General features: G+C 43.5%; 3 protein-coding genes across 9 annotated transcripts; 2 read left to right on the top strand and 1 right to left on the bottom strand.

The window, feature by feature from the left end:
• Window positions 1-12,092: 12,092 nt before the first annotated feature.
• LOC106567917 (non-histone chromosomal protein HMG-14) lies at window positions 12,093-15,583 on the bottom strand. The gene is made up of 6 exons (XM_014137806.2): window positions 15,338-15,583; window positions 13,706-13,732; window positions 13,492-13,521; window positions 13,355-13,390; window positions 13,161-13,268; window positions 12,093-13,046 (listed from the first exon to the last, which is right to left on the bottom strand). Exons 1-6 carry the CDS (start codon window positions 15,353-15,355, stop codon window positions 12,999-13,001), a joined length of 267 nt encoding a protein of 88 aa, XP_013993281.1. The 5' UTR covers window positions 15,356-15,583; the 3' UTR covers window positions 12,093-12,998.
• Window positions 15,584-15,700: 117 nt separating this feature from the next.
• On the top strand, window positions 15,701-25,007 carry get1 (guided entry of tail-anchored proteins factor 1). 3 transcript variants are annotated; one of them, XM_014137805.2, is made up of 5 exons: window positions 15,701-16,084; window positions 18,111-18,276; window positions 23,496-23,563; window positions 23,736-23,796; window positions 24,511-25,007. In XM_014137805.2, exons 1-5 carry the CDS (start codon window positions 15,995-15,997, stop codon window positions 24,582-24,584), a joined length of 459 nt encoding a protein of 152 aa, XP_013993280.1. In that variant the 5' UTR covers window positions 15,701-15,994; the 3' UTR covers window positions 24,585-25,007. The 3 variants fall into 3 exon arrangements, with proteins under 3 accessions (XP_013993280.1, XP_013993277.1, XP_013993279.1); XM_014137802.2 differs by having other exon boundaries at window positions 15,708-16,084; window positions 23,736-23,850; XM_014137804.2 differs by lacking the exon at window positions 15,701-16,084 and adding an exon at window positions 16,166-16,407 and having other exon boundaries at window positions 23,736-23,850.
• A 7,835-nt stretch (window positions 25,008-32,842) lies between these two features.
• Window positions 32,843-69,308, top strand: igsf5a (immunoglobulin superfamily, member 5a). Of its 5 annotated transcripts, none has more exons than XM_014137807.2 (9): window positions 32,843-33,046; window positions 33,504-33,581; window positions 50,003-50,314; window positions 58,717-59,007; window positions 62,708-62,821; window positions 66,666-66,690; window positions 66,800-66,891; window positions 67,164-67,231; window positions 67,743-69,308. In XM_014137807.2, exons 2-9 carry the CDS (start codon window positions 33,539-33,541, stop codon window positions 67,848-67,850), a joined length of 1,053 nt encoding a protein of 350 aa, XP_013993282.1. In that variant the 5' UTR covers window positions 32,843-33,046; window positions 33,504-33,538; the 3' UTR covers window positions 67,851-69,308. The 5 variants fall into 5 exon arrangements, with proteins under 5 accessions (XP_013993282.1, XP_045548206.1, XP_013993284.1 ...); XM_045692250.1 differs by having other exon boundaries at window positions 32,920-33,046; window positions 66,803-66,891; window positions 67,167-67,231; XM_014137809.2 differs by having other exon boundaries at window positions 32,920-33,046; window positions 66,803-66,891.
• The last annotated feature ends 2,781 nt before the right edge of the window (window positions 69,309-72,089 follow it).

Here is a 72,089-nt window from a genome sequence, read left to right as displayed (position 1 = left end):
TCAAGTGTCTTCACTGACATTTTCAACCTCTCCCTGACCGAGTCTGTAATACCTACATGTTTCAAGCAGACCACCATAGTCCCTGTGCCCAAGGAAGCGAAGGTAACCTGCCTAAATGATTACCACACCATGGCACTCACGTTGGTAGCCATGAAGGGCTTTGAAAGGCTGGTCATGGCTCACATCAACAGCATCCTCCCGGACACCCTAGACCCACTCCAATTCTCATACCGCCCCAACAGATCCACTAATGACACAATCTCAATCGCAAGCCACACTGCCCTTTCTCACCTGGACAAAAGAACACCTATGTGAGAATGCTGTTCATTGACTACAGCTCAGCGTTCAACACCATAGTGCCCTGAAAGCTCATCACTAAGCTAAGGACTCTGGGAATAAACAACTCCCTCTGCAAATGGATCCTGGACTTCCTGACGGGCCATCCCCAGGTGGTAAGAGTAGGCAACAACACATCTGCCAAGCTGATCCTTAACACTGGGGCCCCTCAGGGGTGTGTACTTAGTCCCCTACTGTATTCTCTGTTCACCGATGACTGCGTGGCCAAACACGACTCCAACACCATCATTAAGTTTGCTGACGACACAACAGTGGTAGGCCTGATCACCGACAATGATGAGACGGCTTATAGGGAGGAGGTCAGAGAACTGGCAGTGTGGTGCCAGGACAACAACTTCTCCCTCAACGTGAGCAAGACAAAGGAGATGATTGTGGACTACAGGAAAAGGCGGGCCGAACAGGCCCCCATTAACATCGACGGGGCTGTAGTGGAGCGGGTCGAGAGTTTCAAGTTCCTTGGTGTCAACATCACCAACAAACTATCATGGTCCAAACATACCAAGACAGTCGTGAAGAGGGCACAACAAAACCTTTTCCCCCTCAGGAAACTGAAAAGATTTGGCATGGGTCCCCAGATCCTCAAATAATTCTACAGTTGCACCATTGAGAGCATCCTGACCGGTTGCATCACTGCCTGGTATAGCAACTGCTCGGCATCTGACCGTAAGGCGCTACTTAGGGTACTGTGTACGGCCCAGTACAGTCATGGCCAAAAGTTTTGAATGACACAAATATTAATTTTCACAAAGTCTGCTGGCTCAGTTTGTATGATGGCAATTTGCATACACTCCAGAATGTTATGAAGAGTGATCAGATGAATTGCAATCAATTGCAAAGTCCCTCTTTGCAATGCAAATGAACTGAATCCCCCCCCCCCCCAAAAAAAAACATTTCCACTGCATTTCAGCCCTGCCACAAAAGGACCAGCTGACATGTCAGTGACTCCCTCGTTAACACAGGTGTGAGTGTTGATGAGGACAAGGCTGGAGATCACTCTGTCATGCTGATTGAGTTCAAATAACAGACTGGAAGCTTCAAAAGGAGGGTGGTGCTTGGAATCATTGTTTTTCCTCTGTCAATCATGGTTACCTGCAAGGAAACACGTGCCGTCATCATTGTGTTTCACAAAAAGGGCTTCACAGGCAAGGATATTGCTGCCAGTAAGATTGCATCTAAATCAACCATTTATCGGATCATCAAGAACTTCAAGGAGAGCGGTTTAATTGTTGTGAAGAAGGCTTCAGGGCGCCCAAGAAAGTCCAGCAAGAACCAGGACCATCTCCTAAAGTTGATTCAGCTGCGGGATCGGGGCACCACCAGTACAGAGCTTGCTCAGGAATGGCAGCAGGCAGGTGTGAGTGCATCTGCACACACAGTGAGGCAAAGACTTTTGGAGGATGGCCTGGTGTCAAGAAGGGCAGCAAAGAAACCACTTCTCTCCAGGAAAAACATCAGGGACAGACTGATATTCTGCAAAAGGTACAGGTATTGGACTGCTGAGGACTGGGGTAAAGTCATTTTCTCTGATGAATCCCCTTTCCGATTGTTGTGGGGCGTCCGGAAAAAAGCTTGTCCGGAGAAGACAAGGTGCGCGCTACCATTAGTCCTGTGTCATGCCAACAGTAAAGCATCCTGAGAGCATTCATGTGTGGGGTTGCTTCTCAGCCAAGGGAGTGGGCTCACTCACAATTTTGACAAAGAACACAGCCATGAATAAAGAATGGTACCAACACATCCTCCGAGAGCAATTTCTCCCAACCATCCAGGAACAGTTTGGTGATGAACAATGCCTTTTCCAGCATGATGGAGCACCTTGCCATAAGGCAAAAGTGATAACTAAGTGCCTCGGGGAGCAAAACATAGATATTTTGGGTCTATGGCCAGGAAACTGCCCAGACCTTAATCCCATTGAGACCTTGTGGTCAATCCTCAAAAGGCGGGTGGACAAACAGAAACCCACAAATTCTGACAAACTCCAAGCATTGATTATGCATGAATGGGCTGCCATCAGTCAGGATGTGGCCCAGAAGTGATTTTACAGCATGCTGGGGCGAATTGCAGAGGTCTTGAAAAAGAAGGGTCAACACTGCAAATATTGATTCTTTGCGTCAACTTCATGTAATTGTCAATAAAAGCCTTTGACACTTATGAAATGCTTGTGATTTATACTTCAGTATTCCATAGTAACATCTGACAAAAATATCTAAAGACACTGAAGCAGCAAACTTTGTGAAAATTCATATTTGTGTCATTCTCAAAACTTTTGGCCACGACTGTACATCACTGGGGCCAAGCTTCCTGACATCCAGGACCTATACAATCAGCAGTGTCAGAGGAAAGACCATAAAATTGTCAGAGACTCCAGTCACCCAAGTTATAGACTTTTCTCTCTTCTACCGCACGGCAAGCGGTACCGGAGCACCAAGTCTAGGACCAAAAGGCTCCTCAACAGCTTCTACCCCCAAGCCATAAGACTGCTGAACAATGAATAAAATTTCCACTGGACAATTTACATTGCTGCCCCCCCCCCTTTTTGTACACTGCTGCTACTCGCTGTTTATTATCTATGCATAGTCACTTCACCCCCACCTACATGCCCCCTGTACATAGCCTCGTTATTGTTATTGTGTTACTTTATATTATTACTTTTTATTATAGTCTCCTTGGTAAATGTTTTCTTAACTCTTCTTGAGCTGCACTGTTGGTTAAGGGCTTGTAAGTAAGCATTTCACAGTAAAGTCTACACTTGTTGTATTCAGCGCATGTGACAAATAAAGTTTGATTTGGTTTGATGTGCATCCTGTTTCCATTGATCATCCTTGATGTTTCTACAACTTGATTTTGAGTCCACCTGTGGTAAATTCAATTGATTGAACATGATTTGGAAAGTCACACACCTGTCTATATAAGGTCCCACAGTTGACAGTGCATGTCAGAACAAAACCCAAGCCGTGAGGTCGAAGTAATTGTCTGTAGAACTCAGAGACAAGATTGTGTCGAGGCACAGATCTGGGGAAGGGTACCAACATTTTTTGCCGTTTTGAAGGACCCCAAGAAATCAGTGGCCTCCATCATTCTTATATGGAAGGAGTTTGGAACCACCAAGACTTTTCCTAGAGCTGGCCATCCGGCCAAACTGAGCAATCGTGAGAGAAGGGCCTTGGTCAGGGAGGTGACCAAGAACTCTATGGTCAATCTGACAGAGCTCAAGAGTTCCTCTGTGGAGATTGGAGAACCTTCCAGAAGGACAACCATCTCTGCAGGACTCAACCAATCAGGCCTTTATGGCAGAGTGGCCAGATGGAAGACACTCTTCAGTAAAAGGCACATGACAGCCCACTTGGAGTTTGGCAAAAGGCACCTAAAGGATTCTCAGACCATGAGAAACAAGATTCTCTGGTCTGATGAAACTAAGATTGAACTATTTGGCCTGAATGCCAAGTGTCACGTCTGGAGGAAACCTGGCACCATCCCTATGGTGAAACATGGTGGTGGCAGCATCATGCTGTGGGGAGGTTTTTTAATGGCAGGGACTGGGAGACTAGTCAGGATCGAGGCAAAGATTAACGGAGCAAAGTACAGAGAGATCCTTAATGAAAACCTAATCCAGAGCGCTCAAGACCTTAGACTGGGGCGAAGGTTCACCTTCCAACAGAACAACGACCCTAAGCACACAGCCAAGGCAACGCAGGAGTGGCTTCGGGACAAGTCTGAATGTCCTTGAGTGGCCCAGCCAGAGCCAAGACTTGAACCCAATCTAATATCTCTGGAGAGACGTGTAAATAGCTGAGCAGCAACACTCCCCATCCAACCTGACAGAGCTTGAGAGGATCTGCAGAGAAGAATGGGAAAAACTCCCCAAATACAGGTGTGCCAAGCGTGTAGTGTCATACCCAAGAAGACTCGAGGCTGTAATCTCTGCCAAAGGTGCTTCAACAAACTACTGAGTAAAGGGTCTGAATACTTACGTAGATGTGATATTTCAGTTGTTGTTTTATTATTAATACATTTGCAATCATTTCTACAAATCTGTTTGCTTTGTCATTAAGGGGTATTGTGTGTAGATTAAATAATTTTATCAATTTTAGAATAAGGCTGTAACCTAACAATGTTGAAAAAGTGAAGGGGTCTGAATACTTTCCGAAGGCACTGTATAAGCACAATTGAAATTAGGATTACACTGAAAGTAACCTAAGGATTACTTAAATTACTCAGCTGCCTGATCAATCCCTCAACCCAGTGTGCTGGGTTGTTTTAACCCAGCAATATAGACTAATTTACCAGCAGCTGGGTCAAGCGCTTAACCCAATGGGCATGGTGTTTGACCAATATTGACCCAGCGTAACAAATTCATTTTGGAAAAATAATATGAATTGCCATATTAGGCATAACTCAATTTCTACCTTTTTAAGATACCAAAATAAAATGTTTTCAGTATCCTGTTTTTGTTTTGTTTTTCGTACCGTTTCAGTGCATGCATTTAACCACCTTTGGACGAAGAACTTCCACAGGGCTGCCATCTCCAAAGTTCATTCAAAAAGGCTATAATTCTGAACTGGGTTTGATTTAGTTTTTGTTTAAATTATTACAATTTTGTTAATCTTTTAAACTTTGATTGGTAGAAATATATTGCTCAGTTATCATTTGGCACATCTAAACATCCTAAGGTCAATAGCCCCATAGTATTCACATTTCTCTCATGTAAATTGTGTAGCTACATAAAAATATTAAATGAGCAATTTATTTGGGAAATATCCATAATTTTCTCTTTCCTTCATTACCATGCTGTTGATTTCACGTTGTATTACATTTAATTTTATCTAAAACATTGAATACGTTTAATATATTTACTACATTTAGTATGTTTAGTCTTTACTCTGAGAAGTAAGTTCATTTAAATTTTATATTTGGTTTATGTGATGCAACATTTCAATGTTATTAACACACAGTAGGTAAAAAGCTGATCTAATTTACATATTCATACTGAGTTTGCTGCAAATTGTCAGCAAACAGAATGTTCGCCACAAGTTTCCCAGAATAGTTTGCTAGAAGTTCACAAGTTGCCGCAAATGTACTGCAAGTTTTGCTAAAAACTCATTTGCATGTGAACATGAGCTTGCCGCAAATTTTACATCAACAGTTTTCCACAACTCATTTGCATGTGGAAATTTGAGTGTGACGCAAATTTGCAACAAATTGGCCAAAGGTTTTCCACAACTGTTTGCCAGAAGCATTAATTTACTTAGATTTGTGTGTATTAGGTAGTTGTTATGGAATTGTTAGATGACATGTTAGATATTGCTGCAGTCATAACTAAAAGCACAAACATTTCGCTACACTCGCAATAACATCTGTATGTGACCAATAAAATTTGATTTTGATAAAAAAAAATTGGTAAGGATTCTCTGCCAAAACAGTACACAGACACTCACCCTTCTAGATAACTTGAAACAGTCTAACCAGATCTGTGTCTTCAAGTCACCCAGGCTAGCATCATTAGCCTGGTGTTGGTTTGACGCTGGATTTTTTTAACCTTTATTTAACTAGGCAAGTCAGTTAAGAACAAATTCTTATTTTCAATGACAGCCTAGGAACAGTGGGTTGTTCAGGGGCAGAATAGATGTTTTATTTTAATTTCCCTTGTCAGCTCGGGGATTCGAACTTGCAAACTTTCGGTTACTAGTCCAACGCTATAACCACTAGGCTACCTGCCGCCCCTATAGCCTATCTCTGGGGCTGTCAAATTACAATGTAAATAGTACAATATTTTCATGTTGCACATTCTTTAGTTCTCATTAAATGCTTTTAATACACTGCTCAAAAAAATAAAGGGAACACTTAAACAACACAATGTAACTCCAAGTCAATCACACTTCTGTGAAATCAAACTGTCCACTTTTTTTTTTTTTTTTTTTTCCAAGATGGCGTAGCAGTTCAGACGTCCTCTACCCTCCTCTTGTCGTGTCCCGTGTATATATATATTTACATATATATATTTTTTTCTTCACTTATCTTTTTATATATATATTTTTTAATTCTAAAAACTCAACCTCAAAGCACTCTCCTGCAACCCGCCTCACCAATTTAAAAAAGAAAGTATTATTTACCTCATCTGAATTCCACAACAGAAGCTAGCAAGTGTTTAGCCATTTTCACTGGCTAACGTTGAAGTTCAGCTAGCCACGGTTAGCTGTCCTCAGCTATCCATTAGCTCGAAAAGCTATCGCCAGTTTTTGTACAGCGCGACTCAGACCAGAGCATACCGGACCTATTCTCTCTCCTTTCCCCGATTTCTACCGCAGGCTCTGGACATTTACACCTGGATCTTGCAGCTAACTAGCTGCTACCTGAGTGACTATTGGCAACGTCGGTCACGGAATTAACACACATTATTACGGAGCTAGCCAGCTAGCCAGCTGAAGAGTTCCGTCAGCCACTCCTGGGCTATTCCTGAGCTAGCCAGCTGAAGTGTCTCCTGGGCTACAACTCACCTATCCTGACCCGTTTTACTGCCGATGCGGAGCCCCATCGGGTCTTCACGACTGGACCACCGACGTTATCTGCCCGAGGGAGTTATCCAACTGGCCCCTCCGTCGCGACGTAACCTGATCGCCCATCTGCGGCCTGCTAATCGTTAGCTGTCTTTTCGGCTGCGATCTGAATAGGTCTATCGGACACTTTTCTTGGGCCACTATAACTAACTATTTTGCCAACTTGGACTGGTCCCCCTTCCACACGGAACCCCACTAACCCACAGACGGAAACGCACGAGGTGGCTAAAAACAGACCTCCCTCCCATCTTCCACCAGCTTGCTACCTATGGCCCGGCTAGCTGTCTGAATCTCACTGGACCCTTTGATCACTCGGCTAAGCATGCCTCTCCTTAATGTCAATATGCCTTCTCCATTGCTGTTCTGGTTAGTGTTTATTGGCTTATTTCACTGTAGAGCCTCTAGCCCTGCTCATTATACCTTATCCAACCTCTCAGTTCCTCCACCCACACATGCTATGACATCTTCTGGTTTCAATGATGTTTCTAGAGACAATATCTCTCTCATAATCATACATTATACCTTGAAGCTATTTTATCGCCCCCAGAAACCTGCTCCTTTTTCTCTCTATTCTGGACGTCACAGACGACCAATTCTTATAGCTTTTAGCCGTACCCTCATACTTATTCTTCTCTGCTCCTCTGGGGATGTAGAGGTGAATCCAGGCCCTGCAGTGCCTGGCTCCACTCCTACTCCCCAGGCGCTCTCTTTTGATGACTTCTGTAACCGTAATAACCTTGGTTTCATGCATGTTAACATTAGAAGCCTCCTCCCTAAGTTTGTTTTATTCACTGCTTTAGCACACTCTGCCAACCCGGATGTCCTAGCTGTGTCTGAATCTTGGCTTAGGAAGTCCACCAAAAACTCTGAAATCTTCATCCCTAACTACAACGTTTTCAGACAAGATAGAACGACCAAAGGGGGCGGTGTTGCAATCTACTGCAGAGATAGCCTGCAGAGTTCTGTCCTGCTATCCAGGTCTGTACCCAAACAATTTGAACTTCTACTTTTAAAAATCCACCTCTCCAAAAACAAGTCTCTCACCGTTGCCGCCTGCTATAGACCCCCCTCAGCCCCTAGTTGTGCTCTGGACACCATATGTGAACTGATTGCCCCCCATCTATCTTCAGAGCTCGTGCTACTAGGTGACCTAAACTGGGACATGCTTAACACCCCAGCCATCCTACAATCCAAGCTTGATGCCCTCAATCTCACACAAATTATTAATGAACCCACCAGGTACAACCCCAAAGCCGCAAACACTGGCACCCTCATAGATATCATCCTAACCAACGTGCCCTCTAAATACACCTCTGCTGTTTTCAACCAAGATCTCAGCGATCACTGCCTCATTGCCTGCACCCGTAATGGGTCAGCGGTCAAACGACCTCCACTCATCACTGTCAAACGCTCCCTGAAACATTTCAACGAGCAAGCCTTTCTATTCGACCTGGCCCTGGTATCCTGGAAGGATATTGACCTCATCCCGTCAGTAGAGGATGCCTGGTTATTTTTTTTAAATGCCTTCCTCTCCATCTTAAATAAGCATGCCCCTTTCAAGAAATGTAGAACCAGGAACAGATATAGCCCTTGGTTCTCCCCAGACCTGACTGCCCTTAACCAACACAAAAATATCCTGTGGCGTTCTGCATTAGCATCGAACTGCCCCCGCGATATGCAACTTTTTAGGGAAGTTAGAAACCAATACACACAGGCAGTTAGAAACGCCAAGGCTAGCTTTTTCAAACAGAAATTCGCTTCGTGCAACTCCAACTCTAAAAAGTTCTGGGACATTGTAAAGTCCATGGAGAATAAGAATACCTCCTCCCAACTGCCCACTGCACTGAGGATAGGAAACTCTGTCACCACCGATAAGCCCACTATAATTGAGAATTTCAATAAGCATTTTTCTACGGCTGGCCATGCTTTCCACCTAACTACCCCTACTGCATTCAACAGCACTGCACCCCCCACAGCTACTCGCCCAAGCCTCCCCCATTTCTCCTTCTCCCAAATCCATTCAGCTGATGTTCTGAAAGAGCTGCAAAATCTGGACCCCTACAAATCAGCTGGGCTTGACAATCTGGACCCTTTCTTTCTAAAATTATCTGCCGAAATTATTGCAACCCCTATTACTAGCCTGTTCAACCTCTCTTTCGTGTCGTCTGAGATTCCCATAGATTGGAAAGCAGCTGCTGTCATCCCCCTCTTCAAAGGAGGTGACACTCTTGACCCAAATTGCTACAGACCTATATCCATCCTACCCTGCCTTTCTAAGGTCTTCGAAAGCCAAGTCAACAAACAGATTACCGACCATTTCGAATCCCACCGCACCCTCTCCGCTATGCAATCTGGTTTCAGAGCTGGTCATGGGTGCACCTCAGCCACGCTCAAGGTCCTAAACGACATCGTAACCGCCATCGATAAGAAACAATACTGTGCTGCCGTATTCATTGACCTGGCCAAAGCTTTTGACTCTGTTAATCACCACATCCTCATCGGCAGACTCAGTAGCCTTGGTTTCTCAAACGATTGTGTCGCCTGGTTCACCAACTACTTCTCTGACAGAGTTCAGTGTGTCAAATCGGAGGGCCTACTGTCTGGACCTCTGGCAGTCTCTATGGGGGTACCACAGGGTTCAATTCTTGGGCCAAATCTTTTCTCTGTATACATAAATGATGTCGCTCTTGCTGCTGGTGAATCTCTGATCCACCTCTACACAGACGACACCATTCTGTACACTTCTGGCCCTTCTTTGGACACTGTGTTAACAACCCTCCAGACGAGCTTCAATGCCATTCAACTCTCCTTCCGTGGTCTCCAACTGCTCCTAAACACAAGTAAAACTAAATGCATGCTCTTCAACCGATCGCTGCCTGCACCTGCCCGCCTGTCCAGCATCACTTCTCTGGACGGTTCTAACTTAGAATTTGTGGACAACTACAAATACCTAGGTGTCTGGTTAGAATGTAAACTCTCCTTCCAGACTCACATCAATCATCTCCAATCCAAAGTGAAATCTCGAATTGGCTTCCTATTTCGCAACAAAGCATCCTTCACTCATGCTGCCAAACATACCCTCGTAAAACTGACCATCCTACCAATCCTCGACTTCGGCGATGTCATTTACAAAATAGCTTCCAATACCCTACTCAACAAGCTGGATGCAGTCTATCACAGTGCCATCCGTTTTGTCACCAAAGCCCCATATACTACCCACCACTGCGACCTGTACGCTCTCGTTGGCTGGCCTTCGCTTCATAATCGTCGCCAAACACATTGGCTCCAGGTCATCTACAAGACCCTGCTAGGTAAAGTCCCCCCTTATCTCCGCTCACTGGTCACCATAGCAGCACCCACCTGTAGCACGCGCTCCAGCAGGTATATCTCTCTGGTCACCCCTAAAGCCAACTCCTCCTTTGGTCGTCTCTCCTTCCAGTTCTCTGCTGCCAATGACTGGAACGAACTACAAAAATCTCTGAAACTGGAAACACTTATCTCCCTCACTAGCTTTAAGCACCAGCTGTCAGAGCAGCTCACAGATCACTGCACCTGTACATAGCCCATCTATAATTTAGCCCAAACTACTACCTCTTCCCCTACTGTATTTATTTATTATATTTATTTTGCTCCTTTGCACCATATTATTTATATTTTAACTTTGAACTTTCTTCAAACTACAAATCTACCACTCCAGTGTTTTACTTGCTATAGTTTATTTACTTTGCCACCATGGCCTTTTTTGCCTTTACCTCCCTTATCTCACATAATTTGCTCACATTGTATATAGTCTTATTTTTTTCTACTGCATCATTGATTGTACGTTGTTTTACTCCATGTGTAACTCTGTGTTTTTGTATGTTGTCGAACTGCTTTGCTTTATCTTGGCCAGGTCGCAATTGTAAATGAGAACTTGTTCTCAACTTGCCTACCTGGTTAAATAAAGGTGAAATAAAATAAATAAAAATAAATGGTGTGGGGTGGCATTTCTTTGGGGGGCCGCACAGCCCTCCATGTGCTCGCCAGAGGTAGCCTGACTGCCATTAAGTACCGAGATGTGATCCTTAGACCCCTTGTGAGACCATATGCTGGTGCGGTTGGCCCTGGGTTCCTCCTAATGCAAGACAATGCTAGACCTCATGTGTCAGCAGTTCCTGCAAGAGGAAGGCATTGATGCTATGGACTGGCCCGCCCGTTCCCCAGACCTGAATCCAATTGAACACATCTGGGACATCATGTCTCGCTCCATCCACCAACGCCACGTTGCACCACAGACTGTCCAGGAGTTGGCGGATGCTTTAGTCCAGGTCTGGGAGGAGATCCCTCAGGAGACCATCCGCCACCTCATCAGGAGCATGCCCAGGCGTTGTAGGGAGGTCATACAGGCACGTGGAGGCCACACACACTACTGAGCCTCATTTTGACTTGTTTTAAGGACATTACATCAAAGTTGGATCAGCCTGTAGTGTGGTTTTCCACTTTAATTTTGAGTGTGACTCCAAATCCAGACCTCCATGGGTTGATAAATTGGATTTCCATTGATTATTTTTGTGTGATTTTGTTGTCAGCACATTCAACTATGTAAAGAAAAAAGTATTTAATAAGATGATTTCTTTCATTCAGATCTAGGATGTGTTGTTTAAGTGTTCCCTTTATTTTTTGAGCAGTATATTTAATTATACATTTCTACTTGGTTTCTTGTCATTGAAATGTGGAGCTATTGACAATTTACTGATGGTCCCTTACATAGCGATATCAAATGTCAAACCAAAGTGCAGCTGCGCTCCAAATGTATGATTACTTGGGTGCTGCTGTGGACAGGATTGAAATGAACCCAACCCAGGGAAGACTAACAGTAACCTTCATTCCATTTTGGACAAGACTGACTTGATTACAAAAACTGTACTATTCAAGTGGTAGTCAATTTTGACACTAGAAAGTTGACTCGGATGCCACAAAGGCCACTTTCAAAACTAGACATTTCTTTAGTGGCAGATGCTCTTTAAATGTATTTGTTATTATTCACATCGAGGACAGATACTAGCTGTTGCCAGTCTCAGAACTGACATGTTTGTCTTTAGCTAATGCATTTGTGGACAATCATAGCTAAAATACTGTAGTATTTACATGATTGTTTGGATTCACACATCACTATTTGTCACACAATGAGAAGAGAGCAAACGATTACAACCACATTTTTATTGGTTTGTTTATACCAATCATGACACAGATACATCTATAAACAAAGAATACAAGAACTGTACACTTGATACTTAAAACCCACATGAATATTGCTGGTTTGTGTATTTGACAGCTCAAGTGGATGTACAGTTTCTCAGCATCAAAAGGAACCATAGTCAACAGTATGTTTCACACTTATGTCATTAGCTTGGCTAAGAACACAGAATTTCATTTACAATGTACCATTACACACTGCATATAGAAAGTTTGAAACCCCTTTTAAACAGCAGCTGTACACATTTATTGCAATGCTATCACAGAACAGAGACAAAACCAATTACACGCAATGCACAGGCCTGATAGGGAGGAACTCCAGTGCTAGGGAATAGGTTTATTAAGCAGAATGGTTAATAAAAAAAATGCCATGAGTACAATAGTTAACATATGGAAAACAGCTTACAACATTCTAAAACATTTCTCATTATAAACAATAAAACTGTGTTGCCCCTTGAGTAATTCATCCCCACCACACAGGTTACAAATACCGTCCCTCATATAGCCTATGGAATGTTAGTCTCTCAGGCAAGCTCTCTGTTTTGACCGGATCCTGTAAACAACGTGCTTGCATGTTCTTGATGCAGCAACCTGGCCCATTCCCACCCCTTCCCCACGGCAAAAATAAAAACCTTTGACATTTACAATAACCGTAATTGTTCCGGAGATGTAAAAATGTGGGATGTAATGAAATCCGTCTCCAAATGTATTTTTTGTTTCATAAAAAAATGTGTTTCTACAATCAAACTACTAAAAAAACTTGCATTTAGAAAATAGTCAATAAAAATATTCCCCTGAATTGTACAAGAAAAAGAGGAATAGGGAGCAGTGATAAAAGATGTGGTTCGAGAGATGTTATTCTGCCGCATCTTCTTTCTGTTCAGGTTCTTCTGTGGCTGGTTCCTGAAAATCAAACGTATCATAAATAAAATAAATTGAGAGCACCATATCATCAATTGGATTGGTTTCTCATTTATCTTTAAGAGAAAATACCTACATATCCCATCAGCCCCTTACCTCTTCCTCAGCTTTGGCTTCTCCATTCTCTGCAGGCACCTCCTTCTCCTCAGGTGCAGCCTTCTTCACCTCCTTAGCCTTCTTGGGCTTAGGTACTGCCTTCTCCTTCTGTATACACAATACCTTAAGTCCTTAACTGCACTTAATTTACTATTAAATGTACATTTCACATGGTTATGTCAGCACTTCCTCACCTTTGGCTTGGGCTCTGCCTTTGGAGGGGCTGGTTTCTGCAATAAAAAGTATTTTAGCATGTGATTCTTAGCTGAAATTGTCTGTTTTTGGGTGCATCTTAAATGTAAGTGTCTACAAAGGTGTGTAATATACTCACGTTTACCAATCTCTCAGATCTCCTCTTGGGCTGCAAAATATTTCAAAGAAAATACCAATTGTTTAATAAGAATGGGAGCAGATTTTGACAACATGATTGATGCTGACCCCTGGTGGCAAAGCAATGGAATTGTACTCTGAACATTTAAACACTTAAAGAACCAGCGCCTTGATAACATACAAATAAAATATTATTTGAGTAATACATTACTCACCTCTGCTGCCTCAGCATCAGCGTTTGCCTGTGATAAAAGGAGAGACGAATATTAGTGACAACTCAGCAGGACAACTGTTAGGTGGGTGTTACTGGGGGAGGGGCAGTTTAAATGCCATTAGTATTAGAGAAATTGTATATCATCTACCTCACTTGCTTTGGCAATGTTAACATATACTTCCCATGCCAATAAACCCCCTTGAATTGAAATTGTGTAATCAAAAGTGGGCCTAAGGAGGCAATAGTGTGATGGTCACAGTCATATATCTGCTTGTTTGTTCCACTTACATCATCCATAAACTACCTAATACAAATACAGTACATGTCAACTTGCTTCAGTCATTTAAGTAATGTACCAATTGACTTGTCAATGATTATTACCTTGGTAAGAACTCAATTGCGTGCCCCATGTCTCCTTAAACACCATTGGATGGAAAAAGCCCTTCTGACCTTTTCCTCCAATGGGTTTTGAGAAGGAGACCGGACGCGAGGAGTATGCAGTTGACATTTTCTCCATGCTGCTTGTGCTCACTACAGAGGGGAATACCGACTCCTCCTCCCAGCGCATTCATTCGTGATAAATGGACATTTGCCAAGCAACATGACTGTCCTCTTCGCAGACCAGCCCGTCTACTTTGCGTTCCCGCCATTCATTCGAATTTCGAACTCTCCGAGATCCTCAGCGACTCTCAATGGTTACAGAATCTACTAAAATCCCCAGCAACAAGAGCGGCGCTGTGATGTCGACGAATCGCCATTGCATAACTCAGAATTGTCTCGAGCCAACAAAATGAAGGGCACACGAAAATAAAATCAAACCACACAAGCAAACATTCTACACGATGCCGAATGGCATGCGTGAACATAAGCAGATTACGTTGTAACTATGAATTTTGATATTACAAAGCAAGAAACGTCGTAAATGTTTGTCTTCCTCACAAGGGCAGCCATGACACACGACTTTGTGCCCTTTTTGAAGAACCCTAGAAGCAGTCTTCTGCATGTGCATACCATACCGCCCACCGAGCGTTGGACATATATCCCAACAAATTAAGTTATTTGAATGATATTGCACTGTCAAAAGGATACACGGAATGCAATTAAAATTCAATGGTATTATACAATAAGTGTAGTCCTATTTGCCTAAAAAAAAAGATTGATGTCACCAACTTTATTTCTGCCGAATGGCCATCTCACGACATAGCTAACCCCCTACACCTCTTTGTCTGGCTTTAAGTAAATGTCATTTAAACAACCACCATTGGGGGGGGGGGGGGGGAAATTATTATTATTTTTTTTTTTAAGTGCCAAATCCACTCCAATTTACAAGACTGGATAAGGTAAATATAAAGTACCAAGTATTTAACCAGTCTTAATTTCCGAAGAGTAAAATGACAGCGTAAAAAAGATAAGACGAAGAAAACCCGCCACTTCGCAAATCAAAACAAGAGTGATACATTTTAAAACTCCTGACTGCACACAACAGCAGTGTAACAATGTTGCAGCGAAGTGGACCAAAACAACTTGCATTTGCGGCTACATTTCAACAATTGTACGTGCAAAAAGAAATGCATTTCATGCAATTATGTTTTTATCTATCAAATGACAATCAATACAAAAATATTGTACTTACTTTGCTCCTTTTAGGCATGGCTGTTTTGCGTATTTGTTAAAAGAAAAAAAAGAGGGCAATGTTCCAAAACGGAGCAAGAAAAATACTGTTCGGTATAAGATTCAAACAGTACGTTCTATTACAGCGTAGCGAGACGTTAATGTTCCATTGGAACAAAACTAGCTCAAACCGGATTGGATTCCACCCCCCTTATTCAATTCATTACAGCGCTAACCTGACGGACAAGACACTCTCCGCCCCTGGCCGTTGATTGGCTTTAGGAGTCGTCAACACATTTTCAAATCATAGCGAGATACCTGTGTGGATATCTTTACATGCCAATCAGATCTATATTTATTTGCCTTTCGACGAGGGTTGGGAAACCACGACACACATTCCTCATATTGTTTTTCTCATACCCTTTATGGCAAAATGTTGGTTAAAACGTTAAGCTCCACATATGGAGAGATTCCATACACACAATACCCCATATTATCAGAATACAAAGTAACAATGCAGTATTTTGATACACGTTGGATTTTGGGGGGAAATAAATAAAACAGGCCAACGTCACTAGGCAAAAATACAAAATATTTAGTAAAAAAATGATCTACACCGGGTAGAAAGACAAGGGGGTGTGCTTCCCTAGCGACGGCTATTGTAAATAATCAAAGGAAAATGGCGACTGTGTACGTCTGGTTGCTGGTGTTAGGGTCTGTGGTCTTGTGCAACTTCGTCAAAATGTTGTTACCTTCAATTTCCTCCTATGTGAGTATGCCATTCATGTGGTAACATTGTGTAGAAATTGTAGCCCAGTTGTACCGGTAAATGTGTGCTCAAACTTTTAAGTTGCTCCGGCATGTTTATCTGTAACATTTTAGCACAGAGACATTATGTTCGTTCTACTGTGAGGGATTGACAAAGACCCGCCGGCAGTTAATGGCTGGTTGTGACTGTACATCTCCCTCACCAAAACGATGTAATCTGCGCTTTGAAATTTATTTGACTTGATCATCCCTTGCTCATTTTAGCACCATAGGCGTTTTCAGTCTATGACATTTCCGCGATACAACGGTAAATGCCAGATTTGGGTAGGTAGTAAATTTGAGTTTGAAATCTGGAAAGTAACATCACGTGTATAATGGAGTCTAACGTTAGCTGTGCATATCTCATGGGTTTAGTGCTATGACAAAGTGATATTGACTCAAATGACCTTTTTTTTCTCTCCATAATCAACATTTAAACTAATGTAAAATCTTGTCAGATTCATAAACACCAAATTCCGTGTTGGCCACATAGTAGGCCACAGCAGCAGATAGTGTTGTCACGATACCAGCATTTTGACTTCAAGTTTAATATATACTTGACACTCGATACCTTGACAACAAAACAAGAATGCATATTAGCTAAAGTAATCGAATGGCGCTTGATCCAGACAGATAAATTCAGCTACTGCTCTGTTCAATTATTGGGCATCTATTGAGCTCAATATCAAATCAACTTGTATTGGTCACGTACACATATTTTGCAGATGTTATTGCGGGTGTAGCGAAATGCATGAAATCATTGCGTTAGAATTGTTTTACTTCAAAGTTTTTCTGAGACAGCCATGTATGCATTCATTATTCAATTATACAATACGTTTGACTTTGGTTTTACCAATATAAATACATAACAACATTATGGTATTTGAATTGTACATCTCTTGATAAACTGGGTAAAATAAGATGTAGTTTAGGTCCTATCCACAATACAAGTGAATGCATATTCAGTAGTAGTGTGTGCATACATTAAGTTATTGAGCTTGTGTTGGCTGATTTCATGGGCTACAGGTGATATACAATCTGTTTCTCTTACGTTTGGGACTTATTTGTTGTACTGATCAACAACATTTACTTAGAAGTAGCTTCTTTGATTAAAAATGTGCTCTGTTGCTTTAATCATTAATGACGTCATTAAAAGGGAAGAGCGGAGCGCCCATCAGAGCAACAGAGACTATAGATAATATTTGGGAGAGATTTGAGAGAGAGAGAGAGAGAGAGAGAGACCGAGACCAAATAAATAAGTGAATGAATACATTTTTTGGAGGCAATCAGCTTTGAAATCAGCATATTTTGTGTTATGGTTTGCATAATATCCCAAAGTACTAGGGAATTGAATTGATGTTTGCTTTAACTGTCAGCTAGCAAGGAAAATTAGCCTACAAAACTGGAAGCTACTGGTATCTTCTTGCATTGTAAAGTGTTCTTGCCTGTATGGACATTGTTTTGTGAACAGTAATGAACAGTTTAAACATTTCTACATGCTGTGTCACATTATTCAAGTGTGTTAACTTTGGTGCAACATGATTGGGGAGCTAACAGAATGCAGCCCAGACTCCCAGTGCAGGCTTTTTACAGAAGTACCGAAAGTAACAACAAGTCTAGTATGAACCGTTTTTTATGTTCTAGTATAAAAAAGTACATATGTTTCGATATATCGTGCAACACCAATAGCAAATAGAATACTGTCAATACACAAGTATGTTGCCATCAAATCATTAACTGAAGAAAACACATGAATCCCTCTTAATCTGCCATGGATTAGTGCTAATCCCTGCATTTTTTTTGTGCTAACACCCTGCAGTTTGATAACATAATTATCTGTGATGATACCTTACTGCATAGTTCACTTTTAAGCAGGCTACCCCAGCCAGTCACTGCTCAGTAGTTAAGTGAATCAGAATGCACCTCGTGTATAACATGCTTAGAAACCATTAGATTTATATTTTTGGCTGTATTTTCTTCTATTGAAGCTGTCCAAAGTTTTCCAGAAGAATGTGGAAGATGAGATGGAGATGAGGGCAGCGATTCAGGCCATGAAGAAGGAGCTTTCTTCCATCAACATGATGGACGAGTTCGCCAGGTACGCACGGCTCGAGCGCAAGATCAACAAGATGACGGACAAGTTGAAGACTTATGGTAATAGTGGACGGCATTATGTCTCTGTCTCTACCCCTCTCAACGCTATGATCGTTTATGTACATGTTCTAGAAATTTCACACCAAAAGGCCTCACACAACACCTTATTCAACATAACCAATATAGTTTATTATCTACAGTCAACACAGACAAGTATGCATTGTTCCCCAAACCTTTGGATTTTCACAAAATTCAACACTATTAATATAATGAGACATGGCAGTGGTATTGCACAAATTATGAATATCACCAATTTTTTCTCTCCCCTTTCAGCTGATTTAGTAGATGGGAAAACTCTTTAATAACCGATTTGCTCCATGTCTCTATTGGGGACTAGGCACATGTACACTGAGTGAACAAAACATTAACAACACCTTCCTAATATTGAGTTGCCCTCAGAACAGCCTCAATTTGTCGTGGCATGGACTCTACAAGCTGTCAAGCATTCCACAGGGATGTTGACTCCAATGCTTCCCACAGTTGTGTCAAGTTGCGGTTCTTGACACAAACCGGTGCGCCTGGCACCTACTACAATACCCCGTTCAAACTTAAACATTTTGTCTAGCCCCCTCTGAATGGCGCCAACAGACATGGAAGCTCTGCTAGCATCTAAGCAACTTTCCAGTATTTCATTTTTTTTGTGTGATATTTCTTACATTATTAGCCCAGAACGTTTTTTTGTGTTATTACTTACAGCCGGAAATAACTTTTGGATATCAAAGCGGCGGTAACTCGCCAGCATTACGACCAGAAATACGACTTTCCCGAATTGGATCCTTTGATCATACCCCCCAGGGCAATTTGATCATACCCCCCAGGGCACCCCAGGTGGTGAAGGTAGGAAACAACACCTCCACTAAGCTGATCCTCAACACAGGGGCCCCATAAGGGTGCGTGCTCAGCCCCCTCCTGGACTCCCTGTTCACCCATGACTGTGTGGCCATGCATGCCACGCAACTCAATCATCAAGTTTGTAGACGACAGAACAGTAGTAGGCCTGGTTACCAACAATGACGAGATAGCCTACAGGGAGGAGGTGAGGGCCCTGGCGGAGTGGTGCCAGGAAAATAACCTCTCCCTCAACAAAATGAAGGAGCTGATCGTAGACTTCAGGAGACAGCAGAAGGAGCACGCTCCTATCCACATTGACGGGACCACAGTAGAGAAGGCGAAAAGCTTCTGAAATGGTCCACCCACACAGACAGTGTGGTGAAGAAGATGCAATAGCACCTCTTCAACCCCCAGGAGGCTGAAGTAATTCGGCTTGGCCCCTAAGACCCTCACAAACTTTTACAGATGCACAATTGAGAGCATCCTGTCGGGCTGTATCACCGCCTGGTACTGCAACTACACCGCCCGCAACCGCAGGGCTCTCTAGAGGGTGGTGCGGTCTGCCCAACGCATCACCGGGGGCACACTGCCTGCCCTCCAGGAGACCTACAGCACCCGATGTCACAGGAAGGCCAAAAAGATAATCAAGGACATAAACCTCCCGAGCCCTGCCTGTTCAACCCGCTTTCATCCAGAAGGCGAGGTCAGTACAAGTGTATCAAAGCTGGGACCAAGAGACTAAAAAACAGCACCTATCTCAAGGCCATCCGAATGTTAAATAGCCATCACTAGCCGGCTACTAGCACGGTCACTCAACCCTGCACCTTAGAGGCTGCTGCCCTATAAATATAGACATGGAATCACTGGTCACTTTAATAATGGAACACTAGTCACTTTAATCATTTTTACATATTCTTTTACTAATTTCATATGTATATACTGTATTCCAATAAAACAGTAAGGCACGCGGGGGTGTGGTATATGGCCATTATACCACTGCTAAGGGCTGTTCTTACACAGCCTTTAGCCGTGGTATATTGGCCATGTACCACAAACCCTGGAGGTGCCTTATTGCAATTATAAATGGGTTACCAATGTAATTGGAGCAGTAAAAATACATGTTTTGTCATACCCGTGGTATACGGTCTGATATACCACAGTTGTCAGCCAATCAGCATTCAGGGCTCGAAGCACCCAGTTTGTAATGTATTTTAATCAATGCCACTGACATTGCTTGTCCTAATATTTATATATTTCTTAATTGCATTCTTTTACTTTTAGATTTGTGTGTATTGTTGTGAATTGTTAGATATTACTGCACTGTTGGAGCTAGGATCACAAGCAATTCACTACACCCGCAATAACATCTGCTAAAAATGTGTATGTGATCAATCAAATTTGATTTGACATACACAATCCGTGTCTCAAGGCTTAAAAATCCTTCTTTACCCTGTCTCCTCCCCTTCATCTACACTGATGTGAAGTGGATTTAACAAGTGACATCAATAAGGGATCATAGACTGACCATGTTAATCCAGGTTAAAGCTATGTCATGGAAAGAGCAGGTGTTCTTAATGTTTTGTACACTCTGTGTATGTTAAGAGGAAGGGTAATAGCTGAGTGTTCATTTGGGGGGGCTTCTGCACAGCTGCAGCCTGTTGCCATCAGCCTTCTCTCGCCTCACTCACCTTTTTTACATTTTCCCGCGATAATCTCTGGAGCCCCTGACAGTAACAGAGACAGAAAGGAAAGGGGCTCCATTTCAAGAACGTGCCATTCAGCAGCACACAACTTCCACAAACCACAGTGGCGACCAAATACAGGGCCCTTATTCAGTCCAAAAGGAACTGATAAAGTGCCTTCAGGAAGTATTCACACCCCTTGACCTTTTCCACATTTTGTTGTTACAAAGTAGGATTAAAATGGATTTAATTGTTATTTATTGTCAATAATCTACACAAAATACCATTCAGCATCACACCTCTTCCACAAGCCACAAAAATAAATAATGGATAAATAAAATGCTAATATATTTTCATTAGATAAGTATTCAACTCTGAGTTAATACATGTTAGAATCACCTTTTGGCAGCGATTACAGCTAAGTATTTCTTGGTAAGTCTCCTAAGAGCTTTGCAAACCTGGATTGTACAATATTTGCTCATTATTCTTTTTAAAATTCAAGCTCTGTCAAGTTGGTTGTTGATCATTGCTAGACAGTCATTTTCAAGTCTTGCCGTAGATTTTCAAGCCGCTTTTAAAGTCAAAACTGTAACTAAGCCAGGAACATTCAATGTTGTCTTGGTAAGTAACTCCAGTGTATATTTGGCTTTGTGTTTTAGGTTATTGTCCTGCTGAAAGGTGGATTTGTCTCCCAGTGTCTGTTGAAAAGCAGACTGAACCAGGTTTTGTTTCAGGATTTTGTCTGTGCTTAGCTCTGTTCTTTTTCTTTTTACCCTAACAAAACTCCCTAGTCTTTGCCGATGACAAGAACATAACATGATGCAGCCACCACCGTGCTTGAAAATATGATGAGTGGTACTCAGTGATGCGTTTTGTTGGATTTGCCCCAAGCATAATGCTTTGTATTCAGGACAAAATGTTATTTTATTTCCCACATTTTTTTACAGTGTGTGTAACCTTTATTTAACTAGTAAAGTAAGTTTTAAGAACAAATTCTTATTTACAATGACGGTCTACCCCGGCCAAACCCGGACAACGCTGGGCCAATTGTGCGCCGCCCTATGGGACTCCCAATCACGGCCGGATGTAATGCAGCCTGGATTCGAACCAGGACTGCAGTGACGTTTCTTGCAATGAGAATGGTGTGCCTTAGACCGCTGTGCCACTCGGGAGCCCTGTAGTGCCTTAATGCAAACAGGATGCGTGTTTTGGAATATTGGAATTCTTTTCACACTGTCATTTAGGTTATTATTGTGGAGTAACTACTATGTTGTTGATCCATCCTCAGTTTTCTCCTGTCACAGCCATTCAACTCTAACTGGTTTAAAATCACCATTGGCCTCATGGTGAAATCCCTGTGCAGTTTCCTTCCTCTTTGTCAACTGAGTTAGGAAGGATGCCTGTATCTTTGTAATGTCTGGGTGTATTGATACACCATCCAAAGTGTAATTAATAACTTCAGAGATGCGGTAGTCATTAATGTTAAAAACCTTTATTGCACACAGTTAGTACATACAACTTATTATGTGACTTGTTAAGCACATTTTTACTCCTGAAGTTATTTAGGCATGCCATAACAAAGAGGTTGAATACTTATTAACTCAAGACATTTCAGCTTTTCATTTTTTATTAATTTGTAAACATTTCTAAAAACATCATTCCACTTTGACATTATGGGGTATTGTTTGTAGATCAGTGACATAACATCTAAATTTAATCCATTCTAAATTCAGGCTGTAACACATCAATGTGGGGGAAAAAGCCTAGGGGTGTAAATACTTTTTGAAGGCACTGTATATACTCGTAGAGGCCATTTTAAGTAGTTCATACTACACCCCATAGACATTTATTTTAAGGGTAGAATGTGCTGTATTGGCTGCATATTCCTGTTCTCACTGGAGTCACAGTAACTCTACCACACCTCCTATCATTTCAAATTCATCGTCCAAGGACAATGGCACAGGGAAATAATGTTTAGTAGATGTTTTCATATCTTTAGGGTAGTTGGCTAAAGTGATTAAGTGAATGTAGCTAACGGTATGAATCCATGAAGATTTTTGAATTAGAAATCTCCCATAATCCTCAGGGTAGAGCTGGTGGAGGATGAATGAAGATAAAGGTGACCTTGACGTCAGACACTTCCTGTGGCTTGACCAAAGCTTCTTTGTGGAGGGGCAACAGTTCTGCTGACCTCTGTCACTGTCTCACTCAACTCCTAACCAGCTGTTGTACAGTCTCACCTGTTAGCCTTAAAGACCGTTTGGAAGAGTTCGTGTATATATATTATGACTATAGATTTTGTTTGTTTTGGTCTTCGGCAAGGGTTTTCTCGGCTGTTCGTGCACACAAATGTTTCTAGTGGCAAGCCGAAGTTGGTAGCCGAAGTCTATGCCCCTTTGTCGGTGATTGGTGAACAGTAGGGATTCTTCAATGAAGTGTTTGTGGTCATTCATCGAGAGACTAATTGGTTTCACCGACTTCGCTTTACCTCAAGAAATGCTTTTGTATGCACAAACAGCCGAAGAAACCTTTGCCGAAGACCAAAACGTCACAAAATGCCATAATAATATATTCACAAACTGTTTCGGATGGGAAGCCTGCGGACACCTTTACAGTCCCATTGTGACAAATTGTGTCCATGTGGTGAAACCACACCCAGTCGTCAGTTTTGTTGTCTGAAGTTTGTGTTTTCCTTTCTTCCCTCAGTTAAATCCAGAACTGGTCAGCAGACCAAAATCAAATGGGTCGTCAACATAGTGTACTATATTCTGCAGGTAAGTGAAGTAGAGCAGATTTTTTAAATGTATATATATATTTTTACATTTATTGGTATATTTTCATAGTAGCTAGGATTATTTCACAATCTTGCAGTAGCAAATATTTAATAAAGATTTGGGACTGGGGATGATGACTGATTTTCCCCCCCCCCCTTTCCGTCCCTCCAAGGCTGTGCTGATGATCTCTCTGATCTGGAAATACTATGCTGACCCAGTGACGGTCTTGCCCAGTAAGTGGATTTCTCCTCTAGAGCGAATGGTGGCCTTCCCATCTGGAGTAGCAGGTAAAACAGATTACAGCACCTGCCCTGAGAGGGGCTCTAACACCAGCAGGGGTTGCGGCTCAAATGCCACCCTATTCCCTATATAGTGCACTACTTTTAACCAAAGGACACTCTTCAAAGTAGTGCATTAGATAGGGAATAGAGTGCTATTTCAGACAAACAGGGATATTTCAGGATAACAGAACTTATAGTGTATAGCCTACACTACTTTGCACCTGTAGCTTCCTTTAGGTATGCAGATAGCTCTACTGTTTATATAACTGAACAGTAATGGAGGTAAATGGGGATTGTATTAGTGCTATTCAAGCCATTCAACTCAATCCATTCAACTCAATGTCTGTTTTGTTTTAAAGCTCAAAGAGAGCAGAATGAAGACCAGTTCCCTCATCTTTAAAGAGTCATTTTTGAGCAGATGTTTCCTCAGCTCTATTTAAACCCAAAAGTCTGTTTCTCTAAGAAGTAATACCTATGGATCACTTATAAATCCCTGCCTGTGGATTTGTCACATTTTTATGATTTAAATTGTTTGGCTTGAGCTGTGATTTTGAGAATTTTGAACGTTTACACTTTTAAAGGAGGTTAGATGACATTGATCTGGATCTGGATCTAAATGATAATATAATGATTATTCATTCACCTGCTCTTGTGCCTGTGTTTCAGGTGGTGTTGGAATCACATGCTGGCTTGTTGTTTGTAACAAGGTAGTGGCTATAATTCTCCAAGCGGTGGCTTGACCGCCTGAACTTTACTGTCTACTGTGAGACCAAATTATGCAATTGTTGGTACTTTTGTTGCTATTTCATTCAATTTAATGACAAGGTTTGTAAATATTTTTCATACACTGGCCTTGATATTTAAATGTTTTGTGTTGAGACATTTTTTTTCCCTTCACTACATTTTGATAAACCAGCAGGGTTGTTTTGTTGCATATTCTTTCTTTCCCAATCCTTTCCTCTTCATGAAACTAGTCTGAAAAATTGTGGCTTAATACTTTGGTTACAATTTGTTCGTTTTTTGAAGGATTCAAGCCATATCATTATTTTACCTACATGATTGTGTTCTGCTTTCCATTTGTGTTTGTTGGTTGCCTACTTTTCTAACCCTCTTCCAGAATTATTCTTGTGGTTGACATATCAATAAAAACATGCCAAACATTATTTGTGCCTGGATTTATAAGTTAAGACATATGTATCCTTGAAAGGTACTGTGTCACGGAAGGTTAAGGCTCTTATAGAAAGTGCAAGATCAACCTCTAGCTAGTCTATTGTAAATTAGATGCTGATCGGAAAGTGAATCAAAAGTCACGCAGTAGGCCTACACGAAATATACTTTTTTTAAGTGTTTCTCATCAACAGGGCTGTAGTGGAGCTGGTTGAGAGCTTCAAGTTCCTTGGTGTCCACATCACCAACAAACTAGAATGGTCCAAACACACCAAGACAGTCATGAAGAGGGCACTACAAAACCTATTCCCCCTCAGGAGACTGAAAGATTTGGCATGTGTCCTCAGATCCTCAAAAGGTTCTACAGCTGCAGCATCGAGAGCATCCTGATTGGTGGGCTAACTGCCTTGCTCAGGGGCAGAACGACACATTTTTTACCTTTTCAGCTCAGGGATTTGATCCAGCAACCTTTCGGTTTCTGGCCCACCGGTCTTACCACTAGGCTACCTAGATTTCTTTTACCCCTTACACTCGTTGAAATTGGCCTATATGAATAGGACCAAATTGAAATGTTTCTAACAGAAGAACTATAAAAACACATGTATGACCATTGTAGCAATTGAACAGAAGGCTTTGGAGATTATGGGGAAATGATCAGACCAAAGACATAACTGTTCACCTGACACAAGACTGAATCCTAACATTACTGTTGATTGTATGTGCATTTTACATTTACTGTACCTTTCACAGTATTTGTCAATAATGAAATCTGAAAATACTCTGGATACATTCAGTAATATGATAAGAATATTTATTGAAATTACAAGGTCTTGAGGGAGAGGTCTAACTGGTGTCTCCAAGTGGCCACACACCTCTCCAAACTATGCACAGTTCCAAAGTCATTTCAATGTGCTTTTATGACTCAAGGAAAGAGCCTTCAGCTATAAGGTGCTGTTTTGAGCTCTCCTAGCTTTGCCATTAAGGAACTGAAGCAAGCACACTTCTTTTTATTTATTTGATATTACAATCCTCAATGTCTCATCTTTCAGAACACATTTCCCTCACTCAGACAACAACAAATGTGCAAAAGTATCCCAATTAGCGGGAGGAATGAGGGCATCTTTTTGTTGCGTGCGGTGCTCAAGTTTATATTGGCTGTCAGTCAAACCCCATGCAGCGCTGTGAAGCGGTGAACCTGATCTCTGACATCATTTAGGACCTACTGTCTAGCATGTTACTGTACAGCCACTGCGTTCCAATTTAGGCACGTATCAATGACGAAATCTGCCATTTTCAACCCGTATACGGGATGACGGGCTATGAACGGAAAGGGCTACCAAATGTGCCGTTTTCACATATGGAGACTGTGGTATTGTGCTGGAGATAATGAAAATGAGGTTCAAAAGTGTTGGATTTGCCATTTAAAGCATTGCTGGTTACAGTGTGTTTAAGTGTTAGGAATGTGTGTGTTTTGTACTCTGTGTGGATCAACGTAGTGGTGACCGAGACAAACAAGAACGTAATAAATTCAATGGGGAGAGATGCCAAAAGAACAGACACAACTAGGGCAATATTTCATTTTATTTATTTTTTATTCACCTTTATTTAACCAGGTAGGCCAGTTGAGAACAAGTTCTCATCTACAACTGCGACCTGGCCAAGATAAAGCAAAGCAGTGCGACACAAACAACGCAGAGTTACACATGGGATAAACAAACGTACAGTCACAATAGAAAAATAGAATAGAAAAATCGATATACAGTGTGTGCAAATGTAGTAAGATTAGGGAGGTAAGGCAATAAATGTGCCATAGTGGTGAAATAATTACAATTTTGCATTAACACTAGAGTGATAGAGGTGCAGAAGGTGAATGTGCAAGTAGAGATACTCTAGGTGCAAAGGAGCAAAAAAAACAATATGGGGATGAGGTAGTTGGGTGGGCTTTTTACAGATGGGCTGTGTACAGGTGCAATGATTGGTAAGCTGCTCTGACAGCTGATGCTTAAACTTAGTGAGCTGAGATATGACTCCAGCTTCAGTGATTTTTACAATTCATTCCAGTAGTTGGCAGCAGAGAACTGGAAGGAAAGGCGGCCAAAGGAGGAGTTGGCTTTGGGGATGACCAGTGAAATATACCTGCTGGAGCTTGTGCTAAGGGTGGGTGCTGCTATGATGACCAGTGAGCTGAGATAAGGCAGGACTTTACCTAGCAAAGACTTATAGATGACCTGGAGCCAGTGGGTTTGGCAACGAATATGAAGTGAGGGCCAGCCAACGAGAGCATACAGGTCGCAGTGGTGGGTGGTATATGGGGCTTTGGTGACAAAACGGATGGCACTGGGATAGATTACATCCAGTTTGCTGAGTAGAGTGTTGGAGGCTATTTTGTAAATTACATCGCTGAAGTCAAGGATCCATAGGATAGTCAGTTTTATGAGGGTATGTTTGGCAGCATGAGTGAAATAGGAAGCCGATTCTAGATTTCATTTTGGATTGGAGATGCTTAATGTGAGTCTGGAAGGAGAGTTTACAGTCTAACCAGACACCTAGGTATAAACCTAGGCATACAGTATACTGTAATGTTTATCAGCTGTTTTGTCTCTGGCTGATCTTTTTTTCCCTTCATATTAATTTGGCCCATTTTTGCCACAAATGAGCCATATTATTCAAATGAAATATTTTACAAACTTGCTCTAGCCTTTGTCTGGAGTTTAAAGTGTACATTTTTAGTAGATACACTACAAGACAATTAGCATGGGACAATAGGCTTCTATAGGCCACCACCTATAGGTAAGGAAAAGGTTAGGGTTAGCTAAAAGGCTATCCTGACCTGCTACGAAAAATAACTCTTAGTCACAACCCAGTCTCGATGCTTGTTATCGGTGAAATACAATGGGGGGTAATTGAGCTTAACCAATCTGCAGTGACAAACTCGCAAAAGAGGCAAGAAGCAGAATGGTAGGAAGATATTTAAGGAGAATTCAAGCCATCGGAGTCAATGGATAAATGTTGAAGAGTTACAACTTATGATCTAGATAACATCGGAAGCACGAGGACCTTTAATGGAGAAGAGGGCTGTAATGATCCCTCAGAACCAACATACAGCCAGATTCAGGGGACTTCCAGGGCATGACCTACCACCCCTCCCTAACGCCACTACCTATTTCCTGTTTTCATGCTTGTCTGCTTTCCTCTCTCCCTATACAATATCAGCTGTGTCTGGAGACATTCCAAGGTCTCTATATGTCACCCTGCCCTTTACGACACAGGCATAAAAGCCTGTCTGGACTCCATTTTGTCTGCCACCTTCATGCAATTCCTGTTTTATTTATTTTAATGGTACTGGGCCATTGACATCATCATAGTGCGATACACTGTCAGTTTCAATATGCTGTAGAGACCTATTCAGCAAAAACATATACTTTATAAAAATGTATGGGTATTTCATTACCAAAGAAACTAAACTTTATGTGGAACAATGATCTAATTTTAAACAGATGAATCACAATAATGTTGTATTAGATGCTGCAAGCTCAGCTAAAATGTGTGACTAGACAAAAATATGTGACTAGTTTTAGCACCATCATGGGGTTATTGATACTCAATTTATGAAATTTAAGTATTATACATCTGCAGAGAATCTATAATTTTGTCCCATTTTGATGGGAGCTATGTTTCTATACATAAACTCTGTTGTAGTACACTTTCCTGCCAAAGCTTGGAGCCACAGTTGAACAATGACAGACAGATGGGGTTCTTGTTTCTCCTACCCACAGGGGAGGTAGGATCCACCAGATGTCGCCCTAGTATGTTCAGATATGGTCTCTATACCTTCATTGTACAAAAAGGCAAGGATATGTTGTCCTTTTACCCTTTGCAGGGTTGTAGTTTGCGATAATTTTAAATGGAGAAGCTATTCTGTCTCTTTTCATAATTAAATGAATATACTACATAAACACATTTATTACGAGAAATACATAAGGATACTCCTAAAAAGAAATTGAGAGACGTGAGCAAAAGGGGCAAATAGTGTTTTCCAATCTAGGACATTAAAGAGCATTCTAGTGGTAGAGGGAGACAAATGCATCTCAGAGATTTCTGACTGAAACTTGACTCTTCAACATTGGTGTTTCCTTTCATTTACATGGAAATGCTGTGTGATCTATCATAATTATTAGGATATGGATAGCTTCCCTAGACATATTATAATTGTGAACAGCAATTAGGGATTCAAAAAACTAATTCTCTGTGTGTGTGCGCCTTTCCATTTGTAACAGCCAGGACATGGACAGACATTATTGGGTAATTTATCAGGGAATAAATAGGGTGCTACTTTGCTGTGTAATGACCCCATAGTAATGGACACAGCTCCTGAGCCATAAAACAGTCTCCACTTGACCTTGTCTTTGAACATGACTAGATCCCTCCCATCACACTCATCAAATGTGCGTCAGTGCACCACATGCCACCCTAGTAGGAGTGTGAACTCTTCAGTTGGACTCTGGTGATGATGACACCTGCACTGCGGACCCACCTGTCCAGTGTGATATTGACCTACGTGGCCTTTTCACCTGTTGTTTTACAATACATGTTGTTTGCTGTAGGTTAAATATATAATTGACTGGATCTACTGTATTTGCTGATATTATTGTTTGCCTGTGCCAAAATACTTGAGTTGACCACATATGGTTAAGTGATAATGCCCAAAAAGTGTTGTTAGGCCCGAGACTATGTCGAGGGCCGGCAAACTATGTCAATATATTCTCCAAACACCGGCTTCGAGGGCGTTATCACTTTTACACAACGGGTTACTAACATATTCAAATAATGACTGACATATTTTCATTAAAAATGATTTTTTTTTAATGAATTTATTCATACTATTTCAACCTTCCACAAGGATTGCTACCCAAGCTGTCTGGTAATTCGTTCTTTCGGGTCGGTTGCCACAGGCACGACCCAGCCATTCAGTCTTTTTGTTCTGTGTCTATGGAGGTGACCCAGTCATTCGTTTGAAACGTTCCATTGCCATACTGGCTGGCAACGTTCTTATCCCTTGCTTGCTAGCTAGCCAACTACGGCTAACTTACAGTCACGTCAAACAGTGCAGAAGAATAACAACAGTAGCTGCATTTGTTTAAACTGTTTTCTAGTGACATTTATTTGGATACATCCATAACAATGAGCTAATGAGCTGCAATTTGCCTGGCTTAGAAAATGTGCTCTCTCGTCAGGACACGGTTGTTCAGAAGAACTAGTCAACAACACAGCTAACACAATCACTTCAAACTGAAGTTGGAAAGACTGCAAAATTGTTTGACCTTTTCAATTTACATTTCTTTGTATATATCCATAAAAATGATGCCAGCTGATTCATGATTTTGCTGGCTGAGAAACGCTGCCTGACTATGTGTCTCGTCCCGACTCCCGACATGTTCATTACTATGGGACAGCTGGAGATCAAATTTGAAAATGTAAACAATGTTGCAAATGTCGGAGAGAAGGTATATCCAAATCTCCGCAGTTGAAAACTAAATGTTAATCTAAAAGAAATGTGAGATAACATCTAGATGCTTTTTATAGTGGAGATCAAGTTTATACATTGCCTGGCTGGGCTGATGAGACAGTGGATTGCGCAGTCAGATGGAACAGAGTAAATAGGCATTTTAAGGTCATAGATTTAGCCAGTGGTAACTTGAGGAATAGACACCGGCTGGAATGCGGTTTTAACCAATCAGTATTCAGGATTAGAACCACCCATTGTATAATAAGTCATTATCAGATATGTTGTTTTTGTATTCTAACCATTGTTCAGTGTGATTGACTAAATCAGACGATGGAGGCTCTCAGCTGCCTAGGTTAAAAGCACCAGGTGAGTGTGTTTGTTTCACAAACTAGTCAAAAGGCCAGGAGAACCACACACAAATCCATGTTTGGACGAACAATGGTATGTTTGTGCATGAAGGCTTTGGCGTAAAAAGGATTCTGTGATGTAGTAACAGGTGAGTCTGTTACTAGGGAAAGTATCCCGACCCCTTGACTTTTTCCACATTTTGTTACATTACAGCCTTATTCTAAAATTGATTAAATTGTTTTTTTCCCCTCATCAATCTACACACAATACCCCACAATGCCAAAGCAAAAACAGGTTTTTAGAAGTGTTTTCTAATAAATTAAAATAAAAAACTGATATCACATTTATATAAGTATTCAGACCTTTTACTCAGTACTTTGTTGAAGCACCTTTGGCAGTGATTACAGCCTTGATTCTTCTTTGGTATTACACTACAAGCTTGGCACACCTGTATTTTGGGAGTTTCTCCCATTCTTCTCTGCAGATCCTCTCAAGCTCTGTCAGGTTGGATGGGGACGGTTGCTGCACAGCTATTTTCAGGTCTCCAAAGATTTTTGATTGGGTTCAATTCCGGGCTCTGGCTGGGCCACTCAAGGACATTCAGAGACTTGTCCTGAAGCGACTCCTGGGTTGTCTTGGCTGTGAGCTTAGGGTCATTGTCCTGTTGGAAGGTGAACCTCCGTCCCCAGTCTGAGGTCCTGAGCACTCTGGAGCAGGTTTTCATAAAGGATCTCTCTGTACTTTTGCTCCTTTCATCTTTCCCTTGATCCGGACTAGTCTCCCAGTCCCTGTCACTGAAAAAACATCCCCACAGTATGATGCTGCCACCTCCATGCTTCACCGTAGGGATGGTGCCAGGTTTCTTCCAGATGTGATGCTTGGCATTCAGTTCAATCTTGGTTTCATCAGACCAGAGAATCTTGTTTCTCATGGTCTGAGAGTCTTTAGGTGCTTTTTGACAAACTCCAAGCAGGCTGTCATGTACCTTTTTACTGAAGAGTGGCTTCCGTCTGGCCACTCTACCATAAAGGCCTGATTGTTTGAGTGCTGCAGAGATGGTTGTCCTTCTTGAAGGTTCTCTAGAGCTCTCTCAGTGTGACCATCGGGTTCTTGGTCCCCTTCCTAACCAAGGCCCTTCTCCCCCGATTGCTTATTTTGGCCAGGCGGCCAGGTCTAGGAAGAGTCTTGGTGGTTCCAAACGTCTTCAATTTAAGAATGATGGAGTGTTCTTGGGGACCTTCAATGCTGCAGAAATGTTTTGGTACCGTTCCCCAGATCTGTGCCTTGACACAATTCTGTCTCGGAGCTCTACGGAGAATTCCTCCGTCCTCATGGCTTGGTTTTTGCTCTGACATACACTGTCAACTGTGGGACCTTAGATAGACAGGTATGTGCCTTTCCAAATCATGTCCAATCAAGTTGTATTTACCACAGGTGGACTCCAATCAAGTTGTAGAAACATCTCAAGGATGATCAATGGAAACAGGATATACCTGAACTCAATTTAATAAATAGCTAACAACCTTTTTTTTGCTTTGTCATTATGTGGTATTTTGTGTAGATTGCTGAGGATTTCTATTTATTTAATCCATTTAACAAAATGTGGGAAAAGTCAAGGGGTCTGAATACTTTCCAAAGGCACTGTATGTGGGTCAGAAGTATGTGTCCCCATGTTGAAAAACCTCAGATTGAAATGGCTGTACTTACACTAAAACATGGCAGCTAATGCAACACATGGGTGTGTCTGCTTAATGACTGTTGTGTATTTGTGTCACAACACTACCGCTCTGTGGTATTAATCACCCACATGACATCCCAGATGTGTCATGTGGGGGTCAAAGCCCCCCAAAGTAATCTGTTGGGTAGAGGACCTACCTCAGTTGACTCTCTGGTAACCTTTTGCTCTACCAGCAGGCTTAACTATGCCAATAACCACTATTCAAGAAGGTGAAACCCTGACACACACTCAAACAAACACTTAACCACTCACTCATGCAAGTGTGACTGATAAGGGGACTGTTACATGGGTGGACCTTGCTCTCTGTAGAGGTAGATGTATATGGGGGAGTGAAGCTACATTTGGTTTCACCTGAAGGTGGAGTCCCTCTATTTACTAGGTCTGATTCAACAGGAAATTAACCTTGGATCCATTTTAGTCATCGCTCTGAGAGTCTTCAACAAGTAAGTTATTAGAATGATGTATGTCAATGTACATTGGATCTCAATAGGAATATTTCCTAAAGAAAAATGCAATTTAAAAATGATCTTGTTTCTGGTTGTTGAGGGAAAGACTTAGGGAGGAAGTATGATTCTGTCAGTACTCTGAATGGACGGATCTGAGACTGCAATTATTGAAATATATTTTGTTTCAGCAATATATTTTGTTTGATTAATGTTTGTTAGAGAATATAAGTTATTAAGATATAATGTTTCTGTTTCTGTCGTTGGGCTGTAGTGAGTCTTTGATCAGCGATCAATCAGAGAATGTGTGTGTTTTTGTGAACAGGGGATTTCCTCACACAACATTCCTTGGTGAAAAATGTAGCGTTCAGAGCTCAGGTCTGTTTGAATGTGTACAGTATTTTGCTGCCCGCTGGGTTGTTTCCATGCCATTGTCTTTTTTGTTTTTATATTACAGGCAGGGAATATTAGCATGACTGTTACCTGGGCAACATGGCCAGTGTTTTCTTCACGTTGCTTTTACTCTATGCAACAGGTGAGCAGATCTGAATATTTTTTGCACACATATACACATTTGACACACTACATTGCGCTATCCCATATACTCACAATTGAAACAAATCTACTGAATATGATTGGATGTGGACAAAATCCATAGTTGACGTCGCAATTGGGATTACCCAAACATTTACCTGTTCATGAGAATAGATATTAGTGAATAAACATCAAAACTATATTTCACTGAACGGCATTAGAACCGAGCTCAGCATATAATTTATCCCTGGCTTCATCTTGCTCTAGTTAGACTGGTCTCGTTTGGGAGTGATTAAAGTTGTTAATTTCACATGGAGGCCTTCTCATGTTTATCACAGCCATGCAGAGAAATACAGGTCTCTGATTTAACATGCCTAATGGAAACTGCTTTACGTTGACTACTCCAGGCTATAATATTGCTTCCTTCTTAAGGAAACTTTATGAGTCAGGTCTCATCATTAGGATAGTGCAGTTTTTTTCTTCTCCAATCACTTTGGTGCAATTTCCCCAAGTATGTGGTACATTTTCACAACTCCAAGCACAGAAATCTAAACAGATCATCAAAATGGCTCATGTTTCAAAACTCGAAGCACGTTTGATTGACTGAGTACATTTATATATTTGTACCTCATAAATGTATCCATTTGACATCAATTTATGTTAGAAGGTAAAACCAAATCAAATATGGATGTGGCTGTGAATACTGTACATCATTCTCCATCCGCCAGTGTGATTCACTCTTGTGTGCTACCATTTGGAGTGTAGTGTACAATTCACTGCTGAAATACTTTGGTTACATATGCAAATATATTCCACTCATTATCTGAATTTCATTGATACACTCACTGTAAGCTGATGAATTTTGTCAAGCATGGAGACAGGCGATACTGTATCAGTTGAAAATGTTGCATGGGGCAGAAATGGAATACATGGGTCTCGGCTCCGCCCTGTGCAACTGGGTCCTGGACTTCCTGACGGGCCGCCCCAAGGTGGTGAGGGTAGGTAACAACATCTCCACCCCGGTTCATCCTCAACACTGGGTCCCCACAAGGGTGCGTTCTCAGTCCATCTCCTGTACTCCCTGTTCACCCACGACTGCGTGGCCATGCACGCCTCCAACTCAATCATCAAGTTTGCAGACGACACTACAGTGGTAGGCTTGATTACCAACAACAATGAGACGGCCTACAGGGAGGAGGTGAGGGCCCTCGGAGTGTGGTGTCAGGAAAATAACCTCACACTCAATGTCAACAAAACAAAAGAGATGATCGTGGACTTCAGGAAACAGCAGAGGGAGCAGCCCCCTATCTACATTGACGGGACAGTAGTGGAGAGGGTGGAGAGTTTTAAGTTCCTCGGTGTACACATCACGGACAAACTGAAATGGTCCACCCACACAGACAGCATGGTGAAGAAAGCGCAGCAGCGCCTCTTCAACCTCAGGAGGCTGAAGAAATTTGTCTTGTCACCAAAAACACTCACAAACTCTTACAGATGCACAATCGAGAGCATCCTGTCAGGCTGTATCACCGCCTGGTACGGCAGCTGCTCCGCCCATAACCGGAAGGCTCTCCAGAGGGTAGTGAGGTCTGCACAACGCATCACCGGGTGCAAACTACCTGCCCTCCAGGACACCTACACAACCCGATGTCACAGGAAGGCCAAAAAGATCATCAAGGACAGCAACCACCAGAGCCACTGCCTGTTCACCCCGCTAACATCCAGAAGGCGAGGTCAGTACAGGTGCATCAAAGCTGGAACCGAGAGACTGAAAAACAGCTTCTATCTCAAGGCCATCAGACTGTTAAACAGCCATCACTAACATTGAGTGGCTGCTGCCAACATACTGACTCAACTCAAACCACTTTAATAATGGGAAAAGCCACTTTATATTTTAGCCACTTTATATTATTTATATTATATAATGTTTACATAACCTACATTATTCATCTCATATGTATATACTGTACGCTATACCATCTACTGCATCTTGGCATCTTGATGTAATTAGATGTATCACTAGCCACCTTAAACAATGCCGCTTTATATGTTTTCATAACCTACATTACTCATCTCATATGTATATACTGTACTCCATACCATCTACTGCATCTTGCCTATGCTGTTCGGCCATCACTCATTTATATATTTTTATGTACATATTCGTATTCATTCCTTTACACTTGTGTGTACAAGGTAGTTGTTGTGGAATTGTTAGGTTATATGACTTGTTAGATATTACTGCATGGTCGGAACTAGAAGCACAAGCATTTCGCTACACTTGCATTAACACCTGCTAACCATGTGTATATGACAAATAAATGTGATTTGATTTGATACCATGCTACATTTTTACAGTAGCCAACTGCTTTACAATACCCCTATTTCTGATTATTTGTCCTACGTGTGTAGCCTACTGTATAAGGATTATGAAACTAAGACTGAAATACTTCTCAACATGCTCACAACCTGCCATTGGATACAAGTTATATTTTAAAAAAAATGGTGCATGTCAGGTAATAGTCAAATACTGTATGGAAAATTATATTGACCATCAATTATTATTTCTATTCAGCATTTCAAAATAACAGTTTTGAAATAAGTACAAAATCACACAAAAATAATCAATGGAAATCCAATTTATCATCCCATGGAGGTCTGGATTTGGAGTCACACTCAAAATTAAAGTGGAAAACCACACTACAGGCTGATCCAACTTTGATGTAATGTCCTTAAAACAAGTCAAAATGAGGCTCAGTAGTGGGTGTGGCCTCCACGTGCCTGTATGACCTCCCTACAACGCCTGGGCATGCTCCTGATGAGGTGGCGGATGGTCTCCTGAGGGATCTCCTCCCAGACCTGGACTAAAGCATCCGCCAACTCCTGGACAGTCTGTGGTGCAACGTGGTGTTGGTGGATGGAGCGAGACATGATGTCCCAGATGTGCTCAATTGGATTCAGGTCTGGGGAACGGGCGGGCCAGTCCATAGCATCAATGCCTTCCTCTTGCAGGAACTGCTGACACACTCCAGCCACATGAGGTCTAGCATTGTCTTGCATTAGGAGGAACCCAGGGCCAACCGCACCAGCATATGGTCTCACAAGGGGTCTGAGGATCTCATCTCGGTACCTAATGGCAGTCAGGCTACATCTGGTGAGCACATGGAGGGCTGTGCGGCCCCCCAAAGAAATGCCACCCCACACCATGACTGACCCACTGCCAAACCGGTCATGCTGGAGGATGTTGCAGGCAGCAGAATGTTCTCCACGGCGTCTCCAGACTCTGTCACGTCTGTCACATGTGCTCAGTGTGAACCTGCTTTCATCTGTGAAGAGCACAGGGCGCCAGTGGCGAATTTGCCAATCTTGGTGTTCTCTGGCAAATGCCAAACGTCCTGCACGGTGTTGGGCTGTAAGCACAACCCCCACCTGTGGACATCGGGCCCTCATACCACCCTCATGGAGTCTGTTTCTGACCGTTTGAGCAGACACATGCACATTTGTGGCCTGCTGGAGGTCATTTTGCAGGGCTCTGGCAGTGCTCCTCCTGCTCCTCCTTGCACAAAGGCGGAGGTAGCGGTCCTGCTGCTGGGTTGTTGCCCTCCTACGGCCTCCTCCACGTCTCCTGATGTACTGGCCTGTCTCCTGGTAGCGCCTCCATGCTCTGTACACTACACTGACAGACACAGCAAACCTTCTTGCCACAGCTCGCATTGATGTGCCATCCTGGATGAGCTGCACTACCTGAGCCACTTGTGTGGGTTGTAGACTCCATCTCATGCTACCACTAGAGTGAAAGCACCGCTAGCATTCAAAAGTGACCAAAACATCAGCCAGGAAGCATAGGAACTGAGAAGTGGTCTGTGGTCACCACCTGCAGAACCACTCCTTTATTGGGGGTGTCTTGCTAATTGCCTATAATTTCCACCTGTTGTCTATTCCATTTGCACAACAGCATGTGAAATGTATTGTCAATCAGTGTTGCTTCCTAAGTGGACAGTTTGATTTCACAGAAGTGTGATTGACTTGGAGTTACATTGTGTTGTTTAAGTGTTCCCTTTATTTTTTTTGAGCAGTATATATATGTATGAAAATAAATACCTTATTCACATAAGCATTCAGACACTTTTCTATGAGACTCAGTGCATCCTGTTTCCATTGATCACCCTTGAGATGTTTCTACAACTTGATTGGAATCCATCTGTGGTAAATTCAATTGATTGGCAATGATTTGGAAAGACACACACCTGTCTATATAAGGTTCTCAGTTGACAGTGATGTCAGAGAAAAAACCAAGCTATGAGGTCGAAGGAATTGTCTGTAGACCACCGAGACAGGATTGTGTCGAGGCACAGATCTGGGGAAGGGTACCAAAACGTTTCTGCAGCACTTATGGTCCCCAAGAACACAGTGGTCTCCATCATTCTTAAATGGAAGAAGTTTTGAACCACCAATCTGAGCAATCGAGGGAGAAGGGCCTTGGTCAGGGAGGTGACCAAGAACTTGATGGTCACTCTGACAGAGCTCCAGAGTTTATTTTGTTTAGATGGGAGAACGTTCCAGAAGGACAGCCATCTCTGCAAATGGCTGCAAATCAGGCCTTTATGGTAGAGTGGCCAGACGGAAGCCACTCCTCAGTAAAAGGCACATGACAGCCTGCTTGGAGTTTGCCAAAAGGCACCTAAAGGTCTCCGACCACGAGAAACAAGATTCTCTGGTCTGATGAAACCAAGATTGAACTGTTTGACCTGAATGCCGAGTGTCACTTCTGGAGGAAACCAAGCACCATTCCTACGGTGAAGCATGGTGGTGGCTGCATCATACTGTAGGGATGTTTTTCAGCAGCAGGGACTGGGAGACTAGTCAGGATCGAGGGAAATATGAACGGATCAAAGTACAGAGAGAGATCCTTGATGAAAACCTGCTCCAGAGCACTCTGGACCTCAGACTGGGGCGAAAGTTCACAACACTAAGCACACAGCCAAGACAACGCAGGAGTGGCTTCGGGACAAGTCTCTGAATGTCCTTGAGTGGCCCAGCCAGAGCCCGAACTTGAACCTGATCGAACATGTCTGGAGAGACCTGAAAATAGCTTTGCAGCGACGCTCCCCTTCCAACCTGACAGAGCTTGAGAGGAACTGCAGAGAAGAATGGGAGTAACTCCCCAAATACAGGTGTGACAAGCTTGTAGCATCATACTCAAGAAGACTCAAGGCTGTAATCGCTGCCAAAGGTGCTTCAACAAAGTACTGAGTAAAGGGTCTGAATACTTACAGTATGTAAATGTGATATTTCAATTTTTCTGTCATTATGTAGATTGATGAGGTAAAAAAACAATTTAATAAATTTTAGAAAAAGGCTGTAACGTAACAAAATGTGGAAAAAGTAAAGGGGTCTGAATACTTTCCGAAGGCACTGTACCTTAATAGAAAAATAAAAAATATATAGTAAAAGTGAGTCACCCAGTAAAAAGTACTTGAGTAAAAGTTGGCACCATTTATTAAAAACATTTTTTTTTTTACGCATAGCCAACATTTAGACATAATTTACAAACGAAGCATGTGTGTTTAATGAGTCCGTCAGATCAGAGGTAGTATGGATGACCAAGGACTTTCTGTTGATAAGTGCGTAAATTGGACCATTTTCCTGTGCTGCTAAGCATTAAAAATGTGACGAATACTTTTGGGTGTCAGGGAAAATGTATGGAGTAAAATGTACATTCTTTTCTTTAGTAATGTAGTGAAGTAAAAGTAAAAGTAGTCAAAAATATAAATAGTAAAGTGAAGTACAGATACCTCAAAAAACCACTTAAGTAGTACTTTAAAGTATTTTTTACTTAAGTACTTTACTATAATAACAAGAGAGTCGCACGGTCCATATCAATAACCTCCCAGTATAAAAAAAAAAACACCAACGTTTAGGCCTCACTGTGCCTTCTTCAGGGTAATGTCATGAATGCTTGAACCAGGTTATGTAGACAAACAGTGGAATTAGTGCAACCAATGACAGTAGTGAGGGGTGTGTCGTAATTTCTAGGTTGATCAGAATTAATTGAGCTAAACTGTTAAAAGACTACAGCGCACAGCATATTGAATATATTATGCCATTGTTATCATTAGCATAACATTAGCATCAACATACAATATTGATTCATTTCATTTCACCTATAAATATTTCCAATTTCATTAAAACATGTTGTTACATGTAGTCTTTTGGTTCAACCATAATGCATAATAAGCATCATAAACAGGGGGAACATATTGGGTGTACTCTGATAAGCTGTAGAAAGAATACATTAATTTACAAGACCTGTTTACAGGAAATATAATTGGTCATAAGATGGGCCTGAGATCAAAGTCAATATTCAGAACACTAGGGGTCAGTGTGTTTAAAATGGGATATCCAGTAGGCCTCCCTCTGTAATAGTAGGATCTCCATGTTACCTCCTCTCCTTGGTAGAGAAACATGCTCAATGCCTGTGTATTTGAGGGAGGAGATGGGATGGTTAGCTTCAACAAAGTGAGCTGCTATTGGATAGTTAGTGTTCTTACTATGCGTTGTTTTAATTGTCTTTTTGTTTGTCCTACGTAGGCTTTCCCACATGTACAGGTGATGAGATAGATTACTCCCTTTGTCTTGCATGAGATGATACCCATAATAGGGATTTTTCAACCTGTATGTGGGAGTCTGGAGAAGGATGTTTTTGTAGTGCTATTGCACTGTGCGCATGAGGCACATTTGTAGTTCCCATTTGGAATGGGTGTCAAGAGTGTCTTAGTGGGCTCAGGGGGCAGGTCAGATCTCATCAAGCTATCCTTAATATTTGCGATCACGCTTATAGACCACCAGTGGGGGCTCCTGTGCAATGTTTTTGTCTGATATGCCAGTGCTTTTTCAGGATTGCTTTCATTTTCTCCCGAACACTTGGTGTACTTACTGCAAAACACTGTTGCGTTGTTTTTCGTGTTTGGTTTAGTTTTTTGCAATTCCTCTCTTGGTTTTTGAGATATTTTCATCATTGCAGCATTAAGAGTTTTGTCCTTGTAGCCTCTCATTTTCAATGTATCTGTCATTTTCTTAGCATTGCTGTCAAAATCTGACTGGTGGCCACAGATTCGTTTAACCCTGCATAACTGGCTATATGGTAAACCATTATGGAGGGAAGGGGATGCATATGATTCAGACATAGCAGGGTATTGCGGTCTGTGGGTTTTGTGTATAAGTCTGTTTGTAATGCATCATTCTCTTTGATGATTCATAAGTCCAGGTAATTTATTTTTCTCTCATCAGTCTGAATGGTTCGTTTGAGCTATTCAGAACTCTCATTTAACAGAGTTAGGAATGAATTGAGTTCCTGTTAACTTCAACTCCCTAGCCAACATGGGAACTGAACCAAACTCAAACGATGCCCACTGGAGTCTTTTTGAATACAGCCAACAACAACGAGACAACATCTTATTAACAGAGTCTTTATTTGATCAGCCAGAAGGCACCTGGGAAAATCTTTTTAAAGAATTCCAAGACTGTTCATCTAACAAAACTAGAACACACATTGTCACTTTAAGTGAGTATGTTCGAAATGGAGCTATCCCACACGATTACGTTGGCAAAAAGAGCCTTTACTTGGCCAACGCACTGAAGAGTTTTTTGAACGACGGTGTGATATACTTAACAAATGTTCACTGGACCTGATGACTGTTCATTGAACAACTCAAAAAGGATATTACAGAGATCGAAACTTCCGTTGACAATTCACATCAAGCTCTACGAGACAAGCTTCATGATCCAATCAAACTGGATGATCTCATTAAGAGTAACGTTGACGTTCAGACCAAGATTATGACCGAACTGAGGGAGAGGAAAATGAACGAGTTTAAACGCGATTTGGAAGAAAAGAACAACGGACTAATATACCCCTGGTGAGATCCTGAGCACAAGAAACCACAAAACAGGAAGAGACAAGCCGTTGACAGACGCAGAGTCCCTCTGTCAGACCATCTATCCACATATAGCGCTACCTCTGGCTCCTCTACGATGGTGAGCGTTTTTCCTACAACAGAGGGCGGGGACACTGGGGACAATGTCGAGGACAACACCCCCAGTACGTAAGTCGGGGGAAGAGGAAATCCACTACCACCCTGCGATACCTACCAATTGAGATCCAGGACGGGCCCCCAGTTCAACAGGCGCTAAATGTCTTCAGCTTACCACTTTAGTGTTCTCAATAAGGGGTTATCATTTGCACCTACTACATACATTGATGACTTTGACATCCAGATAGATCTATTCAACTTTACGTAATCTGAGATTGTGTGAGTTCTTTGATAAGAGTGAAACTTACAAAACCCCACTTGAAATGTCATCCTCAATGAGATATACACATAGGTCTACCATGTTAATCAATAGGCTTACCTGCCCTACCGTGAGTCAAGCAGGAGATGGAGCCTTCTGAGGTACCTGAGAACTCTGAGAGAATCACATTTAGAGCAAAAGGTTCATTCGTACCTCCCCCCAAACGCAATGCATCCATAGAAACCTTCTGCAGGATTGTTGAAAATTATGTATGTGACCTACTGAAAGACAAACAGAAACACAAATCCTATGATAACCTGAGTAGAGACGAGAGAATGGCTCTTAAGTACTTACAATCAGATCCTTAGATTATCATGAATAAATGTGACAAAGGAGGAGGAATTTGTATACAAAACAAATGTGAAAATGTGAATGAATGTCGTCGACAACTATCTAAAGGTGACTTCTATCACAAACTGAATCAAGACCCTACCTTAGAATTCCAGCATAATTTCACATCCACAGTGGAAAGCTATTTGGAATCAGGACAAATCACAAAAAAATTATGTGAATTTCTATGTGTGAAATTTCCTAAGATACCAACTTTTTATACAGTCGCTAAATTACAAAAACAAGTTTCTCCTCCCCCAGGTAGACCCATTGTAGCAGCAATTGACTCTGTGACGTCCAACATTTCTACATTTTTGGACCACCACATTAAACCGATGGTTGAGAATCTCCCATCTTATGTCAAAGACACTAGTCATATGATCTGACCTCCCTCCATCTTCTGCCAGCTTGCTACCTATGGCCCGGCTAGCTGTCTGAATCTCACTTGGACATTTATGATCACTCGGCTAAGCATGTCTCTCCTTACTGTCAATATGCCTTGTCCATTGCTCTTCTGGTTAGTGTTTATTGGCTTATTTCACTGTAGAGCCTCTCGCCCAGCTCATTATACCTTATCCAACTTTTCAGCTCCACCAGCCACACATCTTCTGGTTTCAAAGATGTTTCTAGAGACAATATCTCTCTCATCATCACTCAATGCCTAGGTTTACCTCCACTGTATTCACATCCTACCATACCTTTGTCTGTACATTATACCTTGAAGCTATTTTATCGCCCCCAGAAACCTGCTCCTTTTACTCTTTATTCCGGACGTCATAAACGACCAATTCTCATAGCTTTTAGCAGTACCCTTATCATACTCCTCCTCTGTTCCTCTGGTGATGTAGAGGTGAATCCAGGCCCTGCGTGCCTAGCTCCACTCTTATTCCCCAGGCGCTCTCTTTTGATGACTTCTGTAACCGTAATAGCCTTGGTTTCATGCATGTTAACATTAGAAGCCTCCTCCCTAAGTTTGTTTTATTCACTGCTTTAGCACACTCTGCCAACCCGGATGTCCTAGCCATGTCTGAATCCTGGCTTAGGAAGTCCACCAAAAACTCTGAAATCTTCATCCCTAACTACAACATTTTCAGACAAGATAGAACGGCCAAAGGGGGCGGTGTTGCAATCTACTGCAGAGATAGCCTGCAGAGTTCTGTCCTACTATCCAGGTCTGTACCCAAACAATTTGAACTTCTACTTTTAAAAATCCATCTCTCTAAAAACAAGTCTCTCACCGTTGCCGGCTGCTATAGACCACTCTCTGACCCCAGCTGTGCTCTGGACACCATATGTGAACTGATTGCCCCCCATCTATCTTCAGAGCTCGTGCTGCTAGGTCACCTAAACTGGGACATGTTTTCCACCGGGCTATCCCTACCGCGGTCAACAGCACTGCACCCCCCACTGCTACTCGCCCAAGACTTCCCCATTTCTCCTTCTCTCAAATCCAGTCAGTTGATGTTCTGAAAGAGCTGCAAAATCTGGACCCCTACAAATCAGCCGGGCTAGACAATCTGGACCCTTTCTTTCTAAAATTATCTGTCGAAATTGTTGCAACCCCTATTACTAGCCTGTTCAACCTCTCTTTCTTGTTGTCTGAGATTCTAAAAGATTGGAAAGCAGCTGCTGTCATCCCCCTCTTCAAAGGAGGGGACACTCTTGACCCAAACTGCTACAGACCTATATCTATCCTACCCTGCCTTTCTAAGGTCTTCGAAAGCCAAGTCAACAAACAGATTACCGACCATTTCGAATTCCACCGCACCTTCTCCACTCTGCAATCTGGTTTTAGAGCTGGTCATGGGTGCACCTCAGCCACACTGTCCTAAACGATATCGTAACCGCCATCGATAAGAAACAATACTGTGCTGCCGTATTCATTGACCTGGCCAAGGCTTTTGACTCTGTCAATCACCACATCCTCATCGGCAGACTCAATAGCCTTGGTTTCTCAAATGATTGCCTCGCCTGGTTCACCAACTACTTCTCTGATAGAGTTCAATGTGTCAAATCGGATGGCCTGTTGTCCGGGCCTCTGGTAGTCTCTATGTGGGTGCCACAGGGTTCAATTCTTGGGCCAACTCTTTTCTCTGTATACATCAATGATGTCGCTCTTGCTGCTGGTGAGTCTCTGATCCACCTCTACGCAGATGACACCATTCTGTATACTTCTGGCCCTTCTTTGGACACTGTGTTAACAACCCTCCAGACGAGCTTCAATGCCATACAACTCTCCTTCTGTGGCCTCCAACTGCTCTTAAATACAAGTAAAACTAAATGCATGCTCTTCAACCGATCGCTGCCTGAACCTGCCCGCCCGTCCAGCATCACTACTCTGGACGGTTCTGACTTAGAATATGTGGACAACTACAAATACCTAGGTGTCTGGTTAGACTGTATGCTCTCCTTCCACATCAAACCTCTCCAATCCAAAGTTAAATCTAGAATTGGCTTCCTATTTTGCAACAAAGCATCCTTCACTCATGCTGCCAAACATACCCTCGTAAAACTGACCATCCTACCGATCCTCGACTTCGGCGATGTCATTTACAAAATAGCCTCCAATACCCTACTCAATAAACTGGATGCAGTCTATCACAGTGCCATCCGTTTTGTCACCAAAGCCCCATATACTACCCACCACTGCGACCTGTATGCTCTCGTTGGCTGGCCCTCGCTTCATACTCGTCGCCAAACCCACTGGCTCCAGGTCATCTACAAGACCACTGGTCACCATAGCAGCACCCACCTGTAGCACGCGGTCCAGCAGGTATATCTCTCTGCCACCTCCAAAGCCAATTCCTCCTTTGGCCGTCTCTCCTTCCAGTTCTCTGCTGCCAATGACTGGAACGAACTACAAAAATCTCTGAAACTGGAAACACATATCTCCCTCACTAGCTTTAAGCACCAGCTGTCAGAGCAGCTCACAGATCACTGCACCTGTACATAGCCCATCTATAATCTAGCCCATACAACTACCTCTTCCCCTACTGTATTCATTATTTATTTTGCTCCTTTGCACCCAATTATTTCTATTTCTACTTTGCACTTTCTTCCACTGCAAATCTACCATTCCAGTGTTTTACTTGCTATATTGTATTTACTTTGCCACCATGGCCATTTTTGCCTTTACCTCCCTTATCTCACCTCATTTGCTCACATTGTATATAGACTTATTTTTCTACTGTATTATATGTTTATTTTACTCCATGTTTAACTCTGTGTTGTTGTATGTGTCGAACTGCTTTGCTTTATCTTGGCCAGGTCGCAATCGTAAATGAGAACTTTTTCTCAACTTACCTACCTGGTTAAATAAAGGTGAAATAAAAATCTCATTGATAGAGGGCTTAGGAAGGATACCAGAGGGCACCCTGCTGGCCAGTTTTGATGTGGAGAGCTTGTACACTAACATCCCACACACTGGAGCCTTGCAGGCACTGCAGAGACTCTACCCTTGCTCCATCCAATAACTGCATCTTGCAACTCGCTGAACTGGTATTATCTATAAGCATGGTCACAATATTGGGGATAACTTGGTGAGATCTGACCTGCCCCCTGAGCTCACTCAGACACTCTTGACACCCATTCCAAATAGAAACTACAAATGTAGCTCATAGGCACAGCGCAATAGCACTACAAAAACATCCTTCTTCAGACTCCCACATAGATGTTGAAAAATTCCTGTTAGGGGTATCATCTCATGCAAGACAAAGGGAGTAATCTATCTCATCGCCTGTACATGTGGGAAAGCCTACGTAGGACAAACAAAAAGACAATTAAAACAATGCATAGCTGAACACCGCAGCTCTATCAGGTGTAAGAACACTAACTATCCAATAGCAGCTCACTTTGTTGAAGCTAACCATCCCATCTCCTCCCTCAAATACACAGGCATTGAGCATGTTGCTCTACCAAGGAGAGGAGGTAACATGGAGATCCTACTATTACAGAGGGAGGCCTACTGGATATCCTATTTTAAACACACTGACCCCTAGTGTTCTGAATATTGACTTTGATCTCAGGCCCATCTTATGACCAATTGTATTTTCTGTGAACAGGTCTTGTAAATGAATGTGTTCTTTCTACAGCTTATCAGAGTACACCCAATATGTTCCCCCTGTTTATGATGCTTATTATGCATTATGGTTGAACCAAAAGACTACATGTAACAACATTTTATGAAATTGGAAATATTTAAATATAAACTCAGCAAAAAAAGAAACGTCCCTTTTTCAGGACCCTGTCTTTCAAAGATAGTTTGTAAAAATCCAAATAACTTCACACATCTTCATTGTAAAGGGTTTAACCATTGTTTCTCATGCTTGTTCAATGAACCATGAATACTTAATGAACATGCACCTGTGGATCGGTCGTTAGTGTCTTAACAGTTTACAGACAGTAGGCAATTAAGGTCACAGTTATGAAAACTTAGGACACTAAAGAGGCCTTTCTAATGACTCTGAAAAACACCAAAGAAAGATGCCCAGGGTCCCTGCTCATCTGTGTGAATGTGCCTTAGGCATACTGCAAGGAGGCATGAGGACTGCAGATGTGGCCAGGGCAATAATTTGCAATGTATGTACTGTGAGATGCCTAAGACAGCGCTACAGGGAGACAGGACGGACAGCTGATCGTCCTCACAGTGGCAGACCACGTGTAACAACACCTGCACAGGATCGGTACATTCAAACATCACACCTGAGGGACAGGTACAGGATGGCAACAACAATTGCCCGAGTTACACCAGGAATGCACAATCCCTCCATCAGTGCTCAGACTGTCCACAATAGGCTGAGAGAGGCTGGACTGAGGGCTTGTAGGCCTGTTGTAAGGCAGATCCTCACCAGACATCACCGGCAACGTCGTCGCCTATGGGCAGAAACCCACCGTTGCTGGACCAGACAGGACTGGCAAAAAGTGCTCTTTACTGACGAGTCGTGGTTTTGTCTCACCAGGGCTGATGGTCGGATTCGTGTTTATCGTCGAAAGAATGATCTTTACACCGAGGCCTGTACTCTGGAGTGGGATCGATTTGGAGGTTTAGGGTCCGTCTGGGTCGGTGTGTCACAGCGTCATCGGACTGATCTTGTTGTCATTGCAGGCAATCTCAACGCTGTGCGTTATAGGGAAGACATTCTCCTCCATCATGTGGTACCTTTTCTGCAGGCTCATCCTGACATGACCCTCCAGCATGACAATGCCACCAGCCATACTGCTAGTTCTGTATGGCTGGTGGCATACAGGGACCTGTTGGATCGGAGGGTGAGGGGTAGAGCCATTCCCCCCTGAAATGTCCGGGAACTTGCAGATGCCTTGATGAAAGAGTGGGCTAACATCTCACAGCAAGAACTGGCAAATCTGGTGCAGTCCATGAGGAGGAGATGCACTGCAGTACTTAATGCAGCTGGTTGCATTGATTTTGACCCCCACCCCCTTTGTTCAGGGACACATTATTCAATTTCTGTTAGTCACATGTCTGTGGAACTTGTTCAGTTTATGTCTCAGTTGTTCAGTCTTGTTATGTTCATACAAATATTTACACATGTTAAGTTTGCTGAAAATAAACACAGTTGACAGTGAGAGGACGTTTCTTTTTTTGCTGAGTTTATATAGTTTGGACGCACCCACTCATTCAATGGTGTTTCTTTATTTTACTATTTTGTACATTGTAGAATTATAGTGAAGACATCAAAACTATGAAATAACACATATGGAATCATGTAGTAACCAAAAAAGTTTCAATAAATCAAAATATATTTTATATTCTTCAAAGTAGACACAAGTAGCCTCATCAATTTTTTGTCATTTAGCAGATGCTCTTATCGAGAGCGACTTACAGTAGTGAGTGCATACATTTTCATTCGCACTGGTCCCCCGTGGGAGTCGAACCCACAACCCTGTCATTACCAGCAGTTGTGGAAAAAGTACCCAATAGTCATACTTGAGTAAAAGTAAAGATACCTTAATAGAAAATGACTCAAGTAAAAGTGTAAGTCACTTTGCTGAAAGCCTATCCATGTCTCATTGGAGCTCCATGGGGCCTTCTTAGATGCATTTTTTTTAAAGTGACGTAGTCTGTATGAAAAGAGCTATATAAAATACATCTATTATTATGTAATGAATGAGCACCTCAGAGTGTAAACAGGCCCAACATTCCAAACACCTGAGACTGTTTTAGGAACTTGTTCTATCGACAGAATAATGAGTCAAGAGGGTTCTCGAGGTTTACTGTTCTAAAGGTGTGGCACTTGCAGCAAAGACAAGAATGCAGGTACTAAGGCCCCAGGCCACCACACTGACAAGGTTTTTAAAATGTAGTTTATTTATAATTCGTTCAAGGACATCTGGGTGTGCACATTTACAAACACCAACATAGATACAGTCCCAACAGTTCGTTCTGGATTGCCCTGTGTTGTTTTGAGTCTGTTTGGGTGTTGGCTTCAGAAACAGAGGTTTCTGTTTACCACAGAGAGAGTTTGATTATATTTGTTCTCCTCTACCTTTCCTGGCCTTTCCTGTTGTCTCTGCTTTTGAATTTGCATTTAGAGAACTGAATTTGAAAACTGAATCTGAATACATCTGAGAAGTTGAATATATGAAACTTTGATCAACTTGAAATTATAGTTTTTAAACTTCATACACAGACAATGAATGCAATATCTACCATATTGAAACTGAATATGTAAATATTGAATTTGAATATACAATTCAATTTAAATTGAATTTGAAAACTGATTGCAATATTCATCCAATTTAGCTTCAAATCATGAAATGCAATTTCAATTTATGAATTCAATGATTACATTTCTGTATTACAAATTCAAAAATATTAAATTCAAATTCAACATTCGAAGTGACTATGCATAGGTAACAGCAGTCTTATGGCTTGTGGGTGGAAGCTGTTGAGGAGCCTTTTGGTGCTAGACTTGGCGCTCCGGTACCACTTGCCGTGCGGTAGCAGAGAAAACAGTCTACAACTTGGGTGACTGGAGTCTCTGACAATTTTATAGGCTTTCCTCTGACACCGCCTATTATATAGGTCCTGGATGGCAGGAAGCTTGGCCCCAGTGATGTATTGGGCCGTTCTCACTACCCTCTGTAGTGCCTTACGGTCCGATGCTGAGCAGTTGCCATACCAGGCGGGGATGCAACCTGTCAGGATGCTCTCGATGGTGCCGCTGTAGAACCTTTTGAGGATCTGGGGACCAATGCCAAATCTTTTCAATCTCCTGGGGGTGAAAAGGTTTTGTCGTGCCCTCTTCACGACCGTCTTGGTATGTTTGGACCATGATAGTTAGTTGGTGATGTAGACACCAAGGAACTTGAAACTCTCAACCCGCTCCACTACAGCCCTGTTGATGTTAATAGGAGCCCGTTCGGCCGGCCTTTTCCTGTAGTCCACGATCAGCTCCTTTGTCTTGCTCACATTGAGGGAGAGGTTGTTATCCTGGCACCACACTGACAGTTCTCTGACTTCCTCCCCTCGGCCGTCTCATTGTTGTCGGTGATCAGGCCTAACACTGTTGTGTCGTCAGCAAACGTAATGATCTCAAATATAAGAAATGACAAATAGATAATCATTATCTCCTCTCAACCCCAACCCAACCCTAACCACACCATGCTCCTCTCCTCTCCTCTCCTCTCCTCTCCTCTCCTCTCCTCTCCTCTCCTCTCCTCTCCTCTCCTCTCCTCTCCTCTCCTCTCCTCTCCTCTCCTCTCCTCTCCTCTCCTCTTCAGGAGTCTCAGGAGTCCCTCAGCTGGAGCCCCTGAATGTGACTGTGCTGCGGGGCTCAGAGGCTCGGTTTAACATCAGCCTGTCTGAGGAGTGGTACTCCATGTCATGGATGCTTAAAACTGTCTTGGTCCTCACCATCAACAGTGTCACCGGTGTGTCTGAGCACAACCATCGTTTCTCCGTTAAAAACTACTCCAGCGCCGACATAAACTGCTGGGAGTTCATCATCCGGGATGTCTGGAGGGGCGACTCTGGTGACGTTAGCTGTGGCGTCCAGGAAAAGCCGATCCAGACCGCTCAGCTCTTTGTCCAAGGTTGGGAACAATTCCTCAATATTTCATCCTTAGAAGTGAAGACTGGTTTCTTTACTGGAATCAAAATGTGCAGAGTAGTTAAATAATGTCTGTTTCCCATCTCATCCTGCACTGTATATGCTGTGCACATACAGTATCACTATAGATGACAGTAGTGTAATAACCGACCTATGCTCTGGAGAGCAGTAGTATACACTGTAAGATCAGAGAGGAGAGAAGTGGTATCACACTGTAAACTCTGAGCATAGAAAGGATTAATAATCTGTTCTCTCAGCAGGTCCTGGCTAATCACCAACACAGGAACAAAGATCCATGTATTAGGCAGATGGAACAGTCTGATTCAGACAGAAATAACTCTTTAAAAGACTTTTGATGAGCTTCTATATAATCCAAGGTTAGAATATGGAGTTAATTTAAATAATCACCTTTACTGAAATGATAGAGTACCATTGTTGAGAAGATTAAATTAAATGAATTAATAAACTGCAGAGTAACTGGGGCAGTTGCTATAGCAGAAGAGTGGATAATATTGATGTTAATGCCTCTGGAGAAGAAAGGCAGATACTATAATCCACATGGAGAAGCCAAAGAACCCTTTATGTACTCACTTTGCAAAATTTGATTTATCAACGAAGTTTCCACGTCATTTTTTTCAACCAAATAATTCAATGTTATGACATTGAATCAACATGGAAAACTGATTGGATTTGCAAAAAGTTATCAACTTCCAAGGACAGGGTGACATTTTTGGTGGATTTCACATTGAGTTCACGTTAATTGTCAGCTCAACCAAATGTAAATCAAAACTAGACGTTGAACTGACGTCTGTGTCAAGTGGGTAAGGCAAGTTCTCTGTCTAGCTAATTTGCCACAGTTGCCAAAAGTGATTAGTGTAATAAATAACCAATGAACCAAGTCCATGTAACATAAGTCTTATTGCTGTAGCCACAAATCTTACTGGTCTGATCTACACATTAGCAAATGTGCAGGGAAAATACAGTGCTCGTCTATGGATTCCAGAGAAACTTTGTACACCACAATACTTTGTACACCACCCTTGCAGCCGTTGTTTCCAGTCAGCAAGTATGCTTTGGCTCCTAGACAAGGGTAAGGTAAAACACACTAGTGCATGGGAGCCGTAGGATTTGCATTATGGTTAACTGTACTCTACTGCTTACTTTGATGGTAAGCATTTCTTTGAAGCACGATCTCCTCAAGTCACACACACAAGTGTGCATACGCACACACACACACACACACACACACACACACACACACACACACACACACACACACACACACACACACACACACACACACACACACACACACACACACACACACACACTTTATATACTTTATTTAAATCCACCTATCAAGTTTACATTAAAAAAGGATCCAAACATTTCAAAGGTCCCTGTATGAATGGCACTCAAGGGTACAGAAAGCACCTCCTTCTGCCCACTGTCATTTAAAAATCTTCCCAGCGTGAAATAGTTCCCAATAGTTCTGATCATTCTGATTGTGTTCTGATTGTGACGTCATTCTGTAATATCTCTCCCAGTGTAAAAATTTGCTTCACATGTCTGCCAATCAATGGTGGCCAGGGACCAATCAGAAACTCGCTGAGGCGTGAGGTCTGCATATAAATACCCGGACTCGCGCGTCAAAGTGCTGAGGGTTGACGTGAGGAGAGATTTTTTGCGTTTGCAAGGACTTGGGCCCTACTTTTTCAATTGACACTGCATATATTTGTTACTTAGTTAGCTAGCTAGCTAAATCAAGGGCGAGAGGGTGTGAGAGAAACATCTGCAGGAGCTCAGCCATCCACACAGATGCGCGTGCAATTATTGACTGGGAATGTTACAACATGACGTCACAATCAGAACGATTGGGAACTATTTCACGCTGGGAAGATTTCTACGTGACACCCTCGACAGCGAAAACAGAGCAGTACCTAGCCAACTGCTTTGCCCTTGTTTTTGTCAGACCAGCAATCTGGAGGCCATGCACCGCAATCCTGTGTACGTGGCCGAGACTGCCAAATATCAGCACCACCATCTTGCACCTACACCCGAAGGCTGTCCAAGCATCTCCCCGATGGGCTGGTACTTAAGCAGCTTCTCGGCAAAGGCATCAACATCAAACCAGCTTCCTCTTACACAAGAATGTTTATGCTTGTGTGCATTAACAACATGGACAATAGACTCCATTACATTTGACTCATGTAAAATACCGAATTGGTCATGGTTTGCAGGGTACCAGAGTGCCAGATTATATTTTGTTGGTAGAACTTTCAGCCTCGCCTTAATTAACAGTAAAATTGAGAATGTCCTCACCAACGGCAGCATTTTGGTACATGGAATGGGAGACAGAGTGGTCAGCACAGTTCAGAGCAGCGAGTTTCTCCTGCAGCCTCAGGCCAGGCCAGGCCAGACACACACACACACACACACACACACACACAATTAATATGTTCCCTAACCCTTACCATAACCCTAACCCGTAACCCTAACCCTAACCTAAACCTAACTCCTAACCTTAACCCTAAATCTAAACCTAACCACTAACCCCTTACCCTAACCCAAATTCTGACCCTAATCCTAATTGCAACCCTACCCCTAAACCAAACCCCTGAGTTTAGAATAGCCTTTGTCCTCATGGGGATGCTGGAAATGTCCCCACGAGGGAGAATTTTCCTTTTTTTTACTATCCTTTTGGTGACTTTTCTATCCCCAAAATGATAGAAGAACCAGCCAAGCATAGGGGAAACACACTGTGGATATGCAAATGCCTTGTAGGGCTCAGCAGTTATGGACTATCTGGAAGAGTTGCACCATGCATAAGGGGAGGCTCATTGATTTGTAAAATTTGGCTATTTCCACTTGGTAGAGTTCACACAAAAAAGAGAGGAATAAAGTTTGACATCAGATGTTCTGAGACAAAGATTCCAGCCTGGAGACAAGATGTTGAAAAACGTTTCGGTATTTGATTATAAATTGCAATGGGAATGAATATTCTCAATTCAGTTGATCTTTACTGAACACTCTTTTGACATTTTTTGTTTTATAGAGCTGACATCTGTTTTTATTAGCACTTCAGAAAAATGTGTGATTGACCGGAATTTGAACCCTGGTCTCCTGTGTGCCATAAGACTACTATCCTGCTAGCCTGCTGCGCTAAAGCCTATGCATTAGCTTAGGGAGCTAATGCAAGTCTTCAAATCTCATGCAAGGGCACTCATCATGAGAGTGTGGTCGTCCATGGTTAACTCTGTTTTATCCTCCTTGCTCTGGTGGCTTGGGTGATGGTATGCCATTTACACATTCACGGTTACAAATTGCTGTTCATTTTAGTGTTCACTATTCCATTCCCCCAGGGAAGCTTGTTAACAATGATAAACCCAGAACCCACACAGCATATTATGATCCCTCATCCATTCAATTATAAACTGAATCAAACATGTACCAGCTATATCCTCCACCAGCCCTCCACCCAGGTGCTTTAATGTACAGAGGGTCTAAACCTGGTTGTAGGCTTTATCTTATTGCGGCTCCGGCTGGCTCTATTGGATTACTTTTATTGGATATTGATTTGGTCTTGTTCCTATGGTGTCACACCCTGATCTGTTTCACCTGTCTTTGTGATTGTCTCCACCCCCGTCCAGGTGTCGCCCATCTTCCCCATTATCCCATGTGTATTTATACCTCTGGTTTGCCACCTCTGGTTTACTGACCCCTGCCTGCCTTGACCTGTCTATTGCCTGCCCCTGTTGGAATTTTAAACTATTGTTTATTCGACGTGGTCTGCATCTGGGTCTTACCTTCACACCTGATTGTACGAACTGGCCATAACTGACCCAGCAGACCCGGACCAGCTGCGCAACGCCATCTCCTCCCAAGGAGCCTCCATTGGTAGGCACGAGGAATTGCTTAATGGGCTGATGGAGGGGGTCCAAATGTTGGCTGAGCGCCATGACCGGGCGTTGGACATGCTGCTGTTAACCCCACCGCGCCTCAGTAACTCGGCGGTTAGCAGCGCAGCCCCATCAGGCGTTTCTAGCTCAGTGTGGCCTCATTTTCGAGCTTTAGCCCTCCTCCTTCCCCTCGGTTCGCTCCAAAATAGCCTACCTCATCACGCTGATGTCTGGAAGGGCTCTCACCTGGGCTACCGCTGTATGGGAACAGCAGCCGGCCATATGCGAGAGCCTGGAGGGGTTCGTGGGAGAGGTGAGGAAGGTCCTTGATGCCCATTTCTCCTGAAGAGAAGCTGCCCAGAAGCTAATCCAGCTCCGCCAGGATTCCCGCACTGTGGCCGACTATGCGGTGGAATTCCGTACGTTGGCAGCTGAGAGTGCACGGAACCCGCAACCACTTTTCGATATGTTCATGCACAGCAACTCAGTGGAGGTTAAGGAGGAGCTTGCGGCTCAGGAGTTACCCACATATTTTGACTTCCTCGCTTTGACCATCCACATCGGGCGATTGTGGGAACAATAGATCGAGAGGAAATTCGATTTCACTCGCACGTCCAGGGACTCCATCTTGCCTCCGAGTCCTCCCAGAAGTCCCCGATGGTCCCATGGCCGAGAGCACCCGAGATTTCCCTACATTCCTCAAGAGTCACCGAGGAGGGCCAAGGCACTGTTTCCCGAGCACATGCAGCCAGGCAGGGCTGGGCTGTCGCCAGCGGAACGGCAACACCGTATCAGCACAACAAGCTGTCTTTATTGCGGGTCATTTTGTGTCCTTGTGCCCGGTAAAAGCGCATGCTCACCGGTAGGAGTGAGTACTCTGGTGGGCCATTGGGGGGACTTTTCTCCTTTCCTTACAACCGTTTTCGTGTCATTCTGCTGTGGGGAAACCAGTCCAAATCTCTTTGGGTCCTCCTTGACTCTGGGGCCGATGAGAGCTTTTTGGACGCCATACTGGCTTCCGAGCTGAATATCCCCACTCAGCCCCTCTCCATTCCCGTGGATGTTAGAGCATTGGACGGGTGCTCTATAGGTCGGGTCAGCCATAATACCACTCCTATCAACCTACGTGTGTCAGCGAATCACAGCAAGACCGTTCAGTTCCTGCTCATCAAATCCCCCCAGATCCACGTTGTTTTGGGATTCGCCTGGCTCCAGCGACACAATCCACTCATCAACTGGTCTATGGGTGCCATCATGGGCTTGAGTTCGTTCTGCCACGCCCATTGTCTGAAGTCGGCACAACCTGCCCCGGGATGTCTTCCTGGGTCCTTGGAGGTGGTTCCGGATCTCTCCACCATTCCCGCGGAGTACCAGGATCTCCGGGAGGTGTTCACAAGTCCCGGGCAACTTCCCTTCCGCCGCACCGCCCCTATGACTGCGGGATTGACCTTTTCTCTAGCACCACGCTTTGCCGGGGGAGTCTGTACTCGCCGTCGGGACCGGAAACCAAGGCTATGGAGGACTACATTGGGGACTCCCTAGCTACTGGATTTATCTGTCCCTCTTCCTCTCCCACTGGCGCAGGGTTCTTCTTCATGGAGAAGATGGACAAGACCCTGCACCCGTGCATTGACTACCAGGGACTCAATGACATCATTGTAAAGAACAGTCATTCACTCCACTCATTTCTGCGGCCTTTGAGACTCTCCAGGGGGCCACTGTGTTCTCCAAGCTGGATCTAAGTAATGCCTACCACCTGGTGCGGATACGAGAGGGGGACGAGTGGAAGATTGCCTTCAACATGGCCAGCATGGCCACTATGAATATCTGGTCATGCTCTTTGGCCTCACCAACACCCCTGCTGTGTTCCAGGCTCTGGTGAATGACGTTCTCCGCGATATGCTGAACCGGTTCGTCTTCATCTACATTGATGACATCCTCGTCTTCTCCCGCTCCCCCCAAGAACATGTTCTCCATGTCCGGCAGGTTCTCCAGCGCCTTCTGGAGGACCAGTTGTTCGTTAAGGCGGAAAAGTGTGAGTTCCATCGCTCCACCATGCCCTTTCTGAGCTACATCATCTCTGCTGGGAGCGTCAAGATGGATCCCGAGAAGGTGAAAGCAGTGGTGGATTGACCTCAGCCTACATCCAGGGTGCAGCTGCAACGCTTCCTGGGGTTTGCCAACTTTTATCGCCGCTTTATCCGGGGTTACAGCACCCTGGTCTCCCCCCTGTCTGCCCTCACCTCTACCAAGGTTTTGTTCATGTGGTCCAAGGCCACGGACCGTGCGTTCCGGGACTTTAAACACCGCTACACCACGGCTCCCGTCCTGGTTAATCCGGACCATTCCCGTCAGTTCGTGGTGGAGGCTGATGCTTCGGATGTCGAAGTGGGGTCTGTTCTGTCCCGACATTCTGCCCTGGACCTTAAGCTACACCCCTGCGCCTTCTTCTCCCACCACCTCACCTCCACGGAGAGGAATTACGATGTGGGGAATTGGGAGCTTCTCATGGTGAAGATGGCATTGGAGGAATGGAGGCACTGGCTCGAAGGGGCGGAACATCCGTTCATTGTGTGGACTGACTACAAAAACCTGGAGTATCTCCGCACCACCAATAGCCTCAACTCCAGGCAGGCGAGATGGGCCCTGCTGTTTACCCGGTTCAACTTTTCCGTCTCCTACCGGCCGGGGTCCAAGAACGTCAAGCCGGATGCCCTGCCTCACTGCTATAACCCCACAGCTACCACCCCAGAGCCCGAGACCATCCTTCCCACCTCGTGCCTGGCGACGGCACTCAGTTGGGTATCGGGAAACAGGTCCGGGAGGCACAGCGGTCCCAGCCGAACCCTAGGGGGTCCCAGATAACCGGATGTTCGTGCCTGACGTTGTCCACTCTGTGGTCCTGGAGTGGGCCCATTCCTCCAGGCTCGCCTGCCCCCCAGGCTCCCGGCAGACCCTGGCCTACACGCGACAGCGCTTTTGGTGGCCTACCATGGTTCTGGACGTTGCCGCCTTTGTCGCTGCCTGCATGGTCTGTGCAAGGAACAAGACCCCTCGACAAGCTCCGGCTGGCCTCCTCCGACCTCTGCCCATTCCTTATCGCCCAAGGTCTCAAATCTCCCTGGACTTCATCACGGGTCTCCCCCCTTCTGATGGCAACACCGCCATCCTGACCGTGGTGGATCGCAATTCCAAGGCCGCCCACTTCATTCCTCTCCCCAAATTACCCTCTGCCAAGGAGACGGCCCAGCTCATGGTGCAGCACATCTTCCGGATCCATGGACTGTCCGTGGACATGGTCTCTGACCGCAGCCCTCAGTTCTCATCCCAGTTCTGGAAGGTGTTCTGCACCCTCATTGGGTCGTTGGCCAGCCTGTCCTCTGGGTTCCACCCCCAGTCTAACGGCCAGTCGGTGCGAGCCAACCATGACCTCGAGACCACCCTGCACTGCCAGGTCTCCGCCAACCCCACCACCTGGAGCCAGCAGCTGGTGTGGGTGGAATACGCCCGCAACACCCTTCCCTGCTCTGCCATGGGCCTATCACCATTTGAGTGTTCCCTTGGGTATTAGCCCCCACTCTTCCCTGAGCAGGAAGAGGAGGTCGGCATACCTTCTGCCCAGATGTTTGTCTACCGCTGTCGTCGTACCTGGAAGAGAGCACTCCTCAAGACCACCTCCAGGTATCGACAACAAGCGGATCACCATCGGACCCCGGCTCCCCGGTATCGTCTCGGGCAGAAGGTATGGCTATCCACCCGGGATCTGCCCCTCCGGGTGGAATCCGGCAATCCTTCCCCCCGGTTTATCGACCCGTTACCCATCTCCAAGATCATTAGCCCCTCTGCTGTTCATCTTCTGTTGCCCCGTACCCTTTGTATTCATCCCACCTTTCATGTCTCCAGAGTCAAACCCATGTCTCACAGCCCTTTGTCTCCCTGAGCCTGTCTGCTACCCGGTACCGTTGCCCCACCTCTGGTTTACTGAGCCCTGCCTGCCTTGACCTGTCCATTGTCTGTCCCTGTTGGAATATTAAGCTATTGTTTATTCGACGTGGTCTGCATCTGGGTTGTACCTTCACACCTGATATACAGTATGGTGGATGGATGGACTTCTCATTCCCCTGATTTGGACCTACCTGATTACAAACATATTCCCCTCCATGTGTCAATACTTCTAAGCAGGCAGTAGTAATATCCAACTGAATGGATGTCGATATTACATTGATTGTTTACATTGTGGCCAACCCTCAGCTGGGACCAGTGTTAAGTCAGGACATTCAGGAAGCATTTACCATACATACCATACTACATAGATGCAGGATTATTTTCCTGCTGAAGCAAACTGGCTCAAAATTAAGATCCTACATCTGGAGAATTATCCAGTCTGTAGGTGGTCCAACATTAACAATGCAGTATATTCATTGTGTTTCATGTAAGATGTCATCCCTCATGGTTGCTGACTGTTCTCTTCTGTCTGTCTCCACAGAGAGCGGCACAGTGAGGATTGTGGGAGGTAACATAACAGTGGCCCAGGGCCACCAGGCCATCTTCCGGTGTGAGGCCTCTGGTTGGTTCCCTAAGCCCACAGTGAGCTGGGTGGTGGATGGGGTCGTGGTGGACCAGAACAGCTACAACAGTAGCAGTGAGGCTCTGGATGGTCTGTATAACTCCATCAGCCTCCTCACTGTCCGTGGGGTCAACAGTGTCCAAGTGAAGTGCCTGGCCAGCGTATCTGCCCTGACCACCCCACTGTCCAGCTCCATCTACCTGGTGGTTGGTAAGAACTCTTCTGACTCTTCTGTCTGTCCAGGACCTGCGCCAGAACAAATCAGTTGGAAAGGCATTTGATTTCCATAGGGGGGCACATTTTGTTTACGGGACAAGAGCATGCACACATTTTAAATTCGTTTTTATAGTAAATACATGTAATATAACTGTAGAAATGTATCAAATCAAATTTTATGGTTAGCACATGGTTAGCAGATGTTAATGCAAGTGTAGGGAAATGCTTGTGCTTCTAGTTCCGACAGTGCAGTAATATCCAACAAATAATCGAACAGTTCCACAACTAGCTAATACATACAAATCTAAAGGGATGGAATAAAAATATGTACATATAAATATATGGATGAGCGATGACCGAGCAACATAGGCAAGATGCAATACGTGGTATAAAATACAGTACAGTTGAAGTCGGAAGTTTACATACACCTTAGCCAAATACATTTAAACTCAGTTTTTCACAATTCCTGACATTTAAACCTAGTAAAAATTCCCTGTCTTAGGTATGTTAGGATCACCACTTCATTTTAAGAATGTGAAACGCCAGAATAATAGCAGAGAGAATGATTAATTTTAGCTTTTATTTCTTTCATCACATTCCCAGTGGGTCAAAAGTTTACATACACTCAATTACTATTTGGGAGCATTGCCTTTAAATTGTTTAACTTGGGTCAAACGTTTCGGGTAGCCTTCCACAAGCTTCCCACAATAAGTTGGATTAATTTTATCCTATTCCTCCTAACAGAGCTGGTGTAACTGAGTCAGGTTTGTAGGCCTCCTTGCTTGCACACGCTTTTTCAGTTCTGCCAACACATTTTCTATAGGATTGAGGTCAGGGCTTTGTGATGGCCACTCCAATACCTTCACTTTGTTGTCCTTAAGCCATTTTGCCACAATTTTGGAAGTATGCTTGGTGTCATTGTCCGTTTGGAAGACCCATTTGCGACCAAGCTTTAACTTCCCTCCCTCACGACGCCAGGACAGCGGAGTCAATCACCACCTTCCGGAGACACCTGAAACCCCACCTCTTCAAGGAATACCTGGGATAGGATAAAGTCATCCTTCTAACCCCCCCCCCCCCCCCCTTAAAAGATTTTGATGCACTATTGTAAGTGGTTGTTCCACTGGATATTATAAGGTGAATGCACCAATTTGTAAGTCGCTCTGGATAAGAGCGTCTGCTAAATGACTTAAATGTAAATGTAAATGATGTCTTGAGATGTTGCTTCAATATCTCCACATAATTTTTCTTCCTCATGATGCCATCATCTAAGTGCACCAGTCCCTCCTGCAGCAAAGCACCCCCACAACATGATGCTGCCACCCCCGTGCTTCATGGTTGGGATGGTGTTCTTCGGCTTGCAAGCATCCCCCTTTTTCCTCCAAAAAGAACAATGGTCATTATGGCCAAATAGTTCTATTTTTGTTTCATCAGACCAGAGGACATTTCTCCAAAAAGTACGATCTTTGTCCCAATGTGCAGTTGCAAACCATAGTCTGGCTTTTTTATGGCAGTTTTGGAGCAGTGGCTTCTTCCTTGCTGAGTGGCCTTTCAGGTTATGTCGATATAGAACTCGTTTTACTGTGGATATAGATACTTTTGAACCTGTTTCCTCCAGCATCTTCACAAGGTCCTTTGCTGTTGTTCTGGGATTTATTTGCTTTTTTCGCACCAAAGTACGTTCATCTCTAGGAGACAGAACGCATCTCCTTCCTGAGCGGTATGACGGCTGCGTGGTCCCATGGTGTTTATGCTTGCATACTATTGTAGGTACAGATGAACGTGGTACCTTCAGGCGCTTGGAAATTGCTCCCAAGGATGAACCAGACGCGTGGTGGTCTACAATTTTTTTCGGAGGCCTTGGCTGATTTCTTTAGATTTTCCCATGATGTCAAGAAAAGAGGCACTGAGTTTGAAGGTAGGCCTTGAAATACATCCACAGGTACAGCTCCAATTGACTCAATTGATGTCAGTTAGCCTATCAGAAGCTTCTAAAGCCATGACCACATTTTCGGGAATTTTACAAGCTGTTTAAAGGCATAGTCAGCTTAGTGTATGTAAACTTCTGACCCACTGGAATTATGATACATTGAATTATAAGTGAAATAATCTGTCTGTAAACAATTGTTGGAAAAATTACTTGTGTCATACACAAAGTAGATGTCCTAACCGACTTGCCAAAACTATAGTTTGTTAACAAGAAATTTGTGGAGTGGTTGAAAAACGAGTTTTAATGAGTCCAACCTAAATGTATGAAAACCTCTGACTTCAACTGTATATACATATGAGATGAGTATTGTAAACATTATTAAAGTGGCATTATTTCAAGTGAATAGTAATCCATTTATTAAAGTGGCCAAGGATTCGAGTCTGTATGTAGGCAGCAGCCTCTCTGTGTTAGTGATGGCTGTTTAACAGTCTTATGGCCTTGAGATATAAGCTGTTTTTCAGTCTCTCGGTCCCAGCTTTGATGACCTCGCCTTCTGGATGGTAGCGGGGTGAACAGGCAGTGGCTCGGGTGGTTGTTGTCCTTGATGATCTTACATTTTAATGTGCATGAACACAACCAGTCTGTTTTCATCTGATTGTCAAACAAATCACTTCAAAAGTAGGTTACCTTCGCACGTTTCTCTAAAATAATTCCAGCATCCAAACAGTACACTGTGCACCCGCCAACTTTCCTTCAATTTGCAAGTGGCTGAAACTATCTCACCAGAGAAACCATCCGAGCGTGTGAAACAGTGTTTTTCTGTCTTACTGTATGTAGCCCATGTATCTGATGCTGCCTGGCCAAAAATAGTATGATATGCAATACTCTTTTTGGCCAGGCAGCATCAGATACGTTGGCTACACATACTGAGACAGAGGGGCGCTGTTTTGCTCGCTCGGATTCTTTCTCCGGTGAGATAGGTTACCTTCGCACGTATCTGACATTGATCAGTCTTTCTGTTTGCTTCTCGATCAAATAAATGATAAATATTTAAATGTTTTATTTGGACAGGGAAGAAGGTAAGGTAGGGCGGGCCGTTCCCCCTACGGCCTGCCCATAGTGCCGGCCCTGTCTGGTCACTTCCAGTAGCCTGGACAGTACCTTCAACATGGATAGAATTTAGTGAGGTCTGCTTACACTGTCAGAAATGGGAACCCTTGCGGAGTCAGGAAAGGGAATTTATGGGTTCCTGGCCAAGTTGAGGTGCTGCCAAAAATCACAATTAAAAGCTGATGATCCTGGCTGGCCTTACAATTTTTAGAGCAATAAAAAATATGAGAAAATCTTCTGAGAAAGGATAAGAGCTACCTCCCTTAACATATGCCTTTGTACTGTTCTGTGGGACCGTGATTATTTTTCCATAATTACTTATTACATTAATAAATAAGTGAATGAATTCTTTGTTTATACAGGTAGATACTTAACTTGTATCATGTATGTATTTATTCCAATAGCACAGAGGCTCCATATTACATGTACATGAAAACTCCCATATATTGCCATTTATAATTTTCTGTAGTTCCGTCACACATTTTATTAGTTTAGTACTGTAACAACTAGTGGCAGGTTGGACTTACAATAGAACATACTGTCTCAATAGCCAACTGAGATTAAGGCTAAGATGTCAGTCTTCATTGTGATATTTACTAACCATACATACTAACTCACTAACTCTTACTTATCTTGAGACCACTGTTTCACCAGAGCCCCATGACTGGACTGTGCTCATCGCAGTCGTTTGTTCCATCGGTGGCTTCGCTCTGCTGGTGCTGCTCATCCTTGGAATCGTCTTCTGCTGCAAACGCAGAAAAGAAGCAAGTAAGAAGTCTTTCTTTAGCTTGTATCAAGGTCAAACCCCCTGTAGTCCAAGGAGCAGGAGTCATGCCCAAATCAAGCCTCTTGCTCTGTTTCACTGAAGAAAGTAGAAAACAAGTAGACTGAGTCAGGACAGGTCTCACTGATGTTCTCTATTAGGACAATGACAGGGTGACATATATGCAGAGGCCTTCATCTAAATACAGGACACACCAGTCAGAAAATATAGTGACGTTTGGCTCCCGCTGCTTGCCTCTCATCTGTCCGATGCATACAGGATAGCTCAACAAGCAACAGACTTCAAGGAGATGCCAACAAAGAGATTGACTTGCAGTAAACTTTCTAATGAGTATGAAGGTTAATGTATGATCATTTGTGGATGTAGATTACTCACTGTCTGAAAGGGTACACATGAGGTCTAATATCAAAACTCTGACTATAGGTCTATAACACCTACCAGTAGGCCTATATGTCTAGGGACAAATCTTGGAGAATTAATTCGGTCACACTTTATTTAGATAGTCCGGATTTTCCATCTGTAGTTGCTCTACTGATGGTCATACTATCAACAAACTATCTGTTGATAAGCAAGTGCTTGCTAAGGTTAGGTTTAGAATAAGGGTTAGGTTAAGGTTAGGGTTAGACCTAGTGTTAGGGTTAGTAGATAGTTAGTTGAAATGTTACTGATAGCCTGTAGATAGCATCTACAGATCGACTATCCAAATAAAGTTGGACCTACTACATTTACATTTACATTTAAGTCATTTAGCAGACGCTCTTATCCAGAGCGACTTACAAATTGGTGCATTCACCTTATAATATCCAGTGGAACAACCACTTTACAATAGTGCATCTAAATCTTTTAAGGGGGGGGGCTTAGAAGGATTACTTTATCCTATCCCAGGTATTCCTTAAAGAGGTGGGGTTTCAGGTGTCTCCGGAAGGTGGTGATTGACTCCGCTGTCCTGGCGTCGTGAGGGAGCTTGTTCCACCATTGGGGTGCCAGAGCAGCGAACAGTTTTGACTGGGCTGAGCGGGAACTGTGCTTCCTCAGAGGTAGGGAGGCGAGCAGGCCAGAGGTGGATGAACGCAGTGCCCTTGTTTGGGTGTAGGGCCTGATCAGAGCCTGAAGGTACGGAGGTGCCGTTCCCCTCACAGCTCCGTAGGCAAGCACCATGGTCTTGTAGCGGATGCGAGTTTCAACTGGAAGCCAGTGGAGAGAGCGGAGGAGCGGGGTGACGTGAGAGAACTTGGGAAGGTTGAACACCAGACGGGCTGCGGCATTCTGGATGAGTTGTAGGGGTTTAATGGCACAGGCAGGGAGCCCAGCCAACAGCGAGTTGCAGTAATCCAGACGGGAGATGACAAGTGCCTGGATTAGGACCTGCGCCGCTTCCTGTGTGAGGCAGGGTCGTACTCTGCGAATGTTGTAGAGCATGAACCTACAGGATCGGGTCACCGCCTTGATGTTAGTGGAGAACGACAGGGTGTTGTCCAGGGTCACGCCGAGGCTCTTAGCACTCTGGGAGGAGGACACAAGGGAGTTGTCAACTGTGATGGCGAGATCATGGAACGGGCAGTCCTTCCCCGGGAGGAAGAGCAGCTCCGTCTTGCCGAGGTTCAGCTTGAGGTGGTGATCCGTCATCCACACTGATATGTCTGCCAGACATGCAGAGATGCGATTCGCCACCTGGTTGTCAGAAGGGGGAAAGGAGAAGATTAATTGTGTGTCGTCTGCATAGCAATGATAGGAGAGACCATGTGAGGATATGACAGAGCCAAGTGACTTAGTGTATAGCGAGAATAGGAGAGGGCCTAGAACAGAGCCCTGGGGGACACCAGTGGTGAGAGCACGTGGTGCGGAGACAGATTCTCGCCACGCCACCTGGTAGGAGCGACCTGTCAGGTAGGACGCAATACAAGCGTGGGCCGAGCCGGAGATGCCCAGCTCGGAGAGGGTGGAGAGGAGGATCTGATGGTTCACAGTATCAAAGGCAGCAGATAGGTCTAGAAGGATGAGAGCAGAGGAGAGAGAGTTAGCGTTAGCAGTGCGGAGAGCCTCCGTGACACAGAGAAGAGCAGTCTCAGTTGAATGCCCAGTCTTGAAACCTGACTGATTAGGATCAAGAAGGTCATTCTGAGAGAGATAGCAAGAGAGCTGGCCAAGGACGGCACGTTCAAGAGTTTTGGAGAGAAAAGAAAGAAGGGATACTGGTCTGTAGTTGTTGACATCGGAGGGATCGAGTGTAGGTTTTTTCAGAAGGGGTGCAACTCTCGCTCTCTTGAAGACGGAAGGGACGTAGCCAGCGGTCAAGGATGAGTTGATGAGCAAGGTGAGGTAGGGGAGAAGGTCTCCGGAAATGGTCTGGAGAAGAGAGGAGGGGATAGGGTCAAGTGGGCAGGTTGTTGGGCGGCTGGCCGTCACAAGACGCGAGATTTCATCTGGAGAGAGAGGGGAGAAAGAGGTCAAAGCACAGGGTAGGGCAGTGTGAGCAGGACCAGCGGTGTCGTTTGACTTAGCAAACGAGGATCGGATGTCGTCAACCTTCTTTTCAAAATGGTTGACAAAGTCATCCGCAGAGAGGGAGGAGGGGGGGGAGGAGGATTCAGGAGGGAGGAGAAGGTAGCAAAGAGCTTCCTAGGGTTAGAGGCAGATGCTTGGAATTTAGAGTGGTAGAAAGTGGCTTTAGCAGCAGAGACAGAAGAGGAAAATGTAGAGAGGAGGGAGTGAAAGGATGCCAGGTCCGCAGGGAGGCGAGTTTTCCTCCATTTCCGCTCGGCTGCCCGGAGCCCTGTTCTGTGAGCTCGCAGTGAGTCGTCGAGCCACGGAGCAGGAGGGGAGGACCGAGCCGGCCTGGAGGATAGGGGACAGAGAAAATCAAAGGATGCAGAGAGGGAGGAGAGGAGGGTTGAGGAGGCAGAATCAGGAGATAGGTTGGAGAAGGTTTGAGCAGAGGGAAGAGATGATAGGATGGAAGAGGAGAGAGTAGCGGGAGAGAGAGAGCGAAGGTTGGGACGGCGCAATACCGTCCGAGTAGGGGCAGAGTGAGAAGTGTTGGATGAGAGCGAGAGGGAAAAGGATACAAGGTAGTGGTCGGAGACTTGGAGGGGAGTTGCAATGAGATTAGTGGAAGAACAGCATCTAGTAAAGATGAGGTCAAGCGTATTGCCTGCCTTGTGAGTAGGGGGGGAAGGTGAGAGGGTGAGGTCAAAAGAGGAGAGGAGTGGAAAGAAGGAGGCAGAGAGGAATGAGTCAAAGGTAGATGTGGGGAGGTTAAAGTCACCCAGAACTGTGAGAGGTGAGCTATCCTCAGGAAAGGAACTTATCAAGGCGTCAAGCTCATTGATGAACTCTCCAAGGGAGCCTGGAGGGCGATAAATGATAAGGATGTTAAGCTTGAAAGGGCTGGTAACTGTGACAGCATGGAATTCAAATGAGGAGATAGACAGATGGGTCAGGAGAGAAAGAGAGAATGTCCACTTGGGAGAGATGAGGATTCCAGTGCCACCACCCCGCTGGCTCGAAGCTCTAGGGGTATGCGAGAACACGTGGGCAGACGAGGAGAGAGCAGTAGGAGTAGCAGTGTTATCTGTGGTAATCCATGTTTCCGTCAGCGCCAGGAAGTCTAGGGACTGGAGGGTAGCATAGGCTGAGATGAACTCAGCCTTTTTGGCCGCAGACCGGCAGTTCCAGAGGCTGCCGGAGACCTGGAACTCCACGTGGGTCATGCGCGCTGGGACCACCAGGTTAGCGTGGTCCCATTCATCTTGGCATTATTACCATCAACAAAAGCAACACATGTCTATACCTGATTCATTATTATTTTCTCTCTGTGGTTCATTTCAGAATCCAGCTACCAGAAGGAAATGGGGTAAGAGAGTTCTGCTACCATTTTGTCCCCAATTACCAGATCAGTTACCTTGATCATTATGTGAGGTTTATAGTGTGATTGTTGCAGTGAAGTGTTTGATGTTTCCCAGGAGAACGAGGTCCCAGATCCAGATGAGTGGTGGTGCAGTGGGACAGAGACAGGGCAAGGATAACCCTGCATACGTGATAGACGGCCAAACAAGTAGGAGCTATCATTTCTGTCTTTACACACACACACAAAACGCACACACATGCGCCCGCATAGGCACTTATGCCTACACACAGATTGTAATGACATTTTCGATTAACAGAACACATTTTTAATGTTAACAAAATTCTTTAAGTTATGCCATGGTATGTTAATATAAGCCTCTTGCTGTCACATGTTCACAGCCATGCTGTCACATGTGTACACATTCTTCTATCCCTGGAAAAACTCCAATGGTAAAATACTGAGATGTATCTTTCTTACAGCAGGTGTCACCCACAGTGAATTCAACGACAGTGGTTACATCCGGACTAACTATACAAAACATTTTGAGGTACGTAATAATACATTGACACATGAGGTGGCCTCTAGATTTAAATGTGGATTTATTAATTTGTTCAGATGCCAATTTATTCTGTATGATTTATTTACAGTGTAATTGATTCGTTTTCATTACAGTAATGAGTCTGGTAAGAAGTACCTCATAAAACTTAACAAATGTAATATTAAAGTCAACTGTAATAAGTCATAACCTAAGAATTTCAGGGTGATTGCATTTTCAGCTGAAGATTATTAGTCATTTTACATTTTAGTCATTCAGCAGACACTCTTATCCAGAGCGATTTACAATACTGAGTGCATATGTACTTTTTCATACTGGTCCCGCGTGGGAATCGAACCAACAACCCTAAAAGAGAGAGTGCGAGAGAGCTGTAAAGTGTTACTGTGCTCTTTCATTACCTAAATGGGAGAGGTTAAACATAAACTGTAAACCACATGTATCATTTGGGACACATTTAGGGAAGAGTATACACTGTAAACTATGTTTTGCTTTTGTTTACCAGATTCCTGATCTTGTCAACGGTAACCAGGTAGCAAATGGCCATGCCAGTGCATACAACATCCTGGGTGGAACTGGCGTCAGGAAACACAGACATGTTACTATTGTGTGAAGGAATTGTACAATCTTACTCACATACAGCAGAATCAAGCTGTAAAATATGTCAAATGTTCTCTAAATGTTTTAATGTTGCCTTTCTCTGCTCTTCATGTTATCATTTTGGAAACTTCCCCAAATTTTGAAACAAAGTGGTGTCTCTATTTTGGAACTAAGCCTCAAAGCGTTTGCTTGTAGGGAAACCTACCAGGCCAAATAATGTCAAAACACATCTATATCAACTAAGGGCAGGGGCATATGATGCCAACCAAACAATTTCTCCTTGAGTTTTAGGAGCACATCAGAGGGGTAAAGGGCATCATCTGCTTTTTAAACTTCTGTATGGGGAGCAGAGTAAACTTGAAAAACCAGGTTGACCAATTGAGGTCGAAAGATCTCTTTCACAAGGGAGACCTGGAGGGGGCCAATGTTTATTAAAGTACATGGAAGATAAATAATTGTCACACTCGGCAAGCTATGCATTTCTATATGGTTTTATATAATGGCAAACTGTGTGTAAATTAGTCCATAAGCATGCACCCAAATTCTCTTTGACAGTAAGGTTTGGCCATGCAAGGTAAATGTGATGGAAACTCTGACAAACTGATTGATGCACCAAGGCCTGCCTCTCAATCGTCATGAGCACAGGGCTCCATAACTCTGTTAGGTTAAGAGCTTGTCCCCCCACAGCCCCAGCACCGCCACATTTCTATCTACTGTACCAGCTAGCATTGTGGTGGGCCTCATAAATTCAGCATGATTGAACCAGAGGTTTATGACAGTGAGCTGAAGTGCTCAGAGAGAATCCTCCACATTTCCTTCAGCCCATAAGAAGGTGTCTGAGTCTGTTGGAACTCTCACTGCTCCAACCATTCAGGTTTAGGCCTATATCAATGTTCAAATGTATTCTCTTCTGGAATGTTACCCCATAGGTCTATTTTGTTAATGGCATGTATGCAATGTGATTTGCTAGACATATTGAGAAGTGCAATTACCCGAGACTAGGGTTGCAAAATTCTGGTAACTTTCCAGAAATGTCCAGGTTTTCTAGAAATCCAGGAAGGCGGATTCCATTTCCTGCTTATTCCCTCCTAATTTCAGGAATCATCCGGAAAACCAGGGAATGTATTTCAACCCTACCCGAAACAAAGTTTTGTCATACTCCAAAAACATGATGGTGTAGCAATTTCCTATAAGAGTCTTCCATCATTATCATAGTGTAATAACTTCATAATCATGGGCCTTTTTGTTCAAACAGAACATAATCATAATAAATCAATTCTATATTTATAATAAAAATGACACCAATTCCATATGAGCGACCTCCATTCCATTTAACAATTGTTTACTGTAATACGCAACATCTTGTAATTGTGAGGTAGGGATTTACCAGATGAAGTATGTCAAATTGTTTTGACCGGGTCAAGTCTAGTGATGTATGATGTAATCAAATAAACACTTTCTAATTTTCCTACCAAAGACATTACCGTGACTAATATGACGTTTCAGAGTGCAACATAAGCATGGTAAATAATATCGACCATTTCAGAGGTAAAGTTTCCAAAAGCCATGGGGTGTAAAAGCCATGGAGAGTCAATCGGTCAGCCTGCATCAGTGGATCTCAGTGCTTTCTAATCTGAAATGACATCATCTGCATCATGGTGTTACATAACAATTCTGCTTGGACTAATGAAGCAATTAAAGAGGATGGTTGACAGAAATACACTCAACCACACATACAAGGACGTTCTACCTCAAACCTACAATACCAGTCAAAGGTTTGGACACACCTACTCATTCAAGGGTTTTTCTTTATTTTTACTATTTTCTACATTGTAGAATAATAGTGAAGAGATAAAAAACTATGAAATAACACATATGGAATCATGTTATAACCCAAAAATATATTTTAGATTTAAGATTCTTCAAAGTAGCCACCCTTTGCCTTGATGACAGCTTTGCACACTCTTGGCATTCTCTCAACCAGCTTCATGAGGTAGTCACCTGGAACGCATTTCAATTAACAGGTGTGCCTTTTAAAAAATGTATTTGGGGAATTTCTTTCCTTCTTAATGCGTTTGAGCCAATCAGTTGTGTTGTGACAAGGTAGGGGTGGTATACAGAAGATAGCCCTATTTGGTAAAAGACCAAGTCCATATTATGGCAAGAACAGCTCAAATAACCAAAGAGAAATGACAGTCCATCATTACTTTAAGATATGAAGGTCAGTCAAGAACTTTGAAAGTTTCTTCAAGTGCAGTCGCAAAAATGATCAAGCGCTATGATAAACTGGCTCTCATGAGGACCGCCACAGGAAAGGAAGACCCAGAGTTACCTCTGCTGCAGAGGATAAGTTCATTAGAGTTACCAGTCTCAGAAATTGCAGCCCAAATAAATGCTACACAGAGTTCAAGTAACAGACACATCTCAACATCAACTGTTCAGAGGAGACTGTGTGAATTAGGCCTTCATGGTTGAATTGCTGCAAAGAAACCACTTTTAAAGGACGCCAATAAGAAGAAGAGACTTGCTTGGGCCAAGAAACACGAGCAATGGGCATTAGACCGATGGAAATCTGTCCTTTTGGTCTGATGAGTCCAAATGTGAGATTTTTGGATCCAACCGCCATGTCTTTGTGAGGCGCAGAGTAGGTGAACGGATGATCTCTGCATGTGTGGTTCCCACCATGAAGCATGAAGGAGGAGGTGTGATGGTGTGGGGGTGCTTTGCTGGTGACACTGTCTGTGATTTATGTAGAATTCAAGGCACACCTAACTAGCATGGCTACCACAGCATTCTGCAGTGATACGCCATTCCATCTGGTTTGGGCTTAGTGGGACTATCATTTGTTTTTAACAGGACAATAACCCAGGACAATGACCCAACATACCCATCATACCTCCAGTGAAATGACGCTGACAGAGATGGTCGACTCGCTTCAGGTTCTTAGAAAACTATGCAGTTATTTGTTCTTTTATGTATTATTTCTTACAGTGGGGGAAAAAAGTATTTAGTCAGCCACCAATTGTGCAAGTTCTCCCACTTAAAAATATGAGAGAGGCCTGTAATTTTCATCATAGGTACACGTCAGCTATGACAGACAAAATGAGAAAAAAATCCAGAAAATCACATTGTAGGATTTTTTATGAATTTATTTGCAAATTATGGTGGAAAATAAGTATTTGGTCACCTACAAACAAGCAAGATTTCTGGGTCTCACAGACCTGTAACTTCTTCTTTAAGAGGCTCCTCTGTCCTCTACTCATTACCTGTATTAATGGCACCTGTTTGAACTTGTTATCAGTATAAAAGACACCTGTCCACAACCTCAAACAGTCACACTCCAAACTCCACTATGGCCAAGACCAAAGAGCTGTCAAAGGACACCAGAAACAAAATTGTAGACCTGCACCAGGCTGGGAAGACTGAATCTGCAATAGGTAAGCAGCTTGGTTTGAAGAAATCAACTGTGGGAGCAATTATTAGGAAATGGAAGACATACAAGACCACTGATAATCTCCCTCGATCTGGGGCTCCACGAAAGATCTCACCCCGAGGGGTCAAAATTATCACAAGAACGGTGAGCAAAAATCCCAGAACCACACGGGGGGACCTAGTGAATGACCTGCAGAGAGCTGGGACCAAAGTAACAAAGCCTACCATCAGTAACACACTACGCCGCCAGGTACTCAAATCCTGCAGTGCCAGACGTGTCCCCCTGCTTAAGCCAGTACATGTCCAGGCCCGTCTGAAGTTTGCTAGAGAGCATTTGGATGATCCAGAAGAGGATTGGGAGAATGTCATATGGTCAGATGAAACCAAAATAGAACTTTTTGGTAAAAACTCAACTCGTCGTGTTTGGAGGACAAAGAATGCTGAGTTGCATCCAAAGAACACCATACCTACTGTGAAGCATGGGGGTGGAAACATCATGCTTTGTGGCTGTTTTTCTGCAAAGGGACCAGGACGACTGATCCGTGTAAAGGAAAGAATGAGTGGGGCCATGTATCGTGAGATTTTGAGTGAAAACCTCCTTCCATCAGCAAGGGCATTGAAGATGAAACATGGCTGGGTCTTTCAGCATGACAATGATCCCAAACACACCACCCGGGCAACAAAGGAGTGGCTTCGTAAGAAGCATTTCAAGGTCCTGGAGTGGCCTAGCCAGTCTCCAGATCTCAACCCCATAGAAAATCTTTGGAGGGAGTTGAAAGTCAGTGTTGCCCAGCGACAGCCCCAAAACATCACTGCTCTA

The sequence above is a fragment of the Salmo salar genome, chromosome ssa13 (genome assembly GCF_905237065.1).
Source record: "Salmo salar chromosome ssa13, Ssal_v3.1, whole genome shotgun sequence".
NCBI classification, from domain to species: Eukaryota; Metazoa; Chordata; class Actinopteri; order Salmoniformes; family Salmonidae; genus Salmo; species Salmo salar.
This window is presented reverse-complemented; position numbering and strand designations above follow the sequence as displayed.

What these genes read in the sequence shown, in the direction of transcription:
- igsf5a (XM_014137807.2), top strand. Translation starts at nt 33,539, where the DNA reads ATGGCCAGTGTTTTCTTCACGTTGCTTTTACTCTATGCAACAG. An exon ending in CGCTCAGCTCTTTGTCCAAG is followed by an intron (nt 50,315 to 58,716) that starts GTTGGGAACAAT and finishes CTGTCTCCACAG; the next exon opens with AGAGCGGCACAGTGAGGATT. An exon ending in CTCCATCTACCTGGTGGTTG is followed by an intron (nt 59,008 to 62,707) that starts GTAAGAACTCTT and finishes CTGTTTCACCAG; the next exon opens with AGCCCCATGACTGGACTGTG.
- get1 (XM_014137802.2), top strand. Translation starts at nt 15,995, where the DNA reads ATGGCGACTGTGTACGTCTGGTTGCTGGTGTTAGGGTCTGTGGTCTTG. An exon ending in TACCTTCAATTTCCTCCTAT is followed by an intron (nt 16,085 to 18,110) that starts GTGAGTATGCCA and finishes CTTCTATTGAAG; the next exon opens with CTGTCCAAAGTTTTCCAGAA. An exon ending in CTTCCCATCTGGAGTAGCAG is followed by an intron (nt 23,851 to 24,510) that starts GTAAAACAGATT and finishes CCTGTGTTTCAG; the next exon opens with GTGGTGTTGGAATCACATGC.
- LOC106567917 (XM_014137806.2), bottom strand. An exon ending in GATCTGAGAGATTGGTAAAC is followed by an intron (nt 13,391 to 13,491) that starts GTGAGTATATTA and finishes TTTTTATTGCAG; the next exon opens with AAACCAGCCCCTCCAAAGGC. An exon ending in AAGCCAAAGCTGAGGAAGAG is followed by an intron (nt 13,047 to 13,160) that starts GTAAGGGGCTGA and finishes TTTGATTTTCAG; the next exon opens with GAACCAGCCACAGAAGAACC.